We start from the raw sequence: 72089 nt of genomic DNA, 5'->3' as shown, positions 1-72089 counted from the left end.
TTAGTTGTACTAATAATGTGGCCTAATATGAAGCATTGATGTCTCTTACTTGTTCAAAAAAGAGGAATTCAAGCATTAAGGGTATATGGAGATAGTGAGTTGGTGGTAAATCAAGTGAGAAATCAAAATGTTACTTAGAATGGTTTGCTCAAATCTTACAAACATAGAGTATGGGATTTGCTTCAAGGTTTCACTGCATTTAATATTCAAAGCATTCATAGAAGAGAAAATAGACATGCTGGCAAACTCATGGTAGTGGATGCATCTTATGATGTCCCAAGGAGCCTCGAAGATGAGAAGTGCCAGAAAATTAAAATGGTGGTCAAGCCTGCCATCCCTGATAATGATATTAATTGGCAGATCTTTGAATTTGATGCACAAATTGTGAGTTTCTTGTAGAATGAAGCAAAGTTATTAGATAGAAATCAATCGAGATTACATGGCCAATATGGTGATCAAGTCATCAACCTCAGCTCCAACAAGTTACCTAAGGGTCTTATTACATTAGAGAGTGTCTTCAATCCTGACAACCAAGTGAGGGAAAAAGGCATGAATCTTGTTGCAAACAAAGGAGACCATGCACCAATTACAATTGCTAATGGAAGGATGTTATAAATGGGAAAAGCATGTTCTAAAACTGAGCAAGAAAAGAATTAATGATATATTTTCTTGGACATATGATGATCTAAGGGGGTTTGACCCTAGTTTGTTTCAACATATTATAGATCTAGTGGATAATGTCATGCATTTTAAGCAAAAACAAAGACCAGTAAATCCCAAGATTGAGTCATTAATGAGAAATGAGTTGTCCAAATTGATTGAAGCCAATATCATTTTCCCTATCAAGTACTCCTCTTGGGTGGCAAACCTTGTCCCTATTAGGAAAAAGAATGGAGAAATTAGACTGTGCATAGATTTCAGGGGTCTTAACCAAGCCTTCCTAAAAGATCATCATCCTCTCCCTTCCATGGAGAAAATATTGTCCAAGGTCAATGGTTTAGAGAGATTCTCCTTCTTGGATGGATTCTCAGGTTATAATTAGGTGTTAGTCAAGGAAGCTGACATATACAAAACTACTTTCACTACCAAATGGGGTACCTATGCCTATAGCAAGATGTCTTTTCGACTAACAAATGCAGATGCCACATTTCAAAACGAAATGGAGATGGACTTCAAAAATATGATTGAAAAATTTGTGTTGGTTTACCTTAATGATATCACAGTGTATTCTAAAGATGTAGCATAACATTTTGGTCATCTCAGACAAGTGCTTACAAGATGTAGAGAATATGGGGTGTCTCTGAATCCAAGAAAGTGTGTTTTCACCACTAATAAAGGGAATTTATTAGGACATATTGTATCCAAGGAGGGTCTGACTATTGATCCAGAAAGAACTAAGGCAATATTTGCACTTTCTCTTCCTAGTCACAAGAAAGGTCTGCACAATTTTCTCGGTAGAATAAATTTTGTGAGAAGGTTTATTCCTAACCTAGCTACCATGGTGAAGTCTCTCACAACTATGCTAAAAAAGAATATGGCCTTCTCATGGACCAAGGAAGGGAAATCAAGTTTTAAAGAAATCAAAGCAACCATAGCTTCAACCCATACTCTTATCAATCCTAATTTTGATAAAGATTTCATTATGTACACTTTAGGGGATAAATTAAGTATTTCTATTGTTTTGACTCAATTAAATGATAAAAATGAAGAGCAACCTATTGCTTTTTTTCTAATAAAAGACTAAAAGAGTATGAGAATAAGTACATCTATGTAGAAAATCAAGCCCTTGCAATCATAAGAGCCTTGAAGAAATTTAGACACCTGCTATCTCATAAAAAAATCTATTTGTCGGTTTCACATGCAAGTGTTAAGGACTTCCTATTGAGCAAAGACATTAGTGAGAAAATAGTTGGTTAGATCACCAAGGTAATGGAGTATGGTGTAGATATTCAGATTACCAAACTAATAAGGGGGAAGGGATTGTGCAAACAGATGATCTCATCTCATGAGCCAAATGAGGAAGTTGCCTTGGTGTTGACTGAACAGTAGGAGGCAAGAAATGACAATCCAAGGAGTTGGATAGATGACATAAAGACCTTCTTAGCTAGAAATCGATATCCCTAAGGACTAGATAAAGCCAAAAAAAAAAGTTCAGACTATAGTCCATCCCCTATGCTATAGTCGATGGTGTTCTAATTAGGAAAGGCTTCAATGGAGCCTTGTTAAGATGCATTGATGTGGGTCAAGCAGAGAAAATGGTTAAAGAGCTTCATGATGGGCCCGATGGTGATCAATTTTTAGAAAAAACTACTACAATGAAGATTATGAGAGCTAGTTACTACTGGCCATCCTTATTCCATGATTTCCACAAACATGTAAGGAAGTGTGAGAAGTGTGCTTTCTTCTTGGGTAAGCAGAGACTTACAACTCTTCCACTTCATCCTATCTATGTTGACCAACCCTTTGCTCAATGGGAATTGGATTTTATTGGTCCCATCAATCCTCATTCTAGCTCTGGTCATAAATGGATTCTAGCTACTATAGATTACTTTACCAGATGGACAAAGGCAATAGCATTAAAGGATGCCACAAAATCTTTAGTCATTGAATTCCTTGATGGAATTGCAACCAAGTTTGGTGCCCCTTCAACTATTATTTTAGATAATGCTAAATCATTTATAGGAGCTTAGATTTGTACATGGGTACTTGATCGTGGTATTTACTTGAGCACATCCTCTAATTATTACCCTTAGGGTAATGGATTGGCCAAGTCATCCAATAAGATTTTGATCAAGATCATCAAGAGGACTATTGAAGATAGTCAGAGGTGTTGGCAGTAGAAATTGAAAATTGCCCTGTGGGCTGATAGAATAATGCCCAAGAGAGCCATAGGAAATTCTCCCTTCATGTTGGTATATGATAGGGAAGCTAGGCTTCCTATCTCATTGGAGTTTTTTGCCCTTCAGTTGGCTCATCAGCTAGAATTAATTGAAGATGATGTTATGTTTGTAAGAATGGCAAATTTAGTGGAGCTAGAGGAAAAAAGAGGTCAAGCATTACAAACCTTAGGGATACATCAACAAAAGATGAAAGGAGCTCTGATAAGAAGACTAAGGCTAGAAGTTTAAGGGAAGGTGATCTTGTGTTGAAATGAGATGCAGACAGAGCAAAGGTAGGGAGGCATTCAAAATTTGATGCTTTATGGAGTGGTCCCTATGTGATTATCGGTTGTAAGAAAGCCAATGCTTTTCAATCGAGCAAACCTAATGGTGAAATCTTGCCTATTCTAGTCAATAGAATATATCTTAAGCCCTGTTTCTAATGGAAATTAATTTTCATGTACATAGTCTGAGTAGTTTTTCCTTCCTATTCTTTCCTATTTTTCAAGAAGTGCACGAGCACACATTCTATTTTGTAGTAGAGGGTTTTGGTTCTAAGTCTTTACAAGTAGCAGAGGAAGAAGGCATGTTATGGCTCAGAATGTAGTAGAAATGATAAATTTGATGAGTTTTATGGTTTTAGAAACTCCATAGCCCAATGGATCTTTTGATGGTCACTGGCCATGTGCTAAGCAAGCGTGCATCCCCTCTGAGTCACTAGAAATGTTAACCAAAATACCCTCCCACCAGAAAATCAAATTCAAATAATAATCTATTTCAACGGTCACCTAGGGTTTCTTATGAAATGATTTAGCATTAGCAATATTCCTTATTTCATATTATGCCTTAAGATATTTTTAAGTTGCAATCATGTGATTCGCATAGTCGTAGTTGGTTAAGTGCTAACTAAGGTTAAGGTGGTGGAGGTGCACTTTGCTTTGCTTTCACCTGATTGTATGGTTATATTGACATGCTATGGTTTAAGTTGCAACAACATGAAAAGGGGTAAGCCTTCAGTGTTTCAAGATACATTTCACACCACTAGATCTTTTTAGATCTATGACAAGCACATGATCACAACAGGTTAAGAAAGGGCTAAGTTTTGGGTCACGATCGAGTGGTTCCCTTTATTTCTCTTGGTCGCAAGGGTCAGATAGGAACATCAAATTAAGGTGGTGATAGTGTAGATAAAGTCAAATCTTATCCTTCACAAGGTTGCGATGGTTAGTAAAGAATGCTAAGAGCAAGTTGTGAGGTAGAGATGACTAGTGGATTGTAGTTTCACAAGCTATAACGGTTATTAAAGGAAGGTGGTGACGAGGTTGTGATCATGAATGGTCAAATGCAAGGCATAAAGATTGAATCACTGACAAAGTGGCATAATGGTAAGAAATTTTTGGTCCATGTAGCAAGACTTAATGGTTAAACCTTAGCTGACCAAAAGTCATGGTTGATTTAGTAAGTTGGTGGCAGCGGAAGTAGTTCCTTGAATGATGAATCTGATCTTTTTGATCCCCTGTAACCACTTTCATCGATACCTGGGCTTGATAAATGCAAAGAGATACTCCACTGCCATCTGTTGATCCATTCATTTAGTCAGAGATTTAATGACCGTCACTCCTGACTTCTCAGAGATTTTTTTGGTGAAGAAATCATCCTCTCATGTATGGATTTATGTAATAATTAGATCTTTTTAGTTATGCAGTGATTATTCTCTAAAGATTTGATTGTAGTGGTTGATTTTTATCTTATGAGGGAAGTTATCCAAGTTATGTTGGCACTATAAAGGCAAATGTTTTACTGTTTCTTAGGGTCGGATCTTCTCTATTTTCCCCTAGTATTGCCTCAGCATGCTATTGTAAATTCCCTCTTTGCCTTTGAATTATATGACTTTCTGCCTTATCTCTTTCAACCGTCATCGTACTATGTAAGCTTGTCTTCGTCTCTTTGACGTACTATGAACATCTATAATCTACATTCTATGTATCCCTTTGGCCCATGAATGATAAGAAGCAAAGAAAATTTTTCTTCTGTCACTCATGTGGTTGTCTAGTCGTTATGTAGTTTACAGATTAAATCAAGTTTGAATTCATATATCTTTGGACTATCATAATAATAGTATTGTGCATGTATGGGTAGAGACTAGTCTGAACACCTTATTTTGATGCATCACCTCTTTAGAATAGATTAGGTAGTTACTTTAATGTATTCCTTCTCCCTTTTTTCTTCAAGAATAGTTTAAGTACATCCTAATAGTAGAGGAAGTCGACCTTCTTTGGAGACTCAACCTCATAGTTCAAGTCCCACAGCTTTGAGGTTATTTCCATGTTTCATGAGGTTTTCCTTAGGTAAAAATTTGGACAACGGTGCAAGCTTTTGTGACAACAGAATCTTCTTTTCCACATTCACCACCCTTTTTTTGTTTTTAAGTTTCAATGGACAATTTTTTGCCAAATGACCCTTTTTTTTGACAAACAAAACATGCATTAGGAAGATCTTCAAAAAATACTTCTTGAGTCCACTTTCCAATTTTGAATTAATTTCCACCTTCTAAGGAAGGTCCTTTGGATGCACAACTTTGATATAGATTCTAGCACATAGAAGTTTAGATCTAGATGTAGTTATATTATCAATAACCATCAATTCTCAAAGGAGCCAACTATCCCCTTGAAAATTTCTTCATGCCAAAACTCAAGGGGGAGACCTAGGAGTCTTACCCACACTGGAGTAGTAAGGAAGAAAGAATACGATAGATCCATATTTGGTTTCCATTTTTTAATCATTAAGGAAGTACTACCAAATAACCATGGTACACCACATAAAACCATAATCAAATCCTCCTTGCAAGTAAATAAAAAGGAGAAAAAACCTTTCATCATTAAAGCAATGTCCACTTGACCATGGAGAGCCCATTTCCTTTTAATCATTTTTCTTAAGGTTTCAATATCTAGTCAAGCCCCCAGAAATTTCCCAACTAGGGTTAATTCCATAGTAGAGATAGAATGATCTAATATCGAGTCCAGGACAAAAATTTGAAATTCACCTTTTTCCTAGTAGGATTTTGAAGTAATGGGAGGGAAAGAAGATTTTCCTCCTAACCTTTTTCCAAAGAAAGAAAACCACTTTCTTTAACTCTCTTCGTCATCCTCCTCCTTCTGCTCCCCAATACATGATCCTTTAGAACTCTTACAAACAACCGAAGAAGGTTCCCCTTTCGAGATATTCTTCAATGGGCCCCTTAAGAGGGCAGGGATCTTGGTCAAAGGATCAGATTGATAACAGTCAAAATCCCCAAGTCTTCTAGAGCCAAAGACCAACAAAACTTTGTCTTCTTCCTGCTCCAAGCTCCCACATATTCCATTACCAATATTTTCTTTTGCATTCCTTACAAAACCCTTTGAACTCCCAACATCTAGATTCCCTAGAAAACCAAAGGCAATACCCACAACTAAATTTTCATCTACGAAAATTCCTCCTACCAAGCTCCTGCTCATTTCATCTAGATTCCCTAGAAAACTAGAGGCAATCCCCATAGCTAAATTGCCCCCATTGGATCTTTGTTGAGTCTATCAAGTCAATCATTGTCACTCTCTAACCATTGTAGTAGTAGATAAATCTCTTAATAGACTATTTGTAAATATTCTAACAATATGGAATTTCTAGATTGAAGAGTTTTAAGACCTCTAATAAGGCCACTCCCAATAGATTTATTTGAATCCTTTAATAGGATCACACTTAATAGTATGTTTTGTAACCTTTAACAAGGTTGGCTCCTAACAAGGCTCACTTCATAAGAGTGAGAAGTTGTAACTAGTTGCATTGGTGGTTTTTCCAAATTGGATTTCCACGTTAAATCTTGGTGTCTCGTGCATTCATGTTATTTGCTTATTGCTTTATGTTTCTCTAATTAAGCTACTAAAGGTTAATACACATTAATATCTCAAGATTACTTTGTTAACTGAGCTAGAGTGTTTATCTATTTCTAACCGAGTTGTACAAGGATTTGGACTTGTAAGAAGTTTGTATTGACATCTAAGAGACTTGAAATTAATTTTTTGGTGATTGATTCACTCCTCCCCTCTTAGTTATTCCTCTTATATTTCCAACCTATAGTGATGACGTGACTGTGATAGATGAGTCTCTACTTTTCCTTTGTATTTCTTCATAGCCTCCTAATCAATATGCTCTTCCATTATCCACATTCACTTATGATAATAATTGTAACTTCATGATATCATTTGGATGAAACAAGATAAATTCCATATATATATATATATATATATATATATATATATATATATATATATATATATATATATATATATATAGAACCAAATAGTAACTCTGCATTAGGTTAGCTATAATAACAATTCAATAGTTTTAAAAACAATTACCAAGTCGGCTCAATGTTGATGCTCAAGTCCAATAGCTTACTTGAATGATATGGAGACACTCAAGCAACACTGTCAACTCGGTTGACTCTGGCACTCAGTTGACTCTGGATGCTTGGTTCACATTGATCACTCGAAAAACTTAGTTGGCTTTGTTCACACTGATATGCCTGCTCAGTTCTCATTTTGAAAATAGAATGCTAAACTAACTTGGTTTACACTAGAGCTTTGTTGCCACTGTTAGCTTAGTTTATACATGAGCTCGGTTAACATTCTTCTATTTGGTAGCTCGGGCTATACTGACTTCCCATGATGCCTAAGTGTTTTGGCCCTAATTAAAAATATGTCCTGCCATAGGGTCAACAATCTCCCCCTTTGGCATTAGTGACAAAAACAATTTTCATGCACAAAATCTCTAATCAACATCTTTCAGTCAAACTTCCCCTATGTATGTGCTTTGTTCTGCCGGTTTGAATTGAAAACTCTATTTTTTATTTTTCAATTTTTTTTTGCTTTTCTTTTTACATTTCTATACAATTATTATGTTGTACATATTTTCTTCTTACTAAATTATACATATTTTCCCCCTTGTTTTTGTTACAAATGCCAAAATTTACAAGGTTATGCCAAAATGAGAAAGGAAATCATGACATACCGTAAAAATTAAAGACATGGCCTTATCCTAGTTATCTTGCAATACCTTTAAGATGTACAGATCTATTTGGAGCTCAACTAATAAATCCATCATATGCTCTGCCACTAAAAGGTTTGTATTTTTTACTAGTGTCTTTGCACATTCAATTCTCTTTAGCATAATATCGAAATGGGGAAGCATCATACTTTGAATGTTTGTCAAGGTTGCCCTTATTCTGGCCTCTTCTCTTAACAATTATGCTTGAAGATCTGTCAAAAATATGACTTTTTCAAAATGAGTTGAACTAGAACTCAGGTTAAGTGCCAATTGACTAGCATTAGCCTTCAAGTCCATATCAATCTTAGCCAATTTATCCTTGATTTCCTTGGTAAAGTTTGTTGTATCACTAAATTTTACAAATAAGGACACAACATTATTTACAACATTCTCCAATGTAGCAATAAGAGTGGATAACTCTACTTGGTCAATAGCAATTTTCTGTGCTACATTTTCCAAAACTTTATTTTCAAACTTCCTTTCAGCCTTTTCAAGAAGTTTGTCTTGACCATCTATATCTTCATTGAACTTATGTACAGTTTCAACTAATTGTTCAATGATGTGGACTTTTTCAGTTACCTCTATAGACAATGTATTAAAAAATATTTCTTTGATGTCCTCAAGGACTTTGCTTCTTTCCCTTTCTGTTGCTTGGCTCTTTTCTTCCAAAGTTCACCCATTAGGTCCATTTTCTCGGTAGAAAGATTAGATTGGTCCTAATTTGGAAACACAATCTCTTCATCTAGGTTAATATCATTAATAATATTTTCTTTTCCTTTGACCTTGGTAGCGGATGAAGGTATAATTTCTTTCCCTTTGCCTCCATCAATCTTTTCTTCAATGCTTAATTGAATCTTGTCTTCTTTATCTCCTTTTTCAACTGCATCCTCATTCTTGATAGGTTGTTCCTCGGTTAGGCTTGCCCTGGGAGTAGTTAGAGCTTGTTGCTCGGTTAATACTGGGGTGGATGAAAGAGTTTCTTTCTTTTCTTCACCTTTTAACTCTTTTGACTCCAGCTTGGGTGTTGCCTTGATTAACTCAGAGCTTGATGGAGAGGTTGGAAGAGACACCATGACTTCTACTGCAATTTTCTCAGGATTAGACTCTTCAATGGTATGAACCTCTGGTAGATTTTCCTCTTCTTTTAGATCAAAAATATTTTTCCACATATTGAATGTGAACTTTACAACATCTTCAATTTTATTGGAAAAAATCTGAAAAGTTTTGAATCTAGAAGTCTGTTTGTTTTCATATTTTGATGTTGCCTCCTTCAATTCCTTCTCAAAGAAGTTTGAAATTAGCTTCCTTAGAGTTTGTTCTCTAATGTCTTTCTTTATTTTGATTACATTAGTCTAGTGTTGAGAAACAATTTTCAGTAAGGTTTTAGGAGCATGCATTTTTAGTTCAATGGGGTCATACTTCCATCTAGCCATTTTCATCGCTAATGCATCTTTAATCTATTTCTACTCCTCCTTATTTTCGAAATCATATTTGAAGAATTTGAATCCTATCATTCCACTTCCTTCCTCATTGATTTCAATTGTTTCTCAAAATTTGGTGGGAGCTTCTTTAGTGAGATGATTGGAGTGTCCATCATCATCAAGCCTCATTTTCTTTCTTGGCTTCCTAGGCTTGGTGGCAATAAGCATATAAGTAGAAGACCTTAACGATTTTCTTGATGCAGTCTTTTCTGTCTTCTTTGGAGGTTCGTCTGCCTTTTCTTCTTCATGATCACCTTCCTCTTCTTCTTCCTCTTCAACATCATCACCTTTACCCTCGGTAAGCATGAGATGAGTATCATATTTCCCAAGTTTCTTCTCGAGGTTTTCCATCATTTTCTCTCCTCTATTCAAAATTTGAGGAATTTGAATTTCAAGTGAGATTTTGGTATTGGCTTCTTCATAGGTTCCAAAATAAGTAGCCTTAGGATCTATTGGTTCATTGATAAGGGCTTTAATGATGTATTTTATTTCATCAATGTTAACTTCATAACCCAATGGTTTCACCCATGCAATCCTAGGTCTGACTGCTTGAATATGAACTATGTCACAATCAACTAGGAAACAAATGTCTTGCTCATAATCATCAACCAATTGCTTAGGGATCCTAAACCTATTATGCATCTTCTCCTTGAAGTTCTCAAAATATGCATTCATGATGCCATCAAAATTCTCACCCATTTCACTAATGAATTCATTGATCTAATATAATGCGTGTGTCCTTGCTCCATAGAACATTTCCTTTGGATGGAAATAATTTTTGTACATAGAAAAATAAACACATCAAAAGAGATCCAAACTTACATGGATTGTTCTTGGATGCTCAGATGCTCTCCATGTTCTTACTCAACTAAATACGTTGCAACTCAACTCAACAAGATCAAATGACAAATTTTTCTTCACCACATTGTATGCTAGGTCAGCTGCTTCACAAGGAACATTGTTGGGTCAACTTGAATTGTAGATCTTGTGGGCTATGACATGAATTCCAAATTTGATTTCCATATCAGTGACATTGTTAAGCTTCATGCCTCTATCATCCCATTCAGCTAGGGTTTGCTTAGTTAGTTCTCCTCGTGCTAGGGTTTTGGTTGCCTTGGACTTTTCCACTATTGGATAACTAGTAACTTAATGGATCATCTTCTTGGTGATTGTGACTAGTTGCTCATGCCAGAAGGTCATGTGGTGAACTCGGTTCAATATAAACCTAATCCATTTTATTTGAAATTTCCTCGGCACATGAAGGATGTGGGTTAAACCTTTAACTTCCAAATGCTCGTGTTCGAGTTTCAATGCTCCATTCTCACACACACACATTGTATCCCTAGTCTAGCTCAAAATTACCTAACTCTTGAATTGAATAGTGGCAAAACATCCTTACATCATGAATTAGAAGTACCTTAAGAGGAATGGCTAAGTGTGCTCCTTTGGGATGCTTGTCTTTAGTAATTGTAGGATACAATTTAAATTTGGGTGCTTTACGAATTGTGTTCTTAACTAGCATTTCAGAACCCTTCCTGACCTTTGTGCTTGATGAAGCCACCATAATGCTTGGTTGATGAAGAAAACTTGATAGTAAAATTGCTTGCAAACTTAATTCATTAACAAATTCACTCTAGATCACTCGGGGGCTTGAAGAATGCTCTACATAGTTTGACCTCTGAATTTGAGGTGAAATAATAAACCTTTGATTTTTACTTTTATCAAAGTTTCAATTTGTAGGGCCTCATAAATGCTTCATACTATGGTAGGTGAAATTACTCAGTTAGGTCTTCAAACTTGAATTTGACATGATTCATGTATCAAGAAGCTCAGTTAGAACTAGCTACCAACCTGACTTTGCTTGGTTAAGTCATACAACCTAACCTTGATTGGTTATAATTGAGATTTGACTCAGTTAGAACACAATTCTTCCATTTGTCCTAGTGCATCTAATATGTTGATTTGGACTTGCTTGCTTACTTTACTAGAACTGATGTAGGATCTTATTTTGTTCACAACTCCAGTGGTCTCCTTGTATGCTTACTCATAGGTGATTGAATCACCCAACTCACTGACTTGGGTATCAACAACTTCAAAGTTTTGACTTGGGCTTTCTAGAGATTTCCTTACCCATTGTTGATTCCTTTGAGTCATGATCTCATCAATCTTGGTCTTTCCTTTATTTTCTTTATTAGTATTTATAGTAGCTTGGTTCATGTAGTTCCTTTCCAAATGACTGAGTTCTTTGCATACATAACATTTTTTGGTAGGATTCCTTTTTTTGAAGTGAGTCCTCATAGAGTTTGCTCTAATGTGTCCATATTCTCCACATAGATAACATCTGTACCATGTGTTGTAATCCCAACTAATAAATGCTTCGGGTCTTGGTCCAATGTTCCATTGCTTTGTTTTGCACTTTGGGGATTTATGACCTTGCTTGTTGCATGTAACAAACTTTCCTTCAAACTTTGGTTTGTCTTTGCATTCACTTGCTCTTATAACCAAGCTTATTGAAACTGTAGCATTTTCCATTGAATTTTGACCTTCCATTACTCCAACATTTTTTTGATGGGTATCCTATCTTTCAAAACTAGTTGCATGTAGACTTTTTGTTCTTTTGAGCTCCTTGTTGTGATGATTCTCCTTGTTCAGTGTAACCCAATCTTGTTTTCCCTTTGTGTCTTTTCTGAGATAGTTCAATCAATTGATTCATGATTTCTTGTGATCTCATCATACTTTCATTGGTTTCTTTTTCTACTCTAAGATCATTCTTGAGTCTATCATTTTTTGTAATATTTTGTCTTCATTTGTTGTCTCTTTATAATTTTTAGCTTTGTTCTTTTGTTTCATAACTTCACATATCCTAACTGAATGAATCTCCTATTCTCTTTTCAATTTTCTTACTTCTTCTTGCAGAATGAGGTTCCTTCCAAGTAGATCTTCTATAGCTGCATCTGCTTTTTCTGAACTTCTTTCTTTGCAAATGTCTTCAATTCTTTCTTCTGTGTATAAATTGTCATTCATTTGTATTGCTAAGTCTTTTATTCTTTTTAGGGATTGAGAGAGTTGATTCTTTAGTTTCTTGATTTGTTCCATGGCCACATGTAGATCTAGCTTTTCATTTTCAATGGCTTTCTCTAGTTTGTACACTTCTATGGCTTCTAATATTTTCTCTCAAGCTATTACACTTCTGATAAGAGAACCCTACTCTGATACCAATTGTTGGAAATGTGATGATGACCAAGTGACTAGGAGGGAGGAGGGGTGCATCAAGAACCACTTAAAACTTCTTTCTCTTAATCCCACTTTATTAGATTAACTAATCTACTTGCATGCATGGAATGTAAAGCAAAAAAAGCAACAAAACCATAACACTTTGACATAATATTTGATAACTCATAAACCCTCCAAGGAGAAGGTAAATTGGGGTGGGGATAACACCCATAATGCTTCACTACTACAGTAATAAAGTTGGCCTATTAAGGCTTACAATTGATCAAAATCCCTTTGACCTCTGCCTATCCATCTCATTCCTCCTTTATTCTTTGATGATCTCAAAATAGCATTGAATCACCTCCCAAAATAAAAGAATCATTGGGGTTATTGTGAAGAGTGTTTTTACTCTCTTCTACTCCTGATTTTTGAGAATTGGATTGTTGGATTGATGGATATTAATGGCTTGGCACATTGCAATAAGTTCTTTGGACATAATTTTTACCCAAATCAATCATCTACTCACCATTTTGATTCCTACCTCAATAGTTCCATCAAATCAAAGAATACCCAAACCCCTCAAAGCCCTCATAAACTGTATAAAGCAACTCTTCCATTTTGTGAACCGTTCTTGAAAATATTTTACTCCTTAACATCAAGTTTAGTTTCTTGAAATAATTCAACCGCCAACCTCATTTGATCAAAGTATCTTTTGATCAAGCAAATTTTGCCAGGGGTGTTGCAACCCTTGACATTCCACGATAGAAGCCTCATTGCTCTCAAGAAAGGGCATATCCCTTTCCCAATCTCAAGAGCTTAGTTTAAATAGTTGTATTGCCTGCCACAACTAATTTCATTTGGGTAGATTTTAGCCCTTGCTTCTTCCTCTCCCACATGTTTTTCTTTTCTACATTAGATGGTAGTTGTTCAATCATGTACACTCCAAACCATCAAGAATATCTGAAAAACCAAATTAATCATCAATTTCCACACCCTCCTATCTGGCCCTTCAAAGTCAAAGTCTATATCTCCACTACTATTCCATACTCCCTCAAAAGAGCTTTCCAAGTTTTGAATTAGATAAATCAAAATATCTTGAAAACCTTCAAACTTTTCCATAATCCTTGTCAGGTTGTCACATCTTGCAGTTATCTATTCTCTCACAGAATCTGCCACCGCCTGCTAAAGTTCTATATCAAAAGATAGTTTTTCAATCTTGTCATTTACCATGTCACAACTTCTCTTATGAATTGAATTACCAGGGGATTATAGACATTCCTTCTCCCTACAATATATTTTTCCTTCAAAAAATGCTCCCAATTCCCTCACTTATGTGCATCTTCCTAAAATTATTTTTTATTCTCCAAGAAGGAAACCATATTGTCATCTGGTCCCTTTTATGTAAATAACATAATCCCATCTTCCTATTGTTTTGAAGACACAAACTCCACTATATCTTAACCTAGCACCATTTCAGTAGTCACTTGAACCCATTCACCCCCCATCTTGAGGCATCCATAGTTCATTTCAAGGATGGATAGAATCTCCACTTTCCTGTTTGTTTCAAATTTGAAAGCCATATCTTTCATGCTCAACTTTGACAAGGAATAGAAAATGATGCAACTCAACATAGATTCTTCCAAATTTATCTTCTTCCTTTTGTTTGATATATTTTGAATCTCCTTTTCTAACCCATCTTTATCAAGGTTTATCCCTTTATCCATTTCCTCACTAGATTCTCCACTCTTATTTTCCAAATTCCCCCCCCCCCCCCCAAATCAACGCACAAGACTGATTTAAATTTTGTTTTCATATGCCTTCTCCAATCCTAATCTTCAAAATCTTAGGAAGAGGGTAAACGTTTGTCGAAAAAATTGTATGTGCAGGTAAATAGACAAATCTTTCCTATCTACCGCCTCCACAATCTTCAAAAAGGTTCAAAGCTTGTTTGCAATATATTCTTTTGGCATATTATACATTTTTAGCCAGATCGAAACCTCCTTAAGCTTCTCCTTTTCTGGATCAAAGTTGGGGGTCCAATCAACAAAATATAAACCCTTGCCTTCAATAAAACACCAACCACTATAGATAACCCATTTTTAATCCTTTGCAATAGAGAAAATGACTAGAAAAATACCACGTGAAAGAATTTTAAGAGCAATTATTACCTACATGCTTCTCACACCAAGCTAAGATTTGTTCAAAAGAAGGTCAGAACCCTACCCATTTAAGGAAAATGCGCGAGCTTTAAAAAAATTACATATACGCTCAATTTATAGTTTTCAATCATCATTAAAGTCGCTACGACATGTTCCATGTGCAGGCGTTCAGAGACTCTTGATTCCAAACCCTTTTGCCACACCTTTGGCCTCCATTTTTTTCTATCTGTTTAAAATCAAGTGTCTCATGACCATTTGTGGGTAATCCACCAATATTCATTTCCTCCTTTTATTGTGATACTCTTGCCCATGCTCGTTTTGAAATTCTTCCACTTGCTGCCCATCTAGTTGATCCTCTACATTTGCATTGCCAACTCTTCGGTTACTTTGTGTTTAAGGATAAAAGACAATTTGGAATTGCCTATTGAATAACCACTTGTATCGAGGACCACAACTATAGTTCCATCCCTCTTGTATGCAAAGATTTTTCGCTCGTTGTTGCCTTCACTACATCCTTCCCCCTCTTGAACTACTAATTTTAGATACACATTCTAAAACCACTTTATTATTATCTATTTAAATAAATATATAATTTTAAAAGTATTTGAATACTGAGCTTAAGGGGCTTTCTAATGAATGGTTTATAAGACAAAACACTTAGTGAAGGTTTTGCAAATGGCGTTGCAAGTAGAGTGGATTTAACCACGAAGGAAGCTCCGGAGTTAAGTGTGCTTGAACTGGAGTAGTACTGGGATGAGTGACCTCCTCGGAAGTCTCGATGCTTCACCCCTGTGAGCATCACCTAGATCTAATGAGTGCTAAGTGTTCCATTTATTCTTACGAGAGATTGATTCATACGTGAATCATTGCTCATGATACATGGTTCAATCAGTTTGACTAAAAAACTACACAGTTAAATCGTAATAGCAATATTCCAAAAACAAAATAATTACCTTACAAAACTAGTCGCTAAATATGGTGTCGTCTACAGTACAACTTATATGCACCTATTTACAATAAATAAAAATATAGTGGATGTCTCTTTTGAAACATCCGATAAAATTGGAACAATATAGAGAAGATTAACATGACCTCTACGCATGGATGACACACAAATCAAGAAAATATAGTGGATTTAGACTATTTAAGAGTGATACATATGCATATCGTTGCACTATACCCAAAATATAGTAAGAGAAATGTAATAACTAAATTTCTATTTTTCCCTCTACGATTTGTTTTTTACCCCAGTACCCCAAAGTCGTGGATCCTCGGTGGAACCGATCCTAAGCGCCTTAAGATGCCCATAAAAGATCACAAATATTAGGCATTATCGCCGGGAAATCGAATCTTGGAACGGTAACAAATCGAGAGCCGCTACTCCCGCCTTCAAACAAATTATTCAAAATATTCAGTTGTGCTTCGTTTTGGCAATGTTAACTATAAGCAGGTGCTTTCGCTATCAATTGAAAGCCCGTCACATCAACAGAAGTACTGATAGTTATGGGAAAATTTCATTCATTCCTGATTTACATTGTCAGAAGAGTAATAGAGTTAACGATCTGCCCGGGGATGCCAAAAAATGGGGCAGCTTGGGCTTCGATAGAGGTACAAAATTTGCTACAGGCTACTCAGCTTTGGTCCCAAAAAGCTTAGAGTCCATAATCGATTTGGAGAGAGCTAAAAATATTCCACCGGAGGAACTATCTGCTGTTTGGAACGAGGTATGCATATTGACCTTTTCTCCCCAATGCTAAGTCCTACGAACCCTAATTCAATTCCAGATAAAGTTGTATATGCATTTTGTTAGCAAGATTTCTAGCTTATTTAGAGGGTGAACAACTAATTCAGATGCCATTATTGTGCGAAGGTCAAAGATTTTCATTGTTTCCACGAAGTCTAATATGCATATCTTCAGTGTGGAACAGGTAGGTGGGAAACACGAAAAGGGATATGGGAAGAGGTTCATGTCTTTTATACAACAGAGACCGTGGAAGTAGAAAAACACCTCATTTTGGGTTGAAATCGTAGAAAAACATCCAGGTCAAACACCAAATTAAACAAAATCTTACCAAGTTCACTGATCTCAATTTTAACCTCTTAAACATTCAATCAGCACAATAGGTAAATTGAACATTAAACAAGATGCAATCATAAGAAAATCAACCACAAAGTATAGACACCAGATGTATCCTGTGGAAACTCAATTTGGGTGAAAACCACGGTGTGAGATGATCCACACAAATTGTGTACTCTTGTGCAATACGCTCTATGAGGAGCTTGTCCGTTTGTCTGGTTAGGTGTTACAAAAAACACTGTTAGGTGCTATCCTGTTAAGGGATTCACCTATACACCTGTTAAAGTCTTTACTCTGCTAGGAGTTATCTGGTTAGAGGATTTTAATCATTTTTAAGAATGCCACCTGGTTACAGTATTTTACAATAGGGACCTGTTAGGATCCACCCAATTAAGGGATTTCGCTGTTACAATGGTTAGAGAGTGATAGAAAGAAAATGATCTGCGATTTGCACTACCTGCATGACTAGATCCAATTGAGCTCAATAACTCTTCAACATATCATACTCTCCTCTCTGGCTTGATCACACTTCATTCTTGTACTTGCTCTGTGATTGCAACCTTCTCCAATTCCATGACCAGCAATTACCAACTTCTCTTCTTCTTTATTTTGCCATTAAATAGAACTTCCTTTCACCGCCTTAACAAACCCTTGTTCCAATGATCCAAATCAAGTTCCATAGATAATTTTCCTCTGACTGCGTCGACTCACAATTACAATTCACCTTGGAAATTGATCTCGCTCATAAACCGTTTTGACCAAATAGAAACTTCTTCAAGAATCCTCCTTGATCGCATTACCTCATTAATGTGTTGTCAAATCTTTCCACAAATTACGCAACTACCTTCTTGCTCTTCAAAAATCATCATTGATCCTATTAACAAATTGATTCTTACAATTGCCCCTAAAATCTTTACCAATTGTTCAACTTTACCTGTTCAATTGTTCATCCTGTTTACCTATTTGTCCAATTCACATGTTTGTTCTTGTTTACCTATTTGTTCCTATTTACTGTCAGCATCTCTTCCAAATCATCAAATTATCTTTACCTATGCACATTATAAGGTGCTATCCTAACCACATCATCTTGACATCATTAACAGTCATATCCTATGATCGATTCAACCAATTCTTCACTGGTTTGAAGTAACATTCAAGTCAATTGTCTGTCTGTCACTCGCTGTTTTAGCAATTACCTGGTTTGAGTTCAATGACCATAACTTACTCAGTTCTTCACATTAATAGGTGCTATCATATACATAACATCATAACTCATATCTTGACCTTCCTATATGGTAGCAACACTTAATTCATACTGCAACTCATGATTTATTGAATCATTATCCTGTAAAACACTTAGGCAAAGAGTTGACATCAATGACAACCAATAACTGATTTACCTCCTGTCAAATCTATACCAATCTTTTATCAACACATCATGTAACATCATTGCAACAATCTCTTCATTAATTGTGCCAATAATCTCATCATTAATCAGTTATACCAACAATTTTCCCTGTAGAAGCATAGGATGAAATATTGGAGGCTCATGAAGTCCTTTGCAACTGAAGCAGGTTTGGTACTAGGCTAAGTTTTGAAAAGCAGACTCAATGAGGATGACTTGCCTTATGCTTTGAAACTTGGTGAGAAAACTTCGGTGCAGACTTAACAAAGTGAAAAACCCAAGAAATCTAGAGATTCTTAAGGATTTAAAACTTGTCTCATGCATTTTTTATTAAATAAACCTAAAAGACATAGTAACATCATCAAATAGAGACTAATTTGGTCGCATAGACAAGTATGCATCAATTCCATAAGTTTAAATTCAAATTGTAACCTAAGGAAATAACACACTTAGATATATAAAAATATTACCAAATGTATAACAAAGCTCATAGAATATGAAATGTATGACACCAAATGATTAAAACGAATATCAAAACAATAACTACAAGTGCATGGCCTAGATGTTTAGAGAATCCTGCACCAAAGACGTCTAAGGCAAGTCTTGATGATGTAGTAGCTATAATATTTTTTCAACAATGAAATATGTACAGGTTTGCAACAAGAAATATGTATTTTTAAGATTTTTAAGATCACAATTCATCATTGACCTATTACTTGCTTAGACTTATAGTTTAATGGGGGTTTGAGGGCAACACCAAAATGAGATTGGGGTTAGCACCTCTTGTAAGAGCTTGAGTGTAATGCCCCTTTTTGGATTTTTACTTAATTTAACCTAAATTTCTCAGTTAGGGTTTGGACTGTAATGTCCCTCGATAGGATTAGTTATTTATCTTATTTGATTTTGGTTATTTGTTCAAATTATTATCATTGATAATATCTTATTACTATTCCAACTCACCGACACCAAGTGTTATCCAAGTTGTCTAGACACCAACTTCACAATGGATTCCTTCGAAGTTTACAGGTCCAAGTCTGTACCCCTCAAGGCTTACAGAATGTTGACCCCTATCCAATCTTTGGACAAAGATCTATTGCTTGGATTTATAAAAGCCCCTCCTTGGTGATATTAGTATTTCTCTTCTCTAAGTCAGATTGTAATAGGTTCTATATATATATCTATTCTCATTATTATTATTATTAAATTACTATCAATATAGACACACACCACTAATATAAGATCCATTTCCTTCTTGATCTCTTCCTTGTGAAGAGTTAAAATCTGTTTATAATCATTCTTCTAGATTCATATCATCCTTTTACAATAATGGATCTGCATCCTATAGATTGCCAACCTTATACATGTCATATGAGAAGGATAAAGGGTGGCAATCCTTCATCAAAATCCTTAGTATATAACTCTTCATATTCTTTAATATATTTATTTAATTGTTTATTATTAATTTCTACTCATGGAAGGGGATATCACACCGAGGGTCAAAGAGAGCTAGAGTAGGGGATAGAGGAAGAGTGCTAGGGAGAGAGATAGGTCTAGAGTTTAGGGTAAATAAGGTGAGTGAAACATAGAGAGAGCGAGAAATGCTGATAGGAGCTTGTTGATTATTGAAATTTGTTCAAGTCTGAAAATTTATGAGATCTAAAACCCACTCTTAGAACATCCTGCCAATATATGCATGAAATATAAAAGTACAAGAGAGGAAAAAGATATATTGAAATGTGATTTAAATGTTATATTTAATGTATATATATTTTTAAATAGTAACTAACTTGAAAATAAAGATGGGGAGTTGAACGTTATATTTTGTGTATATTCTAGGGACATGCCTACAAACAAAAAAAACATCAAAAATTTGAGGCTTTTTAAAAAAAAATTGAGTCTGGTCGAGTCCAAGTGACTTCTTGATGAGTCTAATGAGTCTCACCTAGACGTGGCCAAGTGCAAGTCCGAGTCTCTAGGATGCATCGAGGGTGACATGACTTGTGACTTGCAAGCCTATGGGAGCTTTGATGAGTTTCAAAAGTCTATATCATTTAGGATTATCAACATTGGGTTGCTGGAGCTATAGAAGTGTTGAAATGGGTAGCTCTATTTTGTCTGATCCCACATGGATTTGACTTCTAACTTAATCATATGCAATTCATTTTAGAAGACATTCACTCATATACTCAATGCAACAATTGGTCCATAGCAAAATTGTAGATAATTGATTTGTTTTATTCGAGAAAATTTGGCTCATGTTTTCTGTAACGTTTCTTTTTCTGATGCCCTAATTTTTGCCTTGAAGTTATTACAATTCCAACCTAATCTGTAAAACATATCTTTCCTACTACAGTTAAAAAAAAAAATACAATCATATGATACAACTTATATCATTTGTGGAGCTCCTTTGTAATGTTCCCTAATTGGGGTAATCTTGGTAAGAGCTTCAAGAGGGTGCCCGTAAACTGTCTAGTCCAACTAAGCTTGAGAGCACATGATATTCACATCAATACAACTTGCCCTTATCACAAAAGTGGAAGGAATGTCCAACTATGACCAGTTCCATCCCTTGTGGCATCCCAAAAGTGTTAGGAATCTCCAGCTACGACCAATTTCACTCCTTCGGGTAATCAAATGGCACCTTGGACCTCAAGAGGCACAAGTGTCCAACTATGATCAATTCCATCCCTTGGGCTGGCATACTTAGTGCGGAGGAGCTGGCAAACTGCATGTTCTTATCTTACTGACTCCAACTCATATCACATATGTCAGCATAATATCATCCAAATTACCATATACATTGAGCATAATAAATGCATATCCATATCACTTAAATTGCATACTATCACATACATTAGGCATACTTATACCCTTTCATGCATACCAGTCTTAACTCAGATTTTCTGCTATACGCTGTTGTATATCTGAATCTGATTCCCTTATATCAGAATGCTCTCTTAGATTGATTTCCTTATACCAGTTTTGTCCTTGATCGATCTTTTGATATATTTAGAGAATGCTGATTGAATGATTGTTGATTTGATTATTGATGAGTGATGATTGAGTGGTTGTTCATTTGATGATGCTGATTTGATTGCTCAATTGTCTGTTTTCTTGATCCCAAGGCGAAGTGATGATTGGTGTGGATTTGATAATTTTATTTTTGATCTTGTTGATTGGTTGTTTTCTTGATTTCTTGAGGGATTAATGATTGATGGACGAATGAAGGATTCACGAGTGACCCTTCAGTGATTGTAGTGTTCTCCTTTATTCTTCATTGGTGAAAGGATCACTACCTTTCACAAGACTTGAATCCCCAACCTCCATTTTTGTGCTTTGAGAGTAATAAGTTATCTCCCAAATTGATCTCTCTATTGGACGTCTTCCTAAAATGCACCTTTCTCCCCTTTATATATTCTAATGTGAGGGAGAGCCACACCTCTTCATCATGTCTGCCCTTTTGCAGTGGACACAACCTTCCACAATTGCCACCCTTTGAAAGATTTGCACCCCTTCAATATTTCTGCCCTTCGAGAGAGTCACAGCCATTCATTATTACCACCTTTTGAGAGTCACAATCTTTCTTCATTTCTACCCCTTGTGAGAGTCGCAACCTTCTATAATTATACCATTTGAAAGAGTCACAACCCTTCATCATTGCTACCCTAGAAAGAGTTACTGCCTTATTCTCTTCTTGTCTGATTTTATATCAGAAATGAAAATAAGCAGCACAAAACAAAAATAGTGAACACAAAACACAATAATTACCTTGTGAAAAACCCTTTGACATGAGGGAGAAAATATAACGCCTTGCCAGGGAACCCAAAAGAAAATAACCTATTATGTCACTAAGTTTGCTAAACATTTTTTTTTTAAAGATTAGAACAACAAGAGATAACATAGCCGAAGCAATAACTCACATACATTCATAAGCAATATATTAACAATTACATCTCTCAAGGGTTCCAATGACATTGAATCACATACATAAGTTTTATTAAGATAAAATTTGATACATATCAAAGTCCACATCATAAGATAATCATAAGTATGAAAGCAAATGAAATAATATACAAGTACATAAGATGCCACATGGCATAATCCAACATGCATAATCATCCTCTATACAAGTCACAGGGTATGAAATGCTAAAAGAATATACATTAAGATAAGATACAACATCTCTTAAGATCTCAAATAATCGAAGTACAATAAATCAAATTATGACCATAGAACATAATCACAAGATCAGAATAATAGAACAGCTACACAAGTACATCTAGCAACGACATCCAACTGTCAGATCTCAATGGTATAAGAAACACTACCACCCGACCTCGTGGAACCTAAATGGCCCACTCCCACCGTGCTAAGGAGATAATCTCATGTCCCAAATAGATAACAATCCAAAAATCATAAGAAGAATCTAGGACAAGGAATCTTGATAGCAATCTATCTCAAAGGTACCAATTACACAAGTAAAATCTAATCCTGAGGCAACAAAGACACATAGGAAACCTAATATGCATGTGGGCAAGTGTCATCGCATTAGCCAACTCTAAGGTTACACTAGTAGCCTCTCTGGACTCCAGCCCCCTAGTGATTCTATGCGGCATCAGTATCCTTTCATACAGACACGACATACTAATGAGGCAAGGTCGCAACCAAGCATCCTCTCTACTCCAATCCTAGCCTGTACTAGCACTCAAGGCATGGGCGAGGTAAAATATTGACTTTTGTTAATTCATTTTAACCCATTTAATGAAATGTTATCACTTATTAATACAACTTACAATGGGTTACCCAGGCAACCTCTTTAGGGCTCCGACCTCCATTGCAAGCCACTTCCCAGCATACACATAGATAACCTACCCTCAAAAATCACAATGTTCACCTTAGTCCTATACAAGCAAATGGAAAGCACCAATAGATAACTGATTGAAAACTCATAGGTTACACCAAGAAAATCACAATATTCACCTCAGTCCTATACAAGCAATTGGAAAGCACCAATAGATAACTGATCGAAAACTCATAGGTTACACCAAATAAATCACAATATTCACCTTAGTCCTATACGAGCAACTGGAAAACACCAATAGATAACTGATTGAAAACTCATAGGTTACACTTAGAAAATCACAATATTCATCTCAGTCCTATACAAACAACGGGAAAACACTAATAAATAACTGATCAAAAACCTCATCACAGAAATACGTGAATGCATCACAATGGTTGGGAATAAAAAGATTGTGACCAAATAACATTTACATAACAACATCATAAGTCCATCACTTCTCAAGCCTCTGGTAAACATACCTAACTGGTCAAAACTAGGTTTACCCCAAACCCAAACATGAAACATAGCATCGCATCAATTAATTAAAACAAGTATAGTTAATCATTCCAGTTTTCTATAGTAATTCTCCAAAGTTCCAATTTGCGACAGGGTTTCCAGGTGGAATCGATCTAAATAAAAGCTTCATATCTATACCTTAATCTTTTATGTTCACCAAATAAGTATATATTTATATTAGTCAAATGAGGATCTATGTGGAAAAATTCTTGTATTTAACTCCACCCAAAAATATCCCATTTACTTAATATTTCAAATAATCCAACAATCCAATAATGGTCCCCTTAATACATAATACAATTTCCAACAAAATAAAATTTAATACTAATAAAAGTAATTAGAATCTTGTTAAATTACACTTTATTAAATTTAAAATACAAATTTTAATTTTTTTTTCAAAATAATAATATTAATCTATATAATAAAATTTTAATTAAAATATATATTTTATAATACTTATTAATGTAATAGTAATATAATATATATAATATATATTATTTTATTTTTTAAAAGTTAAAAAAAAAAAAAAAACTTTAATTTAAAATGAAAATTCCCCTAATGAAGGGGTGGGCCTGCCATGCAACCCTAGCGGCCTTGGTAGCCTCGACTGTTGCGGCAGTCATTGATCGCACGACAACCTTGGTTTCCATTGTAGCCACGTGTGAGAGAGAGGAGGGAAGAAGGGGAGTGGGGGGTGGCCCCTGCCCACCCCAAAAAAAAAAATTATAATTTTTTTTAACAAATTTTCAAACGAATTACCCAACCATGTAAAAAAAGTTATTACCACAGTAATAATTTTATTACTGTGGTAATATTATATATATATATATATATATATATATATATATATTTATTTATTTAATACTATTCTAGTATAGATTTGATAAGAAACATAGTATCAACCATTAAATTTTATTCAATTAATATCCATTTCTTGTGATTCAAACACTCGTGAATTATTTTCTAAATTTACAAGCTTTTGATAAAGGTTTTCAATTCGTTTTCATAGAAGGTTCACCATTGAAGAACGATCAAAAAATCCAACAAGGGTTTCAATTCTAAAATTACAATTTCCATAACAAAATCCGTTTACAGGCATGAAGAAGACAGAGAAACAATATGAGATTTACTGTGATAAACTAACATAATTCCTACCTTGATCTAATGCTAAATTTGATGGATGCTCAAAGAATGTAAGATTCTCGTCTCTTGAAACCCTTTCCAGAAATTGCTCCTCCAAACCTGTGCGGAAAATGAGCTCTAATTTCCTAATAAAGAATCTTTTGCTCTTAGGGTTTCGGTTTCACGAACATGCAAAAGCCTTTTCTTATATTATTTTAATTAATTTAATTCTTTGTGCATACTTTTTGCGTTTTTATTAGAATAAAGTTTATTTAAATTACTCTCACTTTGTTTTTAATAAATAATAAGACGTTTTTAGAAACTATATTTATTAATTTAACAAATAATAATATTTAGAGTTCATTATTAAAATGAAACTTCTAAATTAATTATTATTAAATTAAATAAATATAATTACTCCAAATTTGGACTTTTAATTAAATTTTTAAATATATTTTCTCTATTTAATTAATTTCTCAATTAATTAATAATAATTAAAAATTGATTTTTCCTAATATTTTTTTGTTAAATTAAATCATTTAATAATATCTTTACTTGATTTAATTATAACTAAAAATCACAACAAACCCACAAAGTTAATAAGAAAACCCATCTAAAAGACAAAGTACGAATTCAAAGTCAAGGGTCAAAATATCAAATTCACGTCACTTGATGAATTCAAAAGGGTACATTACTCAGATACTTGTCCTATATTCTAGGACAATTGGCTCAGGGTTAGGATTTGGACTTGAGAACTATCTCTCTTCTTTACCATTGAGATACTGTGATAGGGCACACTGTTAGTGTAATTTTTTATTTTTCCTATTTTGATAGGTTTTTCCTACACTTTTAATAATCTCGCTTAGGTTAATAAAGCATGTCTTATTAGGTGAATGGTTGTGAAGTGTCACCTTCCTACATGTGAGCATCCATTAGCTATCTTGGGAAGATACTTTGCTATCTTTAGTCCAATAGATGGTTGCTCCTCATTGGTTGGTGTTGCCACCTCCTCCCTCTTCCTAGCCTATATAAGCATGCTACCTGGCTTGTATTTGCATCTCTTATTTTTGCATCCTCTTAATGCTATTTTGCTTCCAGCATTTGCATTACTCTCTTGGAGACTAACTCTATGATGCTATTTTGATTTTGTATCATTTGCATTCATAGTTTAGATATTTACTCTTTGCACTAGTTTTCTGGGTTATTAATCTTTTCAGATTCTAACATGGTATCAGAGCTTTTCTATGTGCAAGAGTAGATTTTAGTTTCCTTATTTGAGAGATTCGGGGAGGGCAAATAAACTTTATTGTAGTTTTTTTGAAAAACAAAGTATGCTCTTCTCTTGCATCTTTGGATAATCCTGAGAATCAGAAAAGTTTTGACAAAAACGATTTTTCTCTGGGGTTTCAATCTCAAATCTGACAACCAACTTGCATATTTGGAGTTTTCAATCAGTATTGCAGGTTCCAGCATGCCATTGATGGACTTAGGAAGCTGATCCAACATTTGCATGTCATATTTTGGTTGCTGGGGTCGTTTCTTGATTTTTGGAGCCGTTTTTTACTGTTAAAGGCGTCTGATTTACACTACAACAACATCTTCTGTACATCAGCATGAAAAATGCTTTCTGGGTTTTGTTCGCAGCCCCAAAAAACCATCTGGGTATCTTTTAGATTTTGCATGCAAGCTGTATTTTTTTCAGAATCGAGCATGCAAAGCTACAGCCATACCCCTCTCCGTTGGCAGTCGCAGATTTGAATACAGTTTTCAAATGTCTTGTTCTTGCTCATACGGGCTCTGATTTTGATGATTCTTGTTATGAACTTGGCTATTTTTTTGTACTCTATCCACTAGTGGAGTTGTTTTTTGATTTTCATGCATGAATTCTTCAGAAATTGTAGATTCTCAGCCGTGACTGTGCACCGTTCTCATTTTGGAAACTTCGAAGGATCATAACTTTCTCATACGACCTCGTATCGAGGCGATTTTTTTTTTGAAAGTGCATGATTTTTCGAGTAGATTGCAGTGGTGCTATTCGTTTCTTTGATTATTGTGCCCAAGTTTCACTTTTAGCATATGCTCTTCATGAGGGTTTGTAATGCATTGAAATCAAGACCACTAAGTATCTCTTTCTAGTGGTAGTTGTAAATGCACTAAAATAAAGTGCCAAATCATATTTCTTTGGGGGGGGTTCTTTGATTGAGTAAAGAGGGGGGGGGCATTGTCGTGGCTGGGTTCTCTTCTTTCTAGCATTTCTTCTTTGCATTTCTTCATCATGGATCAAACAAATATGCCCATCCTAACTCCATACAATTACTTTGAGTGGAAATCACGCATGACAATTCACTTAAGGAAAGCTGGATTAAATAGGATAACTATGGGACTTGAAACTGAACCTGCTAAAGATGAAGATAAGCCTGAGTGGTTTAACAAATGTGATGAGGCATTTGGAACATTGTGTTTGTCTGTTTCTCCTGACTTGCTATTTCACATTGAGTCTTTGGATACACCAAATGAAGTATGGACAAAGCTAGAAACACTATTTGGCACACAAGATTCAATGAGGGGTCATATGTTGGAAAATGAATTAATTAGTTTGAGTCCAAGCAATTTCAACACAATCCAAGATTTCTTCACCAAATTGAAATCACTAAGGCTGCAGTTAAAACAATGTGGAATTGAAAAGAAAGATGAACAACTGATTCTTAGTATTCTCTCTAAGCTAAGTTCAGAATATTTTGTGTTTGTCTCTACCTTCTATGCTACTAAGGGTGCACTTGGTACTCAATTCACCATGCCATCTTTAGATGATTTTGCTGTCAATCTCACTCGAGAACAGGACAAGCTAATCCAGACGGGCATTCTTAAGTCCTCTAAGTCACATGCCTTGATTGCCAACCAAGGCACAAAAGAACAAGGACAAAGTAGTAACAACAATAGTAAGGATAAGAAACAAAAGAATAGCGAGGAGAAGAAGGATTAGATGTCGGTTTCTTCAAAAGAAACTATTGATACACCATCTTCCAAGGGTGATAAGCCTAAGAAAGAAAAGGTCAAATGTGTCTATTGTAAAAGACCTGGTCATGATGAACATAAATGTTTGCAGAAACAACTTGATCACTTGACATACATTCTTGAGAAGAATAATATCAGTGTTCTTGAGTCTATCAAACAAAGTTCTAATGAAGGGTCTAACAAAGAAAAAGAAAACAGCAAGGGGAAAGGAAAGGGCAAGGCCCTTTTTGCAGTTGCTTCCTCACCATCCACTTGGGTTCTTGATTCGGGTGCTTCACACCACATGGCTTCATCTAAGGAAGAAATTGCATCCTTGGAGCAATGTACTATGCCTTCAATGTTGATGGGTGACAACACTCCTATTGAGGTGTGTGGGAGAGGGTCTATTGATGTGGGGGATGGCACATTCCATGATGTTGCTTATGTACCCTCATTGTCAACTAATCTCCTATCGGTACACCAGATCACTCACACAAGTTTAGGCAAGCGGGTTGAGTTCACTCCTGATTCAGTGGAGATACGTGAGTTGCACAATGATTCTACAATTGCAGTTGGGAGAGCAGATCATCAGTCAAGACTCTATATGTTTTCTCACTTTGTTCCTGATCCTCTTTTAACTGTTTCACTCACTCACTTTAATGATGTGAGAAGATTATGGCATGAGCGGTTTGGCCATCTTAACTTCCACTACTTGCATCAGCTTAACCAACAGAGCATGGTCACAGGGTTGCCTTCTACTTTGACATTGGAGTCACTTGGAATACATGATAGATCTTCTGATTGGTCAAATTCACTTGAGCAGTTTTCTACCTCCACTTTTGATGCAGAGAGTGATTCAGAGGACTCACCTCCTTCCTCTCCTAGTCATCATTCACAGGTTGATGATTCTCCTCTAGATTCTCCATCTTCTGGTCCACTTTGGGCTAGACAGACCTTGCAGTTTGCAGGTGATTGGGTTGGGGATCCATCAGACACCAAGCAGACTCATTTACAATTCCAAAATGCTCTACATATCTTCATTGCTACTGCCTCAAATCCACAGTCCTTTCATGAGGCTTTTGGTATTTCTGAGTGGGATACAGCTATGCAGGAAGAGTATAGTTCCTTGATGAGGAACCACACTTGGGATCTTGCCCCTTTTCCTAAGGGAAGAAAACTTGTTCGATGTAAGTGGATCAACCAGACAAAATTTGCAAGCTTTGCTGGAGGTGCGGGATGCTTCATCTTTTGGGGGGGCCTCTTCCTCTCACTTGGAGTCCTAATTTTCTTTGGGGAGTCTCTTTTCTCTCTCTTTTGGGGGAATTTTATGTACATGGGTACCTCATCAGGCTTGACTTGCCGGGACCCATTTCTACATCCACCTAAGCTTCGCTTATGGGGGGGTGTTAGTGTAATTTTTTATTTTTCCTATTTTGATAGGTTTTTCCTACACTTTTAATAATCTCGCTTAGGTTAATAAAGCATGTCTTATTAGGTGAATGGTTGTGAGGTGTCACCTTCCTACATGTGAGCATCCATTAGCTATCTTGGGAAGATAATTTGCTATCTTTAGTCCAATAGATGGTTGCTCCTCATTGGTTGGTGTTGCCACCTCCTCCCTCTTCCTAGCCTATATAAGCATGCTACCTGGCTTGTATTTGCATATCTTATTTTTGCATCCTCTTAATGCTATTTTACTTCCAACATTTGCATTACTCTCTTGGAGACTAACTCTATGATGCTATTTTGATTTTGTATCATTTGCATTCATAGTTTAGATATTTACTCTTTGCACTAGTTTTCTGGGTTATTAATCTTTTCAGATTCCAACACACACTCATCCTGGCAATTCACAGAAATTGGTGCCTGGTACATGTAATCTGCATAAAAGCAGAATATGTGCATATGCATATATATCTAAACTAAATAATCAATAGCGGGGAGTGGTACATCGTGTAGATCTCGATTAGCAGGTGACTACGACTCCCTCTCTCAACCACATCAAACATAAAGTAAAACATACATGTACACCAGACACATGCAAGTATGGGGTAAGTAACCATAAGAACCTATATAAATCATCCATTTAACTATCATCATGAAACAACTGAAATCACCATATGAACATACAAACCATCATCATCGAAAGAAAAACCATGAACACATGAAATAATCGAGTATTAAGTAGCTCATCAAATATATAATCTAAGTATGAAATAGCATCAATCAAATCAGGTGATCAAGTAACACTAAATCATAACACAAACATAAAAGCTGGCCTAAAAGAATTTGGCAATATAACATGAAAAGTAAACTAGTGGTAGGCGCTACAGAAAAACTCAACCATAAAATACCACTTTATTGATGAAAAAGTAGAAGTCTGATTTACAATTCATACAAATCTAGCTCAATTGAAGCAATAATCATAGCATCTAAGAATTTGCAGATAGTAAGGGATATTTCATACATGCAATCTCTCAAGCCAAGAATATCAAACCGTAATATGCTGATTCGAATGTTGCCTAGATGTATAAACTTATCTTCCTCATGAAGAGTCAGAGTCTTCACTGTCCAGACAATGACGAGTTTGCTATGACACTTTAAGCATTTGTCTTTACAAAAACAAATTCCATGTTACTTGAAGCATTGACCGTGGGATTACAAAGAACAATGAGAATATAGGAATTCCTTCTATGATGTCTGAGATGATTCAACTTCAACATCCACGACTTCAACAATTATGTATGATGCAAAAGCCTTTTCTTATATTATTTTAATTAATTTAATTCTTTGTGCATACTTTTTGCGTTTTTAGTAGAATAAAGTTTATTTAAATTACTCACTTTGTTTTTAATAAATAATAAGACGTATTTAGAAACTATATTTATTAATTTAACAAATAATAATATTTAGAGTTCATTATTAAAATGAAACTTCTAAATTAATTATTATTAAATTAAATAAATATAATTACGCCAAATTTGGACTTTTAATTAAATTTTTAAATATATTTTCTCTATTTAATTAATTTCTCAATTAATTAATAATAATTAAAAATTGATTTGTCCTAATATTTTTTTGTTAAATTAAATCATTTAATAATATCTTTACTTGATTTAATTATAACTAAAAATCACAACAAACCCACAAAGTTAATAAGAAAACCCATCTACAAGACAAAGTACGAATTCAAAGTCAAGGGTCAAAATATCAAATTCACGTCACTTGACGAATTCAAAAGGGTACATTACTCAGATACTTGTCCTATATTCTAGGACAATTGGCTCAGGGTTAGGATTTGGACTCGAGAACTATCTCTCTTCTTTACCATTGAGATACTGCGATAGGGCACACTCATCCTGGCAATTCACGGAAATTGGTGCTTGGTACATGTAATCTGCATAAAAGCAGAATATGTGCATATGCATATATATCTAAACTAAACAGTCAATGGCGGGGAGTGGTACATCGTGTAGATCTCGACTAGCAGGTGACTACGACTCCCTCCCTCAACCACATCAACCATAAAGTAAAACATACATGTACACCATACACATGCAAGTATGGGGTAAGTAACCATAAGAACCGTATATAAATCATCCATCTAACTATCATCATGAAACAACTGAAATCACCATATGAACATACAAACCATCATCATCGAAAGAATAACCATGAACACATGAAATAACTGAGTATTAAGTAGCTCATCAAATATATAATCTAAGTATGAAATAGCATCAATCAAATCAGGTGATCAAGTAACACTAAATCATAACACAAACATAAAAGCTGGCCTAAAAGAATTTGGCAATATAACATGAAAAGTAAACTAGGGGTAGGCACTACAGAAAAACTCAACCATAAAATACCACTTTATTGATGGAAAAGTAGAAGTCTGATTTACAATTCATACAAATCTAGCTCAATTGAAGCAATAATCATAGCATCTAAGAATTTGTAGATAGTAAGGGATATTCCATACATGCAATCTCTCAAGTCAAGAATATCAAACCGTAATATGCTGATTCGAATGTTGCCTAGATGTATAAACTTATCTTCCTCATGAAGAGTCAGAGTCTTCACTGTCCAGACAATGACGAGTCTGCTATGACACTTTAAGCATTTGTCTTTACAAAAGAAAATTCCATGTCACTTGAAGCATTGACCGTGGGATTACAAAGAACAATGAGAATATAGGAATTACTTCTATGATGTCTGAGATGATTCAACTTCAACATCCACGACTTCAACAATTATGTATTTAATTTCAATTTAGTAGAGAGATATCTTCTGCAACTATTTCATCAATACTATCTCTTAGCTAGGGCTGTATCTTTCTAGATAGCCATGTTATGGAGTCTCTCAACATGATACCCACAATGGCTACACCCATTTGTGGAAAAGATTTCTATCACAGAATCTCTCAACATGATAACATCATGAAGTCACTCAACATGACGTCCACCATGGCTACATCCCTGTGTGGAAAGAAACATATACTCAAATGCTCATCAGAGTCACTCAACGTGATGTTGTCATGTAGTCCCTTAACATGACGTCCACTATGGCTACTCCCATGAGCGGAAAGCGTAACATTTCTCAGAGAGCTTTCACCTCATATTTCTCTATCTTAGAGAAATATGCATTTAAGCACTTAGTAAGAATTACTAATGCTAAGACAACTCCTCAACAAGAGCAACATTCTCCACAACACCAAGCTTGTCTCGAAAATGTGCAAATTTCACTCCGGAGAGGCACTTGGTGAGAATACCAGCTCTTTGTTAACCAGTGCAAATATACTTGAGTTGTATTGCTTTTGTCAGAACCATATTTTTGATGTAATGATATTTGATCTCGAAATGTTTTGTTCTAAACATTGGACTGACTGAAAGCTTTACACAACTTTTATTATCACAATGAATCATAGTTGGCTCCAATGCTTGACCAAACAATCCTGCAAGAAGCTTTTGAAGCCACACTGCTTCTTGAGCTGCTACACATGCTGTAATGTATTCAGCTTCTCCAGTGCCTTGTGCCGCAAAGTTTTGCTTCTTGCTACACCAGGAAATCATGGAAGACCCCAAACTGAAGTAACATCCAGAGGTGCTTTTATATCAGTTACACTCCTAAACCCAATTAGAATTAGAATAACCTTGTAACTTTAGATCTTCATCAGAAGTATATCTCAAGCCATATCCCACTTTGTTATGCAAGTATCTTAAGATACGCTTGGCTCACACATGAACTGACTAAGAGCTCTTACCGCATAACAAATTTCTGGTCTAGTATTCACTAGATACATCAAAGGTCCAATCAATTGTTTTTGCATGGTAGGATTTACCAAATCTGAGCTAGCTGCAAAATCACTCAACTTTTTCAAATTTGTTTCAATGGGTGTAGACATGGACTTGCTATCCTTTATCCAAATCTTGTTAAGATATCTATGGTATATTTCCCTTGACTAAGAATAATCTCATTGGGTCTTTGCCACTCTTCCAATCCTAAAAAGTAATGTGTAAGACCAAGATCCTCTATTTCAAACTAAGAGGCTAAAAGCTAATGCATGACACTATTAACTATCTTGAAGTAAAGATTTGAATCTGCATCATTCTTGGAGAATCCCAAGCTCATCAAGTATTGATCAATCTTTTCATACTATGCACAAGGTGTTTGCTTAAGGCTATACAACACCTTCAATCTGCATACATGAGACTTCATCCCATGGATCACAAAATTGTCTAGTTGTTTGTTGAACACTTAATCTTCAGTCATACCATTAAGAAATGCAGTCTTTACATCCATTTGATATAGCTTTCAGCATTTAGCTGATGCAATAGCAATAATAGTTTTGATCAAGGTTGCATGGGTACGGGGGTACTTGGGTACTTTGAGTATGGGTACAAGTATTTTTCAAAACAGGAGATGGGGGTAGGTCTATTTTTATTTCTTTTATAGAAAATCTGAAAATGTGTGTCATGAATCAATGGCATTGAGCTTTCAAAACTAAAAACCTGAAAAAATGAGTCACGAGTCATAATCTATATGGTGAATGTTAAAACTTTAGATGCATAACAAAGAAGGCAATCTTTAAATATGAACGGGAAGATCATAAACCATATGACGACATATTGCAAATGAACAAATATCTAGTTTTAACTTGAACAGTGAAAATCAGAAAAAAATTAATAGTTTAATGTTAATCAATATTGTATCAAAGTTTCAAATTGAATTAAGCTTGATAAGCAACCAGCTGATATGCAAATGATAAACTGAAACCAAAATCAGGCATCTTAATCTACGTGGCAGCTTTTTTAACATTTTGCAAAGGAGAAAAAAATTGTGAGCTGATGTGGCATTTCCGGTTACGAGGTATGTACCCAGGCAAGTACTTAATACAGGATACATGTACCAATACCTAGTACACATACCAGGGGTTTGGATACATGTACCCGTGCAACCTTGGTCCTCATAGATGTATAACAAGCAACGAGAGCAAATGTCTCCTCACAGTCTATTCCCTCCTTTTGAAAGAAACCTCTTGCCACAAATCTTACTTGGGTACTTCTCAATACTTCCATCAGCTGCATGCCTGATCTTGAAAAGACACTTGGAAGACACAATTGGTTTTTCTGTAGGCCTTGGTAAAATATCCCAAACATTGTTCTTGATGATAGACTGATATTCTTCTGTCATAGCATCTCTCCACACATTGGATGCCTCCTCAAAGCTAGAAGGCTGAGACTCAATGATGTGACTCATTAATGCCACATATCATAAAAATTGCTACAATCTCTTGTTTCTCTAAAAGCACCATGAGGAGCAGCATATGTTTTTTGCATCCTACATAGTTTGTCTAACCCACAGAGGTCTCTTTCTACCTATAGTAATGATACTTGGCCCATCAGTTGGTTCTATGGAATCAATTGGATCAAAAGTCTCTTCTGGTTGAGTAGACTCCCTCTAATTTTTAAAACAGTCAAGATAAATGTCCATATCTTGAGACATCTATTGTTCTTCATTGCCTATGTCCATGGAAGACCCTTTGATCTTTTCAATGCTACTTCCTCTTCAAAAGAGAGATCCCTGCTGATCTGAATTTGTTTTTGCCCTGGAATGTAGATCCTGTAGGCCTTTGAAGAGTCACTGTAACCCACAAATATTCCTCTCCTGCCTGATGGTTCTAGTTTAGATCTATTATCTTTAGATACATGAATATGAACAGGATAACCAAAAATTCTTAAATGACTAATCCCAGCTTTGACACCTGTGAAGTTTCCTTCAAGAGTCATATTTTTCAATATTTGATGAGGGCTTTGGTTAGGGATATACACAACAATTCTGGAAGCTTCTGCCCAAAGAAAAGTTTGTATATATTGAACAATGAGGATCCTATGTCACTTGAAGCGTCATTCGTGACGGTACAAAGAACAATGACGATATAGGAATTCCTTCTGCAATGTTTGAGATGATTCGACTTCAACAACCACAGTTTCAACAGTCATATATTTAATTTGAATTTAGGAGAGAAAGATATCTCCTGCAACTATATCATCAACACTTATTTATTCTTCCATTAGTCCTTACGTATTTCCTATGTTCCCTCTTTCTTCCTTACTCAATATTTCCTCCCAACTGAACTTCCTTTTGTATATTATGCTGAGGGAGTCAGAACTCTTTATTGTATGCCTCTTAACCTTTCATTAAAATTATTAACTTGTTATTATATTATATCTATTTATTTTTATGTTTTAATTATATTATTATTTATTATGAAATCCTATTTCAGAAAGGGGACATTACATTTTTGAGATGAATGATGATGCTCGTGGTGGATATTAAAAATAAGGTAAATGCAAGGAAAATAGGAATGAAATTCAACTCCTAACCCGGCCCCCCCTCCCACACACACACAAAAGCTATATATAGTCTTTGAGACGTGTTTGATGTAGAATTCTCTTCTGAATTCCAGTTCTGATTTCAAAAAAGGGCAAGGATAAGTTCAGCGTCCTTTGTTGGAATATATAAAGTTGGGTATATACTCCAGCTTATGTAATGCACCCTTTTAAACAACATGACTGAATTTAGGACATAAGAGAAACTTAGGTACTATGGAATTTGATTACCACTAACATCTTTTTCATGTTGTCATGTCAAGCAATGCACAACAAAAGATGTAATGCAGGGGGCAATCAATTATTATCAACTTTATTGGTCTTGCACTACCCGAGGTATAAATGCATCTCTACATTGTCACTTTGCATGGTTGTGATAGTAGGCACACTAGGCAGAAAGAGATACCATATCTGATATTCCAAATGTGAATTCAAGCTCAACACTTGCTTCATTGGCACCAAACAACAATTGTGTCGTTTTGCTATGCATATAAATCACTTTGGATTTCACTGTCCAACTAAGGAATGATTTCTAGTAAAAAGGATTAGATCCTAGAAACCACGTTCACTAGGAACTATTCTATGCTTGTATAGAGTTGTCAGAAAGGTCAGCTCAGCACACAAGCTAAGTTGTTCACCATATAGCAGCTAAATCAAGGCTCATCACTTGCTTCATAGTCTCAATTTAATTAAGAGTCTCGCTTTACAAGAAGTGTTGACTTCTCTAGGAGGCTTTAGCAAACATAGTGTTGGTAGTAGTAGCGAGACCACACTCATGGCTTGCAGCAGTTGTTGGAGTACTTTTGGGTTTGTGGCACACTAGATCACCTCCTAGATACTTTACTGAACACAAAAACTGTATTTACCCTTTGGGAATGATGCACATGCTCCAATAGCAGCACAACATACCACATTGAGAGATCATTTCTACGACAAACATGCCTCACCAATCAAACTCGCAGTTTCTACCGGAGCTTCAATAGGGACAACACACCTTATAGAAAGACTGCAACACTCAGCTCATAAATTAGCTCACTGCATCATCAAAGTGCGATCTTGCAATTTATACATATAAATGTCAGCACAACAACCAAGTTGCCACCCATGAGATTTGCAGTATACCAAGTCACACCCTAGCTCATTAAGGATGCATCAACAATTTGTTACACTACACAACTACTAGGGGATGAGAGATCAATTAAGGAAATAGTTCCACTTCCTAGCAACTTTTGATCTCCATAATATGAATCTTTGTAAACTATAAATTCATATGTTTTTAACAGACCATAGAAGCAGATTCATGAAAAAATCACAATTAACTGCAGAAATCAGAAATTGCAATGCATTAAAATTTGTGAAAAATTGGGAAACATTGTTTACTTGTGATTTACCTGTGCAATCTACACTTTGATACTCGTGGCAGGCAGGAATTTGGGCTACTAGGGCAGTGTGGCTAATATTTTAGGAAATTTTTTGAGTATAGTTATAGGGAAATGAGGCTACCACAGCTTTTTCTAACTCAGCTGCATAGATATTTTGGTTGAATAATTATTATTATTGATCTATAGTTTAGTATCTAGTCTTCCCTTCCTCACATCTTGTGTGGAAGAGTGTGCAAGGAAAATACAGAATAATTACCAGATCATTTTAGGCCTTTTCAAGCCTAAGATTATCCCCATTGGTAGTAATGTGGTAGCTATGCCACCATTTCTTTATGGATATGTAAAATGTTATAGGGGCAATTGGTGAGCTGTTCTTGATAGGAAAGGTGATTTACTGCAGAATGTGAGCAAGGTTAAGTTAATTTAGTTGTGCCCTATATGGTGTTTGTACTTCTAAATATTATAATACATTGATGAAGTTGATGGTCCAGGAGTGGATTAAAACACTTTGTGGGAGTTATTTGAATTAATTGATGACTTTGTCTTCTTTTTTGTGCCCTGTTGCCCCAACTCATTTGTCACTACAAAGTGTTTTTCTCTCATCTTTGAAGCATTTCTAAAGTTGACATATATAGGACGGATTTGTTTATCATCAGTTGAGATTGTGAAGGAACGTAGGATAAGGGGTTAGGAGCTTTAAGACTAAGCTTTTGTACTCAGTCCATGTGAGTGGATATACAAAATGCTAATAAAGAGTCAAATGAGAAACTCCAATACTGCAAGGATGTGATTTGGGTTTTGTTATCACTGTGAAGTAATGCGTGCTCTGATACAATTGCTTTGAAGCCTAGGCTTGCCTCGTTTGAACATGCCCAAAAGTAAATTCTAATGTGTTACGGATGAAGGCCAAATAAGAGAAGGATTCAGTGTAAATACCATATTATAGTGTTTGGCTAAGAAAAATATAAGAACTAGAGATCACTATGCTAGAACTGTAAGTGTAAAGTTGTAGTATTCTAACTTCTGTACAATGATTAGAGAGGTCATGTTGAGTATTTAACCTGACAATATACAGGTCTGAAAGTGCAGACCGCACTAGACCTTCTTACCCTAATATATCATTAGGCTGGCATTAGATTATATACTTTCCTTAGGAGCAGGTGACTTCTCAAGAACATTATAATCTTTAACTAATCTAACACATTGTTAGTTAGATGTTATTGTGTTTATATTTCAGATCGCCGACTTATAGGAAAATTAGTTAATGCTAGTTTAGGAAGGGATATGTCCCTTTGAGGGACATACTCTTTAGCAAGGATATATATAGGGAGGTTATCGGTGCAGTTAGAGGACACACAGTAACAATTCAGTCTGCTCCTCTAAGTATCAATATCCTGTAATTAATATCAGAAATACTCCTATTTGATCAAGGTTGATTGTTCCTTACTGTATCGGCATTAGAGAAGTTTAGTGTTCTTCACATATTACACAATTAAGGCTATATCCTCAAGCAATATCATCATACTGATATATTGCATAAGTAGATAATTTTGGATCAGATATGTAAGTGTCAACTTCCTCAATACTCAGATTATTCAAAGACCATTCTTAGCTATCAAGGACTAAAGTAAAAGTCTGACTCAAAGGATAGAGAATTTGCAAAATCTTTACATGGTATCAGAGCTCTCTTAGTCGAACCTAGGCTCTGCAAAATTCAGTTATCAGACTTCATATATATCTAGCAACTCTCTCCTATTTTCAATAACATACACAATCAGACTTGAGGACAGGTTTGATGGGAAAGAACACTTTGAAGCCTGGAAGTTCAGAATCATGATGATTCTTGAAGAGAATGATGTAAAACAATTTGTTGATGGAGCATCCAAACAACCTCCAGTTGAACCTCACAAATCTATCTGGAGTAGAGGAAATAGAAAAGCTATTCAAATCATTTAGATGGAGTAAAAAATGATATCGTACTTATGCTTACAAAACATCAAACTGCCTTGATATGATGAATGCATTACGAAATGCATATGAAGTAAACAATGCAACTGGGGTTCTCGCATTGAGAAGGCAACTGAATCACATTCAGATAAAGAAAGGAAAATCGATAAATTCTTACTTCCTAAGAGTTGCTGGCATTAGAGATGAACTATCAAGTATAGGAACCACTATTAGTGACACAAACTTAACACTTATGGCTATAGATGGATTGTCAGATTCATGGGAGACATTTGCAAAGGAATAAGTGCTAGAGATAATCTTTCGGATTTTAACAGACTCAAGAACGATTGTCTTGAAGAGGAATCCAGAAAACTAAAGAAAGGAGGGAAATCGAAAACAGAAGATGAAGAACTTCATGTTCTTAATACAAGCTCCTATAAGGGCAAGAAGAAACATTTCAAGAAAAAAAAGGGAAATCAAAAGAATGGAAAACCCAAGAAAGATCTATTTAAAATAAAGTGTTTCAAATGTGAAAAATTTGGACACTACAGATCTAATTGTCCTGAAAATTCCAAACAACAAGCAAACTGTACAAATGTTATTAGGGAAGAAGATACTTATGATCTTGAGAACCGTGTTTTGTATTCTTACTATCAAATGAGATTTCAAATAAAGCATGGGTGATTGATAGTGGGTCTTCTAGACATATAACGGGATACAAAGAAACACTAGACTCTTTATTAGAGAAGGTTAACGGTGAAGTTACCATTGGTGATAATTCAGCACTCTGTTGAAGGAATTGGAAATTGTACTTTGAAACTAAAATAAGGAAATACTCTTCTTCTTAAAAGTGTACTCTATGTACCGCGAATTAAAAGAAACCTAATCTCAGTTACAACATTTGAAAATGATGGGCATAATGTTGCATTCGTGGATGGAAAAGTATTAACCCGGGCAAAGAACTCCTCCATCAAGAAAGCGAAGTTAATTGGTCAAATAAAAGGATATTTGTATGAATTGAATACAAAATCTAGTCGATCTATTCAAGCCTTAGTTCATGAAGCTGTAGATATAAATAAAATATGGCCTAGAAGATTAGGGCTTCTAAATTTCAAAACTTTATCAACTATGGAGAAGATGGTTACTGGATTACTTAAACTAAATAAAGACCACTCAAGTATTTGCAAAGGGTGTGCTCTGGGTAAGAACACCAGAAGTCCTTTTCATGATAGTACTAGAAAAACAAATAATGTACTAGAATTAATTCATTCAAATTTATGTAGACCTTTGTCTGTTCCTTCTCTTGGAGGATTATGGTATTACGTCTTGTTCATAGATGACTTCTCTAGGAAAACATGGATTTTTTTTTAAAATGCAAAGAATCAGAAGAAATCCAACAAAGATTTAAAGAATTCAAAACATTAACTGAAAACTTTTTAGGGCATAAAATTAAAACCCTTAGAATTGATAACAAAGGAGAATACACTTCAAACTATTTAAAAGGTTTTGTAAAGAATCAGGGATTAAGAGGGAGTACACTGTTCCTTATAATTCAAAACAAAATAGAGTAGCAGAAAGAAAGAACAGGACAATTATAGAAGCTGCTAGAGCTATGATTTGTGATCAAAATTTAGAATATTATCTTTGTGTAGAAGCCTCTTTTATTGCTGTATATATTCAAAACAGAAGCCCTCACTCCTATCTTAAACATAAAACTCTTGAAGAAGTATTTACTAAAGTAAAACCCAATATAAGTCATCTTAAAATTTTTGGGTGTCCTGTATATATCCATGTTCTAAAAGAAAAGAGAACCAAGTTAGAACCCTCTGGGAGGAAAGGTATTTTTGTAGGGTATAGTGAAACATTTAAGGCATATAGGATTTTCATACCTGGACAGAAAAGTATTGAACTTAGTAGGGATGTAATCTTTAAAGAAGATCTTGCATTCAAAAGAGTCATAAGTTCTAATGAACTTTCTCCTTTATCTAGTTCTGAAAGAAATAGTGAATCTAGGTCCCAAAGGGAGAACTTAGAAGAAATCGAAGATGAAATTTAAAATATGAACCTTGAAGAAAATTCAAAGAAAAGACCACTTTGGGCCATTAAAAAAGTTGAAGTAGCTCAAGACTTTGTTGCACCTTTCAGAACAGTTAGAGAAAGCAAAAGACCTAAAAGATTATCTAGTTATTCAACAAACATGAGTGATTTATCCAAAACAGAACCAACTAATCCTTCTGATGCTATTAAACATACAACTTGGAAAGAAGCTATGACAGAAGAATACCAATCTATTATGAAAAATGATGTTTGGGAAATTGTTCCAAGAGCTAAAGGAAAATCTGTTATTTCTCCCAAGTGGATATTTAAAATAAAGCATGTTGCTGACGGTGGTATTGAGAAGTATAAAGCTAGATTTGTAGCCAGAGGATTTTCACAGAAAGAAGGGATTGATTATGAAGAAACCTTTGCTCCTATTGCCAGATATACCTCCGTAAGAGCAGTCTTAGCAATTGCCAAATCAAAGGGATGGAAGGTACATCACATAATTTTTCACCAGTTAACTCGCCGATTTAAAAACTCGGCAAACTAGTAAAAACTCGCCGAGTATTCGGCGAGTAATCGTGAAAAACTCGGCGAGTTTTTCATAAAAACTCGCGATTTACTGGTGAGATTTTCACCCGCAGCCTGTGATGGATTAAAGCAGTAGTGAATGTGTTTTTTCTCATTCTTTCTTGTATTTGCATTGTTTAGAGCCTTGAGGAGTGAAGAGAAAAAGGTTTGGAGGCATTCTTGGCTGATTGCAAGTGATTCAAGGCGGATTTGAGTGGATTGTAGAGGATTCTAATCGATTTTAGAAGACAAATTTCTTTCTAGGTATGTTCATCTTATCATAGTTTGAAAACTTTTTATAGTTTTATTACAAATGTTCTTTTGTTTTTGTTATTGTTAACTTGTTTGTAAATGTTTTCAAATCATTTAAAATCATTTTGAATCATTTGAAACCCTAGCTTCTAAGGATATGGTTGAAGTTTGTTGTTTGCTAAGGATATGGTTGAAGTTTGAAGTTTGAAACTTTGAATCATTTGAAACCCTAGCTTCTAAGTTCTAACTTTGTTTATTCATTTTTCTATATATTTATGTGTAGGGTAGCGATCAACCATTAAAAAAATGACAAACCTGCAAGAAGAGTGGCCACAAACACCATGCCCATCTGGATATATAGGCACTCGGCCTAAAAATGCAAGAGATAAGGCATGGCGGTATGCCTATGAAGCTCCAAATCCAAATGATATTGGGAAGGTGATATGCATTCTCTGTGAGAGAATTATTTCTGAAGGCATAAACCGCTTCAAATACCATCTTGCAGGCATAAAGAAACATGACTCAAATCCTTGTCTCAAGGTAACTGATGAAGAAAAAAGATTCATCCATGCCCTACTTGTAGCTGCTGAAGAGAAAAAATTGAATAGGGAGAGGGCAAAATTAGCTATGAGGGCAGCCATAGCTGAATCAGAAGGAGCTCCTTTTGATATGCAAGAGGAAGAAGAAGCACTTGAGAACATACCAGGATCTCTTCGTGGCCCACGGATCCGCAAACAAAATTTCTCATTTACCGGTTCTACTTCTTCTACATCTCCTACTTCTTCATCATCACCATCCGGATCCCCATCAGGGATAGGTGGTTATTTTGTGCCCAGGAACACACCTGGAGCACAACCATCATTAGAGGGCACTGCATGGTTTAAGGAGGTGCATGAGCAAACTGATATTGCAGCAGCTGATTTTTGGTTTTTCAACAATATCTCAATGAATGCCGCTAATAGTCCCTATTGGATCAATATGGTGAATGCAATGACAATATCAGGCAAAGGGTACAAGCCGCCTAATCGCAAGGATATGAGTGGAAGGTTAGTATTTTACTATTTAGTAATTGTAAATAATTGTGATTCACTTTAGTTCATTGTTATATTTTAAATCTTAATTGTTATAACTTATTTCCTAATTTTTTACTAACACTTTATTTAATATTACACCTAAATTTTGTAGGTTGCTTGACAAAGCGGTTGGTAGGGCAACATTGTTGATAGAAGACCAAAAGAAAGAGTGGAAGAAGTATGGCTGCACCATTTTATCTGATGGGTGGACAGATGGAAGTAGAACCATTATTAACTTCTTGATTGCTTGCAAAGATGATGTGGTGTTTTGGAAATCTGTCGATGCCTCAAACAAAGTGAAAAATGCAGCCACATTGGCTTTAATGTTGGAGAATGTTGTCATGGAGGTGGGAATAGAGAATGTGGTGCAAATAATCACAGATAATGCAACATCATATGTGGCAGCAAGTAGATTTAATTTTTTATATTTGAATCAATATGAATCATGAATGTAATGCTATGGATAATGGTATTATTCAATTTAGATTTGATGTAATTTGTAAATACTAAATATGGAAAGTTTGTTACTGATTATTGATTTTTTGCTAATCTTTTAGGTAGAATCCTCCAAGAGAGGCATCCCACACTTTTTTGGTCACCTTGTGCAGCACATGTCCTTGACCTTCTTTTGGAGGACATAGGAAAACTTGATCGGGTGAGTCCAATTGTGGAAGATGCTAGGCGAGTCACGAAATATATCTATAATCACCCATGGGTTCTCAGTTTGATGAGAAAAGCCACTAAAGGCAAAGATTTGATGAGACCTGCTATGACAAGGTTTGCAACGGTCTTCTTGACGTTGCAAAGTATTCTTGACCACATATTGGCTTTGAAGCAAATGTTTGTGTGTGCTGATTGGGTTGCTTCACCTTACTCAAAGAAGCCCGAAGGAGAGGCTGTGGCATGAATAGTGTTTGATGATAGCTTTTTTGCAAAGGCTAAGGAGATTGTGGAGGTAACTTCATTATATTTTTAGTTTATTCAAGTTTCATTATCAATTCATAACTTACTATGTTATTAACTAATTTGTATTTTTCAAATTTCAAATGTAGATGTCTTTGCCCTTGGTTCTAATCTTGCGCACATGTGATGGGCAGCAATCCCTAATGGGAGGTCTTTATGAGGCCATGGATAGGGCGAAAGAGGCTGTTAGAAGTTACTATCACGGGGATAGTCTCAGATTTGACCCCATTTGGAAAATAATTGATAGGAGGTGGAACAATATGCTCCACCAACCTATTCATGCAGCAGGCTACTTCCTCAATCCCAAATTCAGGTACTACGATAATTGATTGTCCTTGAAGTTGGGATTTTAATAAGTCTTTATTTTACTTTACTTTTTGAGGTTGTGTAGTAAGACTTGATATCATTTTCTATTTGTTTTAGAGCTGATGATTCCTACTCAGATCCTAATGGAGAGGTCATGGAAGGTCTCTCTAAATGCATTGAGAGAATGATATCAAGTGAAGAGGAGAGAGACCTTATTGTGACCGAACAACAAATCTATGTGGAATCAAGGGGTCCTTTGTTCTCTTCTATGCTAGCAAAGAGAGCAAGATCTACTCAAGCACCAGGTAAAGCGTCAAACTTTAAAAATTTTGCTAATTGATAAGTTGTGCTTTTGATTTTTTTTTTATTGCTTTATAACTTTTTTAATTTTGTTTTGCAGATGCTTGGTGGGCAAGTTGGGGTGGCAATACCCCCAATTTAAGGAAATTTGCTCTCAGAGTCCTATCCCAACCTTGTAGCTCATCCCATTGTGAGCGCTATTGGAGCTTATTTGAGTCCATCCATACAAAGAAAAGAAACAAATTGACTCAAAAATGGCTTAATGACCTTGTTTATGCGCACTATAATCTTAAGTTGCGCATAAAAAAGGCACAACTCTTAGAACTACCTGGTCCGCTTGATCTAGATGAGATAGATCCTTATTCTGATTGGACAACACAGGAGCCAAGTCCATTGTTTACACCAGATGAGATCGTTGATTTGGAGAGGCAGGCCATGGAAGGGGAGGCTAACATTGATTTTCAGTTCACTATGGATGACATTGAGGATGAGGACGAGGATGATGATGATTTAAGCGAGGATCAGGCATTACCATTAGGAGGAGATGCATCCTCTTCTAGGACATCGAGCCAGTCAATAGGGACGTCGAGCGAGGGGGCACACCCACAGAGTTCATAGTCACGCAACTCATGCCCTATCCCAATGCGGGGCACTTCTTCTAGGACTAGACCCCCTCGCTTTCCTGCTAGTGCAAGTGGAAAGAGGAAGATGTGATTGACATTGTCACATTGTATTGATGTATTTAGACTTTTAGTATTTACTTCTAGTTTGACAAATTGAAACTATTTAGTAATTTACTATTTTGCTTCCTACCATGAGCATTCTACATGAGAATGCAATTTTGTACGCATTATGCATTTATATATATCTAAACTTCGTTTCTTTCTTTTGTATTGTCTTTAATTAACTTATTAGATGCATCTTCTCATTAAATTTTGCAAAATAAATGTATTTTTCATTAAATTTCAGCGGTTTTTTAGGTTCTCGAGTTTTTCCCGAGTTTTTTTTAAAAATCGCCGAGTTTTTCCCGATTAAACTTTTAGGGGGGCTTGGCGAGCTTTTGCATTTGGTGAGTTTTCCAACTATGGTACATCAGATGGATGTAAAAACAACATTCCTAAATGGAAAGATTTTAGAAGAAGTATATCTGGAGCAACCTAAAGGATTTGAAACTCATGATCCTAATGCTTTTGTTTGCAGGCTCAAGAAAGCTCCCTATGGGCTTAAATAGGCTCCTAGGGCTTGGTATGAAAGAATTGATAAGTGTCTCACCGGCTTAGGATTCTCCAAGAATGAAGCTGATCCAAATTTATATTATAAAAGAGATAAAGATGATATGGTAATTTTAATATTGTATGTCGATGATTTACTAATAACAGGTGATGATCATCTCATAGATCAGTGCAAGAAAGATCTAACTAGAGAACTCGAGATGAAAGATTTGGGACTCCCCATTACTTCCTAGGATTGCAAGTACGACAAAATTTTGACAATATCATACTTAATCAAGGGAAGTATACATCAAACATTTCAAAGAGATTTGGAATTTGGAATTTCAAACCTATGTCTTCTCCAATGGAGACTAGTCTACATAAACTTAAGGAAGTAGCAGTAGAATCACCTTCCATAGACTCTACTCTCTACAGACAGATGATTGGGTCCCTTATGTACTTAGTAAATACAAGACCGAATATTTGCTATGTAGTTAATGCCTTAAGTCAGTTTATGTGGGAACCAAAGGAGATTCACCTAGTTGCAATTAAACACATTATGAGATACTTACAAGGCACTCTAAATTTTGGACTCAAATATGAGAAGGTTGATTTAGATTTGCATGGATTCACCGACTCAGATTGGGGTGGAAGTATTAAAGACAAAAAGTACTTCAGGATGTTGTTTCAGTTTGGGATCAGCTATGATATCTTGGATATGCAGAAAGCAGTCTTCAGTAGCCCAAAGCTCCACAGAAGCCGAATACATTGCAGCAGTGATGGCCTCTCAAGAAGCAGTTTGGCTAAGGAAGTTACTTGTAGGGTTATTTGGGCAAGCCATGAATCCTACGATTATTCATTGTGATAATCAGAGCTCCATCAAGCTTTCAGTGAATCCAGTTTTCCATGACAGGTCCAAGCATATTGAAATTCCTTACCATTATGTAAGAGATGTGGTAGACATGAATTCTATAAAATTAGAATACATTTGCACTACAGATCAGAGAATAGACATATTCACCAAACCTCTATCTAGAGTAAAGATAGAACACTTCAGGAGGAGATTTGGTATGGTTGAGTTGTAATCTATTTGTACTCTTTTAATTATTAATAAAATAATTTTATTTTGTCAGGCTATTGATTGTTATGGGCTCCACCGTTTGTATTCATTATTTAAAGAGGTGACGATCTCTAAAATAATGAACACTTGTATAAAAGACATTATGAGAGATGATGATCTCTTAGATAATGTACTAAACAGTAGAGTTTTACTCTAAGGTCTAGATGAGTTTTACATCGTATTGTGATGTTGACATTGCTATGTTCATGAGTCATAAATTGGATAAAGGAAGAATTTTAGTATTCTCTAGGTTTATCTTGTATTCTGGTAGATCTTAAACTTAGGATCTTGTGATATAGAAATACCAGTTTCTATGAATCACAACTTGGATAAATGAAGAGATTAAATTACTCTTCAGATTTGTCCTGCATATTATCACTAGTAGAAGTGATTTGTCATATCACAGGCTTAGTAATATGACATTGTATCATGTATTCTATGATGACACATACTAAGAAGATTCAGACAGATATAGAGTATTAATTCTTGCTTATTCATCTGTATTGATGTTGCTAGATATAATATCTCTCTGTGTGATTATCAAGTTAAGAGGGAGTGTTAGGTATTTAACCTAACAATATATAGGTCTGAAATTGTAGATTGCACTAGACCTTCTTACCCTAATATATCATTAGGCTAGCATTAGATTAAATACTTTCCTTAGGAGCTGGTGACTTCTCAAGAAGTAACATTATAATCCTTAACTAATCTAACACATTGTTAGTTAGATGTTATTGTGTTTATATTTCAAATTGCTGACTTATAGGAAAATTAGTTTATGCTAGTTTAGAAAGGGATATGTCCCTTTGAGGGAAATACCCTTTAGCAAGGATATCTATATAGGGAGGTTATCGATGCAGTTAGAGGACACACGATAACAATTCAATCTACTCCTCTAAGTATCAATATACTGTAATTAATATCAGAAATACTCCCATTCAATCAAGGTTGATTGTTCCTTATTGTCTCGGCATTAGAGAAGTTCAGTGCTCTTCACATATTACACAATTAAAGCTATATCCTCAAGAAATATAATCATACTGATATATTGCAGAAGTAGATAATTTCGGATCAGATATATAAGTGTCAACTTCCTCAATATTCAGATTATTAGAAGACCATTCTTAGCTATCAAGGACTGAAGTAAAAGTCTGACTCAAAGGATACAAAATTTGCAGAATCTTTACAGGTTAGATGCATGGAACAAAATTTCTACATTTGGGATTATTCTTGAATCCTGTTTCTCAAAGAATAACCTTGTTACAACGTGTCTTGCCAGTTACAAGAATTGCAACCACTTGCCTTTAATCATTCACTTCCTCCATTTTATCAATCTCTGTAAAATTTGTAAAACAACTATGTAGAAAATGGTTGACATTATATAATGTTAAGGTTGTAGCTTCTGTCGGATTGATTTTATCATGAGATACCTTGTTGATGGTAAATCATCTTTAAGATAAATATCTTATATATAATATATATTATACATTATATATTATTTTATTATTATATAATAATATATTATATATATAGTTAACATATTAATATTACATATATGCTTAAAGATGAGTTATACATATGGTTATTTATATGATTAATATATTAACTAATGATGATTAACTATAGAGACATGTCTCCTCTCATATTTATGAGTCTTTAAATCTGCATTTGGAAGACATCAATCACATTGGCAATGTTAGTACATTTGCAGAAAAAGATCCATGTTACTCAATTTGGTATCGGAGATAAGTTCCTTCAAATTAGTCTTACAAACTAGAAGGTAGATCTAAAGAGCATGCATGGACGAAGACCAAAAAATTTCTTCAAATAATGATCTATTTTTTCATGGGCTATAAATGAAAAAATGAAAAAATCGATCATTGTCTACTACCTGTGATAGACCAAGTTGCAGAGGTTCTATTCTCACAGAATAATTCTGAAATAATTATCTTCCGTGAATTAAGTAGAAATGTTGCAGATGAAGATTACATTCTGAAAACATACATATTTTTGAATATTATGTAAATACGTCAATTTTGCATCCTATTTTTAGAAGAATATTTTTTGTTTGGGCCATTCACTTAAAATCAATTTATCAGAAACAAATGGAGGAAACCTATAAATAAATTTCTTAGTTGCCGATTCGTGACACGAATCCGATTCAGGCACGTGAATCGGATCCGTGGATTTGGAATTTTTTTTTTCCCCAATTATGATTCGTGAAGGATTCGTGCGTGCACACACACACACACACACACATATATATATACTGAAAAATAAGAGAAATATACATAATTCTAAAACTAAATCATTTCATAGCATGAATCTATGAATCTAGTATACTTGATCAATGACATTGATAATTAATCTATTTTCACGATTATAAAGAAAATCAACACATTCACATTGAATTACTGAAAGTGAAAGTTTGTAACATTCAAAATATAGATCATTAAACTTAAAGTTTGTAACATGATTTACTCATAAAAGAGTCAAGAGTCAAGACTAAAGTTTTTGATTTAATCATCAAATGGATTTTCAAGAAAATCCGCATTAGAGGGTTACTGATGAGTTGCAAGTGCTGCATTTGTATCAGTAGAGGGACCCAAACCACTAGTAGTAGAGGGGATTGTTAACTCATAATCCTCCTCCTCATCAACCACATCAATCAAAGTGGATCTAGCAAGATCCTGGATGGTCATATCTAAATCAGGAGTCTCGGGTGCTACATCCCAAAGCTTTTCGGGCCCCTTCTTGTACTTAGGATCCTTCCATGACAACAAGCGCAAATTGTTGTGAATGAACACAAGGTCTTATGATTTTTTTGGAGCCAACCGGTTGCATTTGACTAAGTGGATAAAGGAGTAAGTACTCCAATTCCGCTCAGCTCCAGAAGAGTTGGCAACCTAAAGAGAAATTAAAAATTATCAATACAACAATCAAGATAAATAAATTAAATAATAAATTCAAGGAATTGAGAATGTTAACCTTAAGCTTAATTTTACAAACTTACTTGGGATAGGACCTTTATGGCAAGAGGTTGGAGGTACGCTTTGGTTTGCTATGGCAATAGGGTGGAAATCCTCACTTGAGTTGAAAGCAGCAAATTCACTCCTCACAATTGCCCCAATCTCTGGATCTTGGAATATCTTAGCTAGTGCCCTCTTATACCCATTTGCAACCTCTGCATCTCTAAATGGTGGCACTCTACTTGGAAGGCGAAGTACATCTGCACTATAGTACCTGGGGATAACAAAAGACAATTGAACACTATCAAATATCAATAGCACAAACATTGGATAAAATAAGCACAAACATTTGATAAGAACTACAGTACCTCGGGGATAGAGCATATGCAAGGAGGTGCAAAGGTGTGGTCATCTTGTTCCATCAATGATGAACAATTTTTTCCACCTTCTTGTAAAGGGTGTCCTTAGGATCATTCTCCCTCCTCTGTATGACCTAGGATATGAAATATGAATAATAATTATAATTAGTGAATATGTCAATTTAAACTTTAGAATCTAGATATCTCTCAAATAAAAAATTGTTGTAAAAGAGCGTAAAACTTACCATTTTAATTTTTTCCAGCATACTATCCATGGAATCATAAATATCCCCAAGGCATGGCTCATCACTATCTGCGAAGTGAAGCATTGCCATTATTGGATCGGTGATTTCCAACACATAACTCACAAGACCCCACCAATCCTCATCTAGCATCATTCTTCTCACATTTAAGGCCCTTGTTGTATTGGAATTCTTCCAAACGCCCCATTGGGGGCTAATTACTATATGCTTTAATGCTTCTTTTACCTTCACAAGTCGTCTCAAGACGATTGTGTGAGAGGCACGGCAGGTTTCAGCAACCTAAGAACATGTTAAACTCAAGTTAGTAATACATTTAAAAATTAAAACATGTTAATGTAAACAACAACAAAAATTAATAATTGTGGAATCCAATAATATTCAATTATATATTAAATATACAAATTTACCTTCAATAACTCCAAGTCCGAGAAACTCCTAAAAATTGCTTGTGACATGTGGTGATTTGTCACAAACATTTGAATCTCTTCAGCTTCTTCATATATCCTTTTCACCCAATCTATTTCGGTGCCAATTGTTTTCATCACTAAATTGAGAGAGTGGACGGTGCATGGTGTCCAAAAGATATGATCATATCTAGACTCTACAATTATCCCTGCAGCCTTGCAAACTTTTGCATTGTCCGTGACCACTTGGACAACATTATTAGGACCCTTTGACTCTATGGCATCAATGAGAATGCGTGAAATAAATTCTGCATCTTTCACTTGCCCTTCACAATCAACTGCCTTCAAGAACATTGCCCCCTTAGGGCATGCAGCAATAACATTGATCAATGGACGGTTTCTACAATCTTTCCACCCATCCGAAATAATAGACACACCTGATTGAACCCAAAAATCTCTTATTGGTTGAAGTTGAGCCTCTACATTTTTCCTCTCATGATGTAATATGGTAGTGCACAACTTCTCATAACCAAGCAGTTTGTAACCATGGGGTGCATCATTTATTGCTTCCACCATCTCCCTAAAATAAGGTGATCTAGCAAAATTAAATGAAACACCATTTGCAATTAAACAATGTCCAATTTTGTGATCAGCAATGTCTCTCTTTTCATTTTGGAATGCCCTATCTAGTGGGCCTCAATTGCGGGTGAGTGGAGATGGTCTTCATCTTCATCATTTGTAGTTGGCATAGGCAAAAAAAGATGTGTTCTTGTGTTTGTTTGATCGGATGATGGTGTTGGTGTATTTGTTTTTTTTGGAAGCACCACATTTTTCTTTTGCAACTGCTCTATCAGCATCATCTTGCTCTTTTGCTAACGCTGCTATTTGTGCAGCTGGTAATCCCTTCTTATCACTACCCTGACACATGTGAATTCCTTCCCCCGTAGGGCCCAAAAAATGTAGTTTCACTCGGGAATGGGAGCTTCTATGTTGTATGTTGCAATAATTACATTTCCATATGTATGCCCCACCCCCAGGACATTGTGCGACTCTTGTTGTGTGTCTCCATAAAGGAGATCCTTTATCAGTTTTGAAGCTTGGTGATGCAGCCCCACCTCCAGCCACTGAGCCTTGACTACTCATTGTTCTATTCTTGCAATCTAGAAAAAAAAAATGAAAGAAAACCATGCTTCACACTTACACAAAAACTTGAAAATTTGGAAAACTAAAAATAAATCAATAATCTATGAAAGAACTTAAAAATATGGTTGAAATGCGTACCTTAAACACTTCTTGCAAGGTATTTGAAGCTCCACAACCGATCTCCTTCGAATCTAAGCACTTTACTTCAAACTAGCAAGTATGAGAGAGCAAAATAGAGAGTAAATGAACTTGCATTGTGATTTAGAGGGTCGTTTTTAAGGTTTAGGGCCTTTAGGAAAAAAAAAATCAAAAAATGAAGTTGGGCCCACTTTGTTGCTTCTTTATTTGGGCCTTGCCATGGATCCGCGCGTGGATCTTCAAGGATCCGGGCAGGATCCGTAATCCTGCCTGTGGCTCCGTAAGGATCCGCGTGGGTGCGGATCCTTACGGAGCCACAGGCAGGATTACAGATCCTGCCCGGATCCACGCGCGGATCCGGACCCGAATCTGGATCCGTGGGTATATGGACGAATCCGGTAACTGAGATAAATTTGAATCAAACTGTAGAAGATATAATCTAAATCAAACGATGGGCTCCTATGGCTGCTCCTACAACCTCGTGGCAGATTATCTCTTCTTCATGCAATTTACTTCACCTAGCGGTTGTTAGCATAGCTATTATCGGATTTATCATTGTATTTGCTTTACAATTTTTGTAACTACAATGTTACTGCCTTTATAACTGCCCCATCATATTTTGCTCTAAATACTCCTGCAATCAATAATAATCAGTCAGTCTTCACGAATCTCATGTTCATCACATGAATTTCTCATAATTATAAAGATTTAGAAAATTACATTGGCTTGGGAGGACTGCAATCTTAACAGGAAAGCATTATCTGGAGGATACAACATTTGCCATTGTGAAGCCTGTGGCAAGTGGATCAAAGAAGTAATATTGCCAACATATAAGTCTACAGAATTATTCAAACAAAGTGAGTATGAGTTGTACACACTCTGACATTAAAAAAAACAAAAACAAAAAACTCAAATTTTATAATTGTGTGAATGCAATTTGTCGTGGTTATGAGAAGTGAGAAGTAAAAGTCTGCAACTCAAAATTCAGAAATGGAAAGAGTGGATGTGTACGGGTAGAGTGCAACAATCCCATTTTCCATGTCCAAGCAATGTTGATCACAAAGATTTTTAACATTATTATCAGGTTCCAAGTTCATGGCCACATTTGTAATCTTGAAATGGTGCAGTGCAAGCATCCCAAGCGTACATATCTGATGATGGTAGACATAAAATAAAAGTCGAATTGATGCTTAAAATAGAAGTAACATCTATTTGGAAGGACATGTTTGTTTCTACTATTAAGCTAAATGAATGTTTGGACCTTCAATGGACGAAAAGAGCAAGTTCGAACTTAGAAATAAGTTTTCATAATTGATACAAAATTGTTTGACAATATAAAAGTGGGAACTTCACATTGTTGGGGGTAAATGATAAACAATGTTCTATTCTCACTTGAACCATCTTTAAAGGGAAGATGTTCCATTCATGTGGAGATAAGTATTTGTTGTCTTTGAGAATTACATGTATCTACTCTTTGTATTCTCTCTTAAATTTTATTTCTATATGTATTGTAAAAATTCATTTGCCTTGGTCTTTTTTCTTTTATGGTTGAGGAAATTCTTGCAGGAAAAGAAGGTTGGTACTTTACACATGCTACCAAATATTGTGTAGACAAGGATTCATTAGTCATTTGATGATCAGGATAAAGTGAGGATTTTGAAGTGAATATCTTTAATGATTGAGATTATGAAGTGAGGATCCTGAAGTGAATATCTTTAATGATTGAGATTATGAGTATCCTTTTACATTAAGAGGGAGTCTGACACTTCTTCAAAGACAATATAATAGTTCAAAAGGTTAATATTTAGAGGGAGTCTAAAAATACATGGTGTGACTGCATGATTTTAAATGGGCCTACCCATGTATACATCATGAGGAAGTTATAACTTGTCACCAGAAAGTCAGAAGATTGATATTAGATTTAGAGGGAGTTTGACAAACATCCTTTAGGCGAAGAGAGCTCTAAGGGAGTAACTAGAGGACCTGACTTCCCAGGATCATTGTTCAGTGGGAATTTTTTTGAGATGCAATCCTTTGTGAATGATATCTTCTCTATCAGGAGAAGTTATAAGTAAAATTTATTTTAAAATATTCTTCTATGAGATAGAATTGAGGTGAAAACTTTTGTACCACTCTCTGATTGGGTTCGTGGTGGTTACTATTTCACATATGATATGTAATGAAAGGTGACTATCTTTCATTGACATATATAAACAGAAGGTAACCATTATAAGATGACGATCTTATAAATGGTAGACCTGTTATCATGGTAGACTTCATTAAATTGTTGTCATAGAGTGCTGGAAATCGTGATAACGAACAGACATAAGGTAACCATTGTAAGGTGGCAATCTTATAAATGGTAGACTTGTTATCATGGTTCTTTGGGTTGGATTTTGCCGGACACCATGATAACCAACTTGTTATGGGTTCTTTGGGCCAGATTTTGCCGGACACCATGATAACCAACTTGTTATGGTTCTTTGGGCCGGATCTTGCTGGACATCATAGTTACTACTATAGACCATACTTAAGGCAGTATTTTTTTAAAGTTATGGAAATTGCTTTAATTGTGTGTTATGAAAGGTGAAAAATTTAGCTTCATAGTGAATTGAATATTATACTGAGATGATATCTCTTCTTATTCATGAGTACATAATGTCTTCTATAAATCCTCCCTAGCTAAGAGGGAGTGTTAAGGTTGTAGCTTTTGTTGGATTGATTTTATCATGAGATAACTTGTTGATGGTACATCATCTTTAAGATAAATATCTTATATATATATATATATATATATATATATATATATATATATATATAATACATTACATATTATTATATAATAATATAATAATATATTACATATATGGTTAACATATTAATATTACATATATGCTTAAAGATGAGCTATACATATGGTTATATATATAATTAATATATTAACTAATGATGATTAACTATAGAGACATGTCTGTTACAAGCTAGAATTGCTGTTGCACCAAAAGATCAACTTGTCAATGCCCAATACAACCACTAAACTTATAGAACACAAGAGGCGGTTAAGCCATATCACGAATCTCGAAGGGGAATATTGGTGGTTAGTCCAACAATCCCCCCCTTAGCATTACCCGAGGAGATTCGAACCCGCGACCAAGCTCTGATACCATTTGTTACAAGTTAGAGTTGCTGTTGCACTAAAAGATCGACCTGTCAATGCCCGATACAACCATTAGACTTATAGAACACATGAGGCGGTTAAGCCATGTCACGAATCCCGAAGGGGAACGTTGGTGGTTAGTCCAACAATGTCTCCTCTCATATTTATGAGTTTTCAAATCTGCATTTGGAAGACATCGATCACATTGACAATGTTAGTACATTTGCAAAAAATGATCCATGTTACTCAACACATAACCTTAGAGGAGTAAGAGCTTCACAATATGAACATGTATACTTGAGATTCCAGATCATCAAAGTGGAAGGTTCTCTTGGATCATATGACTTGCTGAACTTAAAAATGTTTTATTCCGTGTCAATTGGCATTGGTGCTTGCAGAGATAATTTATTTATGGATGTTAAGCCGTGATTTTATAGGTTTGGTTGCTTGATTTGGGTATCTCAAAATTTTACGAAATAGGTTTCTTTTCCGATTCAGAAGAATATAATTTGCAAGATTAACTGAATTCTATAATATTTTTTGTATTTTTATATGCCACATATATAATTGTAATAGACACTAATGTGAAATTGGTGATGAATTAAATTTTCATATGTAGATATTTTCCATGTATAATAATATATATACCATTTAGTATAATCATTGTACAACATTAGTTTTGTTAGTACTTAATTCTTCATATAATACATAAAATATAAATATACCAAACATACATGCAGACCATCTCTCTCCTTTTTTTATATTTAGTGAAATCTCATAATATTAAGTTATGGGAAATCTTTTCCCCATGATCCCTCAACCTCTAAATCAGCTTTTGGCATCTTTATATATTTATTCCATCCCATTGCAGCCACCATTTCTTTGTCAGGTGTAGACACTGATATGGAAGTTGGTAGATACCTCATAAGTCTAATGTAGAAGAATAATGCATGGCAAGTTGATTTCCTCTTTGAAACCAGATTGATTATGTGCTCTCATGTCAATGTCTTACTTAGAAAATGAAGCAGGTTAACTATTTCTCTTTTTTCCAGCATCTCTCTTGTTACCAAGATGACTTTTGAAATCTCCCTAGTTTTCATTTGTGTCCCACATCTGTTTCCTGTTTGCTGCCTGAAAGAAACACGGATGCAATTGACATTCCTCACTCTTTTCTGTGGAATTAAATATAAGCTACTTGCATAGAAGAGAATGGAATCTTTGGTACCTTTATTCCTTTCAAATTTTCAAGAAGATTGTAGCAGTATAACTTTAAAAAATAATGGAAAATATCCTTAAGCTTTTTTTGTATATTTGTATTGCAAGGGCCTGTCAATATGTTTTCCACTGAATGTTTTTTATTGACTGCAGTATCAACTAACAAAGGTTTAATGCATCTTTTCATATTTACAGTATCACATTGGAAGAGGTCATATAAGCACAGTTCTGACAAGCAAGCAGTACTATTTGTTAGCAGAACGTACAAGTTCCTGGTAAACATTTTCACTCCTAACTACATGCAGAATGGTTTTCATGCTATATGCTTGTTGGAACTGATCATTCTGTTTTCTGCAGCTTATATTTTGTCATTCCTTTGTGGAAGGGAGCTGTGTATACAACAATGTTTGTTCAAGGTTTGCCACATCATTATGTTTGAGATGAAAATGTCTGAATTTCTCAGCAAGTTTTGTATTGATGTTAACGATGTATGCCAATACATTTCTTTTTGCTATTTCCCAAAGTAGAAAGGATGACACTTATGTTCTTATTGATAGGCCAACACTGGGGCAAAGAATGCAATAGAATTGATGCTTAATATTGAATTTCATTTTGGTCTATACTTGTCAGTCCAGAACGTAAACTTATGAGAGGTATCAGAGCTATATGCCACAAAGGGGTGAAAGTCGTGAGATGAGTGATTATGAAGTGCAGCTTATTGAAATAAACCTATTGCTAATTGAAATAAAACTGGTGACAAGAACCATCAGTTCTTGACAACAGGAGCTGTTCTATTCTATTCAGGCAACAGGAACTGTGCAGAAATTACAACAAACTCTGAAACAATGACTTTAATACAAAGACAGAATTACATCTGAAATATGAAAAAAATTTGAAATGAAATACCAACTGCACAAATTACAATAGCTATCTTTAATGTTTACAGTTTAACCAATCCAAATAATGCAGAAATAATAAGACACACTTAGAGAAATAAACTAATACATTCACCCAACAGCTGAAGAGTTGGTCACCTTCCTACCAGTTGCAGGTTGAAGAAAATCATCAGAAAATTTTCGAGATCAACTCAGAACAACATTATTGAATTTCTAAATAATGTGATTTCATACATTCTTCTCTTCCTTTCTTGAATATTTGATGGCTTATAGAGGCTTTGACATATGAAACATAAAATCTCTTTTGATGATGACAGTTCAGTCTTTATGGCTGAGACTTATTGTTTTATTTTTAAGAAAGAGTATATGACTTGTGACCACTCTTTGTTTAAGATAATAAATTTATTTCTTAACAATATACTGATATTTCGTAACAATATAATAATCATGCAATGAGGAATTTTGGCCACAACAGTAAATTAGAAAACATTGCCTTCAGAAAACCACCTATATTCTTTTGATTCTTCATTTTCTGAGGATTTTACTGCGAGGGATTGAGGACTTGTTTTGGACAAAACCCATATATTGGAGTTCTGTGATTTATCATAATTTGCCTGCAAATTACAACGCAAAACTGACTGTCTTTATCTGGCATATTTTTTACTGGGAATATTTGAGCATGAGCTGAAGTGAATGCATATAAAAAACAGTCTTGTTACAGTGGTGGACATAAATAGCAATTGGAAAGAAATTCAATTTCTCTCACTTATCTAGCAAGCACATTGTTGATTGATAAGTAGGAGATAATTTCCACAGCAAGTCAAATTGTGATATTGCTATCAGGATTTAACTGTGTGATTTTTGAGTCAAACTCATTGACCGATATTTCATGAGTAGTGATTCAACATGAATCCATCTCTCATGAGAATAAATGGAACACTTTTACATATAGAGCAATAGAGCGCAACACCCCGGCCCCATACTTAGCCCTGTTCAAATGAAGAGGACATTTCACACAAACTGCTAAGTGCTCAACCTGCTATTGTTTCAGAACGCTTCCTCACCGGGAGATTTTTAGGATGAGTAAATTTGGACTTAATGATACAGATTATGGGGTTGCAAGCTTTGGGTTTAACCATGGAGGAAACTCCGTAGTTAAGCGCGCTCAGGCTGGAGTTGTACTGGGATGGGTGACCTCCCGGGAAGTCCCGGTGCTTCACTGCTGTGAGCATCACCTAGATCCAATGAGTGCTAAGTGTTCCATTTATTCTCATGAGAGATGGATTCATGTTGAATCACTACTCATGAAATATGGGTCAATGAGTTTAACTCAAAAATCATACAGTGAAATCCTGATAGCAATATCACAACATTGTTGATTGTAAATTCTAATATTTATTTCCAAATGCTGATTAGTAAAAACAATATAATAATTATTTTCAATATTTTTATCATAAATTTATATTAAATAGTAAATACCTCTTATGTATTTTAAATTTTAATCATAAGCAACGTAACTGATATGATTTGATAGGAAAATGGGATAAAATAATAGATATAGAGGTGTATGAAATGGGTTGAAATGTGGCATAAAATGGGACATAAATAGCTCTCATCACTTATCTCTTTTTCTTTTTACAGTGTATAGTAAGCAACATTTATTTCCTTTTTGGGTAAAAATTTGCCCTTGATTCACATAATATCTCTATGCTGATAGAGCAGCAAGGGTTTTCAGAAATGTGAAGGAATTACTTTATTTTATCTTTTTATTGAAACAAAATTTTTAAAATCTCTAAATCAGGTGTTTTTGATAAAAAGAGGAAATGAAATGGTGGGATGTAAGGTGCAAACAAGTAACTATGTTCTGTTTGTTCTCTGAAATCTTTTTTTTTTAAAGCAGCACCATTGCTTTCTACGTCAACATGGAAGCCTGAGCTGTATGTGTATGCTTGTCAATATCATATCCTAATAATGAAACTGATCTATTTAAAATGAACAGCAAAAATGCCTCATATTATTTTCACCGGTCTTGAGGATTACAAGGCAAGAGGAACTCAAGCTTCCCCATATATCACTGTAACATATTATAAAGAATTTGTTGAAAGCAAAGGTTTGGTTCTTGTTCGTGGAGATATTGTTTTTACCAGCAAGCTTACTGATGAAGAGGTATATGTGGTTTTTAATCATTTTTTATTAGAAATATATGTAACTTTTAAGTTTGTGGCATGTTAGATATCTTTTGCGTTGAGCTCCTTTTTTTTTTCTTTACTGCAGGCAGGCAAGCTTCTTGAAAATTTGCAGTCATTTTATTTGAACGATTCAAGATACAAATTGGTTGAGCAGTTTAACAGAGAACCCAGTGAATTTGAATTCAAGGATGTTCTTAGAATGCTTGAAATGCCGCTGGGCTAGTTCTTATTCTGTTTGTACTGTTCTTGCAGAGCTGAGATTTACACATTTAAGCATGATGGCTTCATGTGAGATGCTCACCGTGTTTTTCACCATTAAAATTCTCATGATGATTATTTTTACATACTAATTTATTGACCACACTATCTGTTAATCCAAGTGTTATATTCCAGGCAGTTAATTTTCCATGCTTTGTTTAGGAATAAATTTCAAATACAAAATTAATTAGTACATAGTCATTTTGGTTGAATGGTACTTAAAGTAGGTTTACCAAGTAACAACAATGTGTGGGTTACTCTGTCAATTGTTCTTAAGGGAAAGAGCAGGCAAAACACAATATTGAGATATTGCCACCTTCCCATATCCAGAATTGAATGTGCACAAGTTTGTTAAATGTGGATGGTATCCATTTGACTGTTGCCATTTCTGGATTCGATTGTGTAAGCTTTTAGCATCTCTCACACAATCTAATCCAGAACAGCAATAGTCAACATTATGGATTGTGAAAATCGAATGCCCTTGATTGATACCCATTTTTTCCATTCCATATTACACTTTGTATAAATGAGGACTAGTTATGGATTTCATTTATATAGAAGTGAAGCAGGGATGCATTCTTGGAGTTATTTATATATTATATATTATCCTGAAGTTTTAGGTGTAAGGCTTTCAGAATGCAGCATACAGCAACAATCTATCTTTTTTCTTGTGAGTAAATCTGGGTTTAGGCACCCAGGGGCCGCCAAAAACATTAAAACACGGATTCTGGTTACAAGAAGTTCACCAGACTTTATCCATTAAAAGACAGATTAATCTGCAACAACTCCATTTAAATTGTAGCTAAAAACAATCTCTGTTTATTATTGCAGCCAACATGCAAAAAACTATGACAACTGTTGTGGCATGCACCTAAATTGTATTAGGCAAATTGCAACAGCCTAGAACCATTATCATCCAAATAATTCCTAGCAAAGAGCAAAAATTGCCATCATGGAATTATGTCGAAGAGTCGAGTTGGGGAGGGGCAGGGGTGTTGGTGATAAGATACGATAAATCAGGAGACAAGGGTCAAAGGGACTGCCAAGAACAGTAAAAAGGGCCAGCCCGCAGCAGGAACACCAAATGGGGCTTAAAGAAAGAAACAACAATCAAAACAAAAACAAAGAGAGAGGTTCAAAAGAAAACCCTTCCGAACCCCACTGATCTGAACAACCATGAAGAACCTCAAAACTGAAGGATAAACAATAGGACCAGTCAAAGCCCTGGGCTGCTTTGGAGTAATTCTGGAAGAGAAAGGTCCTTGCTGATAGGAGCTTGTTCTAGGCTTCACAGATATGAAATAAGAGGCTAGGCCAATTTGACACACGGTGTTGCGTGTTGAGTGTGGCCCTATGTAGATGGAAGTAATGGGCTGGTAGGGTTGAGGTGTTGTAGGATGTCGGTGTTGGAGTGTGTGGTCCTAGAGCCTAATGGCTTCCTAAAGATAAAGGGTAAGGCACCTCTGGTCCGTATATCTGAAGAAGGTGGAGAGCAACCACACTTATCTGAAGAGGCAATAGAACCTCCCTTTGATCTCGAATATAAAGGGCAACAAGAAGTGAAGTGCTCCTCCAACTGAACCTCCCGGATGCTGCAAAGTTGACAGATCTTGTGCACTTTGTCAATATGATGGTCAATCTTGCATCGGAGCCGATGTGATCCCACTATGAAAGAACCAAGGGGGATCCAAAGGGAATGTGACTAGTGGAGGGATAAGTAGGAAGGGTAGGCAATGAGTCTGTCCTTTAGCTTTAGAAAGTTTGCATAAAAAGCTATCTTAGGGCGAAGACCCCCATGGGGTTTAATCCAAATAGTGTGAATGAACTACCTGTATATGTCATCTTTGATGCACCTAGTCAGCTCTTGTTGGGGAGGAAGAAGATGTGAGGGGAGGTGGGGCATCAAAAGAGTATTGGAAGGGAGGTGATCCAACTCAATCCCAATGGACCAAAGAAGGGTCGAAGTCTTAGTAAATCAATTGCGAGCCCGACTAGAGGAGGCAAGAGAAGTAGTGATAGACTTAGACGAGCAATAGGCAAGGTAAAGGTATCTTTTTCACCCATCACCCGAATCGGCAAAGCCCTAAAGGTGATGAAGATACCAAACCAAATCAAAGATGACCTCAAGATTGAAGGGATGAGCCTCAAACTTTGCAAGAATCATGTTGTGTAGGATGGATTTCTTACATTAGATGATGCACCCAAGGAGGAGAATCATATCTCGCTCACTAGAAGCCCAATCAGAATCTAGCAATGAAGGACCCCACACCATCGAATCATAGCGAACAATAGGTTTCACAAGTGTATCCATAAGTGTGATCTTGGATCAAGTGTCTTGGATGTGGTGCTAGAAACATTGTCACTTGAGGAGGGCCAATGAACCACACCCCTTATTTATTCATGGTAGAAAAATGGGTTTCATGGTAAAGTGGGGTTGGAGAACTTGAAACCCAAGTATGTGCATGCGGAAGAGATCTCCACCTCCAAACCTCTGAAGAAGAAGTGGAGGTGAGAAGTCTTAAATGCATTGAAGACCATCACCTTGGTCTTTCCCAAATTAATTGGCTAATGTTGCAACTCGCAAAAGGATGCAAGGCTGTCCAACTATCTTTGCAAACCCTTTGGAGAGTAGGCTAACATAATAACATCATTTGCAAAAAAGTAGAATAGGATCAGAACTTGGTGAAGAAGGCAGCCGTCCTTAGGTAGGGTATGGAGATGGCAATTTAAACAAGCCAATCCCCACCAAGATATGCACATCCAGTATGATTCATGCTAAGGGCATGGACTTGCCTGTGAAATACTCATTGTAACAGGTGACATTATTGCCTTGACACCATCAAGGAACTCTACACCTAGCACATTTCCTAGTATCATCAATGAGCAATATATTTTACCTTCATTTTGCATAATAGTTTGAATGTGGTGGTCAAGATGCACCTTTGTTTGTTCCTTTGCACCCTTGGAGTCTTTGTGGAGCATAAACGAGTTTGTCATTGTCGAAAGCATAGTTGCACTGCTGGGAGATTAGGTGACATGAGATATGTGCTTCTCAATTGACTGACCAGGTTCCAACATTGTCTTCAATTTTCACCATGACCTCTTGAATAGCTATGTAATTGTTGTTCATTTCATTCAACCACCCCAACATATGCAACATCCAAATGCACAACTTCAAGTTTTCTCTAGTTCTTTAAAGACGTAATCAATGAACCTCTTTGATACCTTGGCTTCATCCAATCTACTTGTGCTAATGTAACCTAACACATCATTCTCAATCTTGGTTTTTTCCCCTTCGTCTACCTTCTTTCCCACTGTCTAATTCTAAACCCCAAGGCGATCTTCAACACTTGTCTACATCTAGGAAAGCTACTTGCCTCAAGAGCCAAATGTTGTCACATCCCTTCTGATTGCTCATACTCTTAATGCTTTGGTTATGTTGACATCCTAATTGGTATCTGGTTTCTGTAAAACAATGGTTTACTATTGAATTGATGCACTGAAAGATTTTTGGTATATGTAAACCATGGTTTTGTTTTACTGATGCAGTATTGGAAGTCGAAAACAAGGTTTTGATTTTCAATGATACTCTCTATGGTAATTGCTTTTATCTCCCACTTTCATGATGCATTAGTTCAGATATTACATGTGGAATGACATGACGATTTCATTTTTATTAGGAAGTAATGTAATTGTTTATCTTGCACATATGTATATATCACAATCTCGGAATGTCACAATTCCAAATTGACTATTGGTTTAACAAGTGGATGCAGGGACGATCCAACCTCCAAGAAAGGTGGGAGGAGATATCACTTGGAAGGGGCATGTGGGGGGGTGGGGGGGGGTGTGCAATATGGTTATGATCATGGCTGCTTGGATTACAGAAACTTGGTAAGTATTGATTAGAATTGGACTAGTGCTACTAAGATGATGTAGGTTTGTATCAGGATCTTGGGGGCTGGTGGGAGGGGCGGTGGGGGGGGGGCGGGGGGTGTCATCTATTGATGTTTCTTAGTTGCTTTGATGTAGTCTTCGAATCGTAGTGCCTTTGACTTGCATCATGTTGGACCATCCTTTCTTGGGTACTCTAGGTGATAATCTTAGTGCCAATGTTCCATTAGAATATTTTACGACCTTACCAAATGGATATATATATATGGACAAGGTACTATGGTTCATAATTAATTACATATATATAAATGCATATTTCTACAAACATATATACATGCACTTTTTTACTTAGTAAACATTAAAACATTTAAAATTTCATTATAATGAATAATCATAAGTTAATTGATATCAATTAACAATTCAATATTATAGGATGCCACCTACCTTTGCTCATTGTTCGAGTATATTATTAGTTCTTGCCATAAGCAGGAATACTTATGCATTCATGTCATGCTAATATCACATTAACACTAACTAATCAAATCAAAAAATTTAAAATATTATATGAAACTTCAAATGTTTATATCTTTTTCTAATTTTTCATTATTTTATAAATCACATTTTTCATTCTTTCTATTGGTTCATACTATTTTTGGTGGGGGAGAAAATTAGTTTTCTTCAACAAAAATTCAAGTATTTTCTAACAACTTTATCTTGCATTAATGAATGCATTAATTACAACTTTATCTTTGTGACAAGTTGATAAATTTTTTTTTTCAATCATTTTATCTTCCACCTCACACAACATGTCTAATCAATATTAATTCTTAATAGCAATATAATTTCAATATGTTATATTTTGTATTTGAATTTATAATTTTTTTAAAACTTTGATTTTTTAATAAAAGTAGTTAAATTATTACTATTATTTTACTTTTGTAAAAATAAATTAAACAGTATTATTTTTTAATTTTTTTTTATAATAGTACTTGTAATATGTATAATTGATAAGTGTTACAATTTGTAAATTATATCATTTATTATTATTAATATTTTATATTTAAACAATTTATCATTTAGTATAAATATATTTAAAACTTAAATATAAAACTTAAATATATATTTTAATATTAAATTAATAATTATATTTTATAATTAAAAAAAATACTAAAGGAAATAACCATAAAAAAGAAATAATTTAATGCTAAAAGATACGTAAATTATTATTAAATTTTTATAAACTATGTATTAAAATTAAATAGTTATATTATGTTTCTTATTTATTACATCATATTTATATGTATTACATCTATTTATTATTTACAAATGTCCATATTAAATTATATGGATATTATTTCATAATTAAAAATTACTTAATTTTATAAAAAAATGAAAATACAAAACATTAAATAGTAAACTTTCTCTAATTGTGTAAAATTAAACAATTAGTTTTATTTATAAAATATTTTTTATATTTCAATACATTTAATTTTTTCTTATACAAATGTGAGTTTTAATATAAAAATTAAATTCTTAGTTTCATTAATTAAAATATAATATATTTTAATTTTTCATTATAACCATGATTTTATTTTGACTATTTGTTTTATTAAAAAAAAATTATATTTAATTCTCTCTCTCTCTCTCTCTCTCTCTCTCTCTCACACACACCTCCTCACACACACACAACTTATGTTGGTATCACTCTATCTTACTATTTTATCTCTCTTCCTCTTCCTTCTGTATATTATCTGTCATTTTTTCTTCTGCATATATGTTTATGTTGTTATTGTTCTATACTGCTATTTATCTCTATCTAATGATTAAAAATAGTGTGACTTCCATTTGATAATCAAGATGAAAATAATACATAGTTGAGGACTTTGGCCTCTTATTATTGGGCTTAAATGCCCAAACATATAATAATATTACACGAAAACTTAACAAAAAAATATGAGTCATCCTTTCATATCACAATTGCATTTCTAGGACGAGAATTTAACAACAAAATATGATTCATCCTATCAGATCACAAGTGCATTTCTAGACAAAAATTAATGCATTCACAATGTTAATTTAGAATTATTTAACCTTATTCTCACCTATCTACACATCTACAACCATTATGCATTAGACAGGAACTATGAAGTGAGTCTCTTCTTTAAATGGCAAGAGAATTTTGAAATTAGAATTATTCGAAGGCATAATAATGTTATGAATACTGACCCATGGACTCTCTACACCTTGGAAACATTTGAAAATCAATAAACTTTAGTTAAATGCCTTGGCTAGAGGAAATATTATTGAAAGTTCTCTAGTCCTTCTGCAGCGTTTAAAAGAAGTGGATGTGCTCAAGTCCCGTTCATCAACCACGATGCATATAGTGGCAAGATTGTAGAGCCAACTCATCGAACTTAGATGTGATAGAATTGGTACTTATCGATATTGAGAACGGTTTTGTGAACGCACCATTCCTCCTCCTTTCTGTTCTTTCATTAGAAAGGAATTTATGGAGCTCATTCTTGGGAGCTTCTTTTCTTGAACCGGAACGGCATTTGGTAGTTTAGGAAGAAAATAAGCAGAGAGTTTTTCTGGATTCTCGCACAAGAGAGGAAGTTTATAGCTGGAAACGAGATTAGGATAAGAGTTTCAGTGTTATAGCTAGCAGCGATAGTATTCTGCAGCTGATGTCTTGGAGGAGTCATCGCCTTCTTTTTATTCAGAGATTCAGCAGCCAGCGCACTTCTTTTCTCTAGTCCAAGCTTTGACTCTTTCATCACAGGCACATAAGTGTCTTAAAAACTGCTTCTCATGGTAATTAGTAGTGACGAACTATGTATGCAAAGCAGTATAAATACAGATTCTGAGTTTAGAATTGGGAAAGTTTTATTCAGAAAGAACCGTGCATGAATAAGTCTTCATATATCTTTCTTTCTTTGATAGTAAGTTTGATATAAAAGCATACTACGCTGGAAGTGATAGACTCTTCTGAGTTACACGAAATAGTTTCTTGCTGCATGTAAGAAAGAATATTAAGTTTCCAGTTCGACCAATAAGAAATAGCTTCAGTGCTACAGTTCCCTATATTAAAATATCCCTATTCCTTGAGCTCAAGTTTCAGTTTAAAATGAAACTTGAGCTTAAGGAATGGGGATATTTTTCCTACTGTTGAGCAGGGCTTTAATCCATCTTAGAAAGAGCTCTAAAAATATAGAATTTTTGTTCCAAAAGAGCTCTAAAAATATAGAATTTTTGTTCCAAGTAAAGTAATTCAAGAATCTGGATTTGTATTGAGCAGTTCAATTTTTCTAAAGAAATAGAGGTGTATGATAGTTATTCCTGTAGTAATGTGGATAGAGATCAGAACAAAAGAAAGGAAAGAGATTTAAACGGTACACTTCATTCCTGGGTTTCCCTAAGACACTAATTTTTACCACTCAAAAGCTGAAATCATGTACAGACATGTATTATTGCTAAAACAAGATTCAAATATGGGTTTGAGTTAGAATTAAGGATTATATATACTACCAAACCACTGCTGTCAAAATTAGAGCAGATGCAAACACTCTCTAAGTAGTAACGCTTTATATGAAATGATTGTGGTAGCCTTAACATGGTGGCTGTAAATCTGTTCAAGGGAATAGATGTAGCTCCTGATGAGCATATAGGCATAAGAGATGCATGTTGTATAGCATTGTTAAGCATACAACAATTTGTTTTATTTTCAGTAGCAGCTAATTAAAAAAACCAAGATAGAATGGTCAAAACGTTCAAATTCAAGACTAGAATGTCGGAACATATAGAAAACAAAAGAAATAAAACTTTCTCCATAAGCTTACCGATAGCCTATAGTGTTTTTAAGGGTGGAAGTCGGATAGGGTGAGAACTTGACAACATGATACCATGTAGAGTTAATTTTTGGCCAAGGTGCACTAACCACGTGCTTGTGCCCGTCAACTTTTAAGACTCTGAATTCAGTCCTAATCAGGAGTCATATTGAGATAGCAGTAGCTATAGGGTGTGACTGACCATGGTTGTAGGGTCGTTCACTAGTTCCCATATGACTTGACATAACCATGTTAATACCTTGTAGAGGTCCAGACCTGCTTCAAGGAGGAAGTGAGCAAGGGGGGATTTGTCATCGATCTAACATTGGGTGGATAAACGCTACGGTGATATCTTCTCTGTCCCCCCGTAATGCAAAACAGATATAGAAAAAGATAAGTGGATACCAATTGCTAAATGTAAATAGTAAGAATCTTTCCTTTCTTTGTACCGTGCATAAGATTCTAATTATGTTTGCATATCTAGAATACTCTTCGAAAGTAATTTTCAATTATTTTGGAACGTATTGTTATATCACTTTACAATAATTTTATTATTATATATTAGCATGTTATTTAAATTCCTTTTCAAGTTTTATTCATGTTTGATATCTCCCGTAGGTTAAATTAGTCATTACTTCTGGTTATAATTTCATTGCATGTTATAAGTGCTGCCCAAAGTATGATGGATTACTTGTCCACTTGTGAATCCTCTCAACCGTGGTCAATAGGAGAACAATCTGAAGTAAGGATGTATAAACCAACTTTTTGAGGAACCAAGGTTTGACAAAACTAGTAAGGACAATAGAAGAACAATCTTTAGTAAAGCTGTATAAACCAACTTTTTGAGGAAGCAAGGTTTGATAGAACTAGTAAAGACCTATTGTCTTAGGTCTAACATCAGGAAGAACATGAAGACGGCTTAGAACATAATTCTTGATCCTTGCGACTGTTGATTTTGTGGGCGCCATTAAGAATATATGCCTTATCACATTAGAGAAGGAATGAAAAGTAGCATAAAAATACCTTTTCATTAGTGCATAATGAAGTGACTTGTGGAAGTAGCATATTTCTCGATAACCAAGTTTCAGCACCCTCTCAATGAAATCATAACACAACATCATGTCATCTCATGCCAATGATCTTCCTCTATAATAAATTTAATTACTTGTCTCGATTAATGTTGTGCCCATTATCGGGCTTTTGCAGTCAGGTTGAATTTAATTAGTTTTTTCCCAAATTTTGGTTTAGTATGGTGAAACACCATGCAAGATAATGGGGATTTAGCAGCAACCTCGTTCCATATATTATGATATTATGCACAATAAAAAAACGAAAAATTAAATGTTTACGTAATCGGCAATCAGACAGATCGATTATCCAGGTGGATACAGCAACTAGTCGAGAAAAGTTTTGCCAAACGTCATCCTACAAAAATATTCATTATAAAATTAAACGGAAGATCGAATTTGTGATCTTGCAGAGCCGCCTAAGTTTATCATTCTTAATCTTAGTCGTTTTGTATAGCTGTTACCATAACTATTATAAAACTAGTACTTGTACCCGAAAGAGGTGCAAGGGGTATGTGGATAGGTTTTACTTAAAAATAAAATTGTAGAGATGTCGAATTTAAGAAAAGATTTTAAATTGTTCGCATAGAATTAATATTTTATATAAGATAGAGGCTTATATACATGAATAATCTCTTTAGAGATTCAAGAAATTGTACAACTTTAATGTCCATTTGTTGAAATATTTTTTCAATTGTAAATACAAAAGGATTGAAAATCATAAATGAAGCTTCATATTACATAAGGAAGTGTATAAAAGGAAAGGTCTTGAGTAAATTTTGTCCCTTAGGAATCATTAACTAGAAAGCTCCTTAAGCTCATCAATTGATAAATAGGATATTTTTTCCATAGCAAGTCAAATTGTGATATTTTTATCATGATTCAAATATGGAGGTTTTGAGTCAAGCTCATTGACCCATGTTTCATGAGTAGTGGCTGACAAGAACCCATGTATCATAAAAATGAATGGAACAATTAAGCAATTATTGCATGTCCAGGTGATGCTAACAAAGCCAAAACTTCTCATGAGGTCACACACTCAATATTACATAAAGTCGAGTATTTAACATGTAACCATGAGAATGAGAATGTCGTAGCTAAAAGTTTGATAAGATTTGCATGCACATTGAAACATGTAAGTTGTATGATATTGAGATAGCATATATTCTACTAAATTATATGATTAAGATTTTGTTGGAAAAAAATGGTATTTAAAAAATAGTTTATTAATCTTCTCCCATTAATACAAGACCAATTAAAAGCTATTAACACCTATTGACATCAATTGATGAAAGGATAGTATAGGAATATTATTTTTTTGTTAATCTTTTTAACTTGAATAGAATACTGACAAGATTCATTTTGGTTGAGAGTTGTGTAATATCCATGCTATGTTCATTTAAATTATTCAATTAGTCTTCTTCTTTCAAGAATATTTCACTTTTAATCAAGACCTTATTTGATATGATCATATTCTTGATTTATAATGACTATAATAATATTCTATGTCATTCAAACAATAAAAAAACATTAACATAGTAGAAATTTAAGATTGTTGATATAATTGGAAATTTATTAAAGTTAAATAATGTATATATATTTTTAAATTAAAATTATATTAAAATTTATTAAGGGAAATCATTATGTGGTACTTGTTTCCAAATTTATTTCAATATTGCACAAGGGCATTTTATTAAGGTTCTTTGCCACATCATGGAGAAGTTGTATTATATATTTTCCTTGTCATTTTAAAAATTAATAAAAATACAACTACATTCCTTCTTTATTGCAAAAATAAAAGTATTACCTCCCAGTGATTATAATTATAGTCATAAATTTACAATCAATCAATGATTTTAGGTTTTTATTTCTAACTTTTTAATAGTTAATCATGGAAGCTCGAACCACTAGAAATGAAGGGAGTGGGAAGGAGAAGTATGAGTTTAGTATGCTTGAAAAGACTTATGTACTATTTAGTAAGTCATGTATGTGTAATACTATGATATCATAAATTTTTATCTTTCTTATGATATTTTTCTCTACAAGCACAAGTTTATTCTTTATGGAAAAGGGTTTGCTTCAATGGTGGAGAAAAGCCTCTCAAAAGTTTTGCTGTATTGGCTATCCATCTCCCATAAATCATTATCTTCTTCAAATACATCTTCAACTTGGTCTAAAACTTGTGTGAATAAATTAAAATCTCAATATGTAACAGGATTGAAGATTGATAAGATTGTCACAGGATATCTAGAAATACATAGTAGAATTGATTTATTTAAGAAAAACAATGATGCATAAGACCACAATAGAGAATAATTGGGTTCTTGTCAACTTGAATTTGAATTTGATCAAAATTGAATAAGTGAAGAATAAGTGAATTGACAATAGTATACATTTCTATTCCCTTACAAGTGACCTTTGTCCAAGAATGATGTCACTTTTTCCAGCTCTATCAAGCATATTAAATAAAATAAGGAAAATGTATCACTTAATAATGGCATTGCTATTATAGCTTATATAGCTCAAAACAGTCTACAAGTCAAGATTATCAAATGATGGCTATTATAGCCATAGCCAATCCAAACACACAATAACAAACAACTGAACAAACATATTTCGAAAATATTGTTCTATAAAATCAATCCATTCTTATCCAAATATATAGATAAACAAAAATAAAAAACAATCTTTTGTCCCACAATCGAAGAGTGCAAAATTCTATTGAATGCGCTCCAACATTAAAAAGACACGAGACCCCCAAAATAAATACTAAAATGGTGAAGAAGAACCTCATATTCTAAATATATCAAGTGGGGAGTGCATTGCAAGAGAAGAGTGGCTTACTATGATAAGGAAACGTAACCATGGTAATAATACAACTATAATTAAGGAGCATGCAAAATCTACGTAAAGGGGGCTTTACAAAAAACACGTTGAACATATGTCATGGCGCGAGGAAGCTATTTTCGGTAGAATTTTTCACCAAGAAAAAAAAGGACTACTAAGAAAATCGATCCAACCCAATGAAGATGTGAAAAATTAGAGGGCAAAAATAAATTTGGGCAGAAATTAATTTTGTATTAAAGTGGGTAGATGATCGCCGTGAAGAGAATGAAGAAGTGTTCTGTCGACGATTTTTGGATCGAGGTGGAGATGATGAGCAGCTTTCGCCATCGGAATTTGTTGGCTCTCCATGGTTTCGGCATTGCCGTTTGACAACAAACAGGGCTGCCATGAGCGTTTTCTCGTCCACGACTACCTTGTTAATGGAGACTGGATCAACACATTTTTGGAGAGAGAATTAGAAATGGGAGAGCATTGGCGTGGGAGTAGAGGAAGAGCATTGTCGTGGGAATCCATCAATCTTTGCAACATAGCCCAATAAAGCTTCATCGGACAATACAAAGAAATAGCAACAATTTCATGATTAGATATGATCCTGGCAATCTGGCAATCTTATGATTAGATATGATCCTTGTA

The 72089-nt window shown here is 34.9% G+C and overlaps 3 protein-coding genes and 1 non-coding gene across 4 annotated transcripts; all 4 read left to right on the top strand.

Moving 5' to 3' along the window:
- Positions 1-15851: 15851 nt before the first annotated feature.
- On the top strand, positions 15852-15953 carry LOC149550368 (U6 spliceosomal RNA). The gene has a single exon (XR_016355022.1). It is a non-coding gene; the product is annotated as a U6 spliceosomal RNA (small nuclear RNA).
- Positions 15954-16115: 162 nt separating this feature from the next.
- LOC149550365 (ATP synthase F1 complex assembly factor) lies at positions 16116-59959 on the top strand. The gene is made up of 5 exons (XM_089793395.1): positions 16116-16538; positions 56674-56753; positions 56836-56894; positions 59374-59540; positions 59649-59959. The coding sequence occupies exons 1-5, from the start codon at positions 16248-16250 to the stop codon at positions 59784-59786; spliced, it is 735 nt and encodes a 244-aa protein (XP_089649521.1). The 5' UTR covers positions 16116-16247; the 3' UTR covers positions 59787-59959.
- LOC149550367 (uncharacterized) lies at positions 42418-44020 on the top strand. The gene is made up of 3 exons (XM_089793685.1): positions 42418-42903; positions 43043-43338; positions 43983-44020. The coding sequence occupies exons 1-3, from the start codon at positions 42485-42487 to the stop codon at positions 44018-44020; spliced, it is 753 nt and encodes a 250-aa protein (XP_089649811.1). The 5' UTR covers positions 42418-42484.
- LOC149550366 (uncharacterized) lies at positions 44323-45158 on the top strand. Its single transcript, XM_089795075.1, has 2 exons — positions 44323-44504; positions 44600-45158. Exons 1-2 carry the CDS (start codon positions 44354-44356, stop codon positions 45115-45117), a joined length of 669 nt encoding a protein of 222 aa, XP_089651201.1. The 5' UTR covers positions 44323-44353; the 3' UTR covers positions 45118-45158.
- Positions 59960-72089: the final 12130 nt, after the last annotated feature.

This window comes from Cupressus sempervirens, chromosome 7, assembly GCF_028749045.1.
Source record: "Cupressus sempervirens isolate cs-2001-9-10 chromosome 7, ASM2874904v1, whole genome shotgun sequence".
Taxonomy (NCBI): domain Eukaryota; kingdom Viridiplantae; phylum Streptophyta; class Pinopsida; order Cupressales; family Cupressaceae; genus Cupressus; species Cupressus sempervirens.
Note: the sequence above shows the minus strand (reverse complement) of the source record. Positions and strands in the feature narration are given on the sequence as shown.

Excerpts from the sequence above, each read along its gene's own strand:
- LOC149550365 (XM_089793395.1), top strand. The coding sequence starts at position 16,248 with ATGTTAACTATAAGCAGGTGCTTTCGCTATCAATTGAAAGCCCGTCAC. Across the intron at positions 56,754-56,835 it reads GCAGAACGTACAAGTTCCTG|CTTATATTTTGTCATTCCTT; the intron begins GTAAACATTTTC and ends TGTTTTCTGCAG. Across the intron at positions 59,541-59,648 it reads GCAAGCTTACTGATGAAGAG|GCAGGCAAGCTTCTTGAAAA; the intron begins GTATATGTGGTT and ends TCTTTACTGCAG.
- LOC149550367 (XM_089793685.1), top strand. The coding sequence starts at position 42,485 with ATGAGGGCAGCCATAGCTGAATCAGAAGGAGCTCCTTTTGATATGCAA. Across the intron at positions 42,904-43,042 it reads CGCAAGGATATGAGTGGAAG|GTTGCTTGACAAAGCGGTTG; the intron begins GTTAGTATTTTA and ends TAAATTTTGTAG. Across the intron at positions 43,339-43,982 it reads AACATCATATGTGGCAGCAA|ATGTCTTTGCCCTTGGTTCT; the intron begins GTAGATTTAATT and ends TTTCAAATGTAG.
- LOC149550366 (XM_089795075.1), top strand. The coding sequence starts at position 44,354 with ATGGAAGGTCTCTCTAAATGCATTGAGAGAATGATATCAAGTGAAGAG. Across the intron at positions 44,505-44,599 it reads AAGATCTACTCAAGCACCAG|ATGCTTGGTGGGCAAGTTGG; the intron begins GTAAAGCGTCAA and ends TTTGTTTTGCAG.